Consider the following 54,133-nt stretch of genomic DNA (forward strand, 5'->3'; position numbering starts at 1 on the left):
TGCTCTGGTAGTAGCTACGGCTATTATGGCTGGTGTCTCGGTTTTGAAAGACAGGTGTCTGCTAAGGAAGGCAGAAGCCCCCTTGAAGTGGCAGATATAACCCCTTTTCCCTCCAAGTTATTATGATTTTGAAATCAAGGGCCTTTAGGCAAAGACGTGGGAAATAGGAAAACAGTTCTTTACTATATATATATATATATATATGTATATAACCAGTCAAACAAAACAACAACAACTATGGCAGTAACAGCAAACACAAACCCAGTGCCAGCCTTCTCGGCTGTCAGGCCCTTTCCCCTCGGGTGCAGTTCCGCTCGCAGCCGACAGGGGCGCTGGCGGCTCCCGGAGAGCAGGGCAGGTGCGATGGTTCCCCCGCGGCTGCAGGGGGCGCTCCGGAGCGAGCTGGGGGAGCACGCGGCACCGGTGCCCTGGGATCCCGGGGAGGGATGGAACAAAGGCTTCACAAACCCCTGGGCAGCCGATCCCGGACTCTCGGGAACAGCAGGCTGGAACGGCAGGCTAGAGCGGCAGGCTGGAACGGCAGGGACGAACACAAATCCCGGGTGGCAGACGAGATGTATCCAGATGGGAGAACCCCACGGAGGCCCAGGCAGGCAGGGCAAGCACGGCTACAGCGTAGCGAAAGCTCGAAGCAGCAGCGGGGCAGGGAAAACGGCTTTTGGGGTCCGGCGTTGTTTCCAGCAGGAAGAAAGAACAGCCGAAAGAAAGAAGCAGCAGCTCCTTCTCTGCAGCTTCTCTCTCCGGACGCTCAGAGCGAACTGACCCCACACCCAGGTGTGGACAAAGGACTAGCCAGGCCCGCCCCACCCCCCCCTTTGTCTTTCTAAAGTACAGCTATTGTCCCCTAGCAACATGCTATGGGAGAAAATTCCTTTAACAGGAAAAAAAACTAAGACTAAACTAAAACCCCAACAGCTGGTATCAGCAGAAGGTCCCTGGCAGTGGCCCTGTCACTGTGATCTACGATAATAACAAGAGACCCTCGGGCATCCCTTCGCGATTCTCCGGATCCCAGTCCGGCTCCACAGGCACGTTAACCATCACTGGGGTCCAGGCTGAGGACGAGGCTGTCTATTTCTGTGGTGGCTGGGAGAGCAGTGCTGCTCAGGGTCTTGTTGATGCCGGGGTAATTCTTTCTCTCCTCTTGACTTCTGAACCTTTCCCTGTGTGGGGAAGATCTTCAGAGCATAGGCAGTTCCTACCCTTGGTGCCTGCAGCTATTGTGGCTCTTGCTTTGCAGGGTCTTGCCTGCAATTCTGTCCTCATGCCACATCCCATCTGGTGGCCATGGTGTGCTGAAGATGTCCCCATTTCTTTGTCATGCATTCTAACCACACAGAGCTTCTCACTGCCTGGGGCCCCCCTGCCTTGCAGTCCCTGGCTGCTGGCCACGACATGGTTCGTGCCGGTCCATGGGCAGGGGTGTCTCCTACTGCCCCAGACTCTAGGTGTCCGCAGCAGGCCATGTCCCCGGGCTGTCCAGCCTCAGTGCCTGGGATGAGGAGTGCCCCAAGGGGCAGTGGGCAGGGAGAGGGTTCAGGCTCTTGCTCCAGCAATCCCTCAGGTGTGCCTGGGGTGGTCGCTGCACCCAGGGTGTCCCACATGTGCCTGAAGATAGAGTTCTCCCATTACTCTTCTCCTGCCTGGGGAGGGCAGTGCTGCTGGGGCACTGACTGACACTCCCCCCCCCCCCTCCCCAAATCTTCTCTTTCTGTCCAGGTTCCCGGTCCAGCAGCATCGTTGACTCAGCCGTCCTCGCTGTCAGCCAATGTGGGAGACACCGTCAGGATCACCTGCTCCGGGGGTGGCAGCTACTATGGCTGGTATCAACAGAAGGTCCCTGGCAGTGGCCCTGTCACTGTGATCTATGAAAACACCAAGAGACCCTCGGGCATCCCTTCGCGATTCTCCGGATCCGGGTCTGGCTCCTCGAACACGTTAACCATCACTGGGGTCCAGGCCGAGGACGAGGCTGTCTATTTCTGTGGTAGTGCTGACAGCAGCAGTGGTGGCTATGTTGTATAGTGACAACAAGAAGTAGGAAGTGAGGATTCCAAAGCTTTCCTTACTCCAAAACTAAAGAAAAGAGTTCAGCCCTCTCCCTCCTGGCTGGCTATGGGGCAGGTCCCTGTCCCCTCTGTACAGAAATGGCTGCAAATGTCCTTCTTTCCTTATCCCACAGAACCTGGAGGCTCTCTTGCTCTCCCTCATGTCTGAAGGTCATTGTCCTTATCCCTACAAAGATCAGTGTGGCTTCATTCCCAAACTCATCACTTCTTGCTACTGATGACCATGTCCTCCTTCTGCTGCCTCTGTGTTGGGACGCCTGGGCTGTGTCACTGTGATCTATGGCAGCAACAACAGACCCTCGGGCATCCTTCACAGTTCTCTGGATCCACATCCAGCTCCACGGGCACGTTAACCATCACTGGGGTCCAGGCCGAGGACGAGGCTGTCTGTTTCTGTGGTGGCAGGGACAGCAGCAGTGCTGGTGACAAAGATTTTCAAGTGAGGTACAGAGGAATTAAAAATGGACACTTTCTGTCCTTCTCATGGCCAAGCAGAGTTGTGGATGTGAGACTGGAGCAAGATTTTGTCTCCTCCACACGACCATGGCTCTTAATTTCGCCCCATTTTGTGTCCTCGAGAGTGGGAGGTGACTTTGTGGCTGGTGCTCACGGTCCTGCTCGCTACAAAACCCATAGCGTGGCTTTGTCTCCCACTGTCCTCTGACCTACTATGAATGACCATGTCTTCCTGCTGCTGCCTCTGTGCTGGGATACCTGGGGCTGGGCTCTGCTCCCCACTTGTGCCTGTGGCCATTTTCCATGTCTGTTCTCCTCTGACTGTGGCATTCCCTGTAACCTTATCCAGGCAGGTCTGTGCTCCTGGGACTCAGTCAGAGTCCTGGCTTCTCCCCTCTCTCCTTTCCCTCTCCAGGTTCCCTGGTCCAGCAGCCTCACTGAATCAGCTGTCCTCGGTGTCAGCCAACGTGGGAGAGACGGTCAGGATCACCTGCTCTGGGGCTAGCAGCAGCAGCGATTATGGCTGGTTCCAGCAGAAGGTCCCTGGCAGTGGCCCTGTCACTGTGATCTACAACGATAACAACAGGCCCTCGGGCATCCCTTCGCGATTCTCCGGATCCACATCCGGCTCCTCGAACACGTTAACCATCACTGGGGTCCAGGCCGAGGATGAGGCTGTCTATTTCTGTGGTAGCAATGACGGCAGCAGTGATGCTGCTACAGTGGCTCAGAGGATTGCTGAAGTGATAGAAAAACCTTCTACTGTGGCAGAGTTCAGTGATGAGTCCATACATTGCAGTGTCATGCATCAGGGTAGAGCTGCCTTCCTTACTGAACCCTGTCTTCTCCTGTCTCCCTCTCCAGCTCTCCTGGCCCAGGCAGTATTGCAAGTCAGCCATCCTTGGTGTCAGTCAGCCTCAGAGAAACTGTAAAGATCAGCTGCTCGGGGTTTAGCAGTAGCTAGACTTGTGCTGGCTGGTCCAAGCAGAGGGTCCCTGGCAGTGCCCCTGTCACTACAGCAACAAGATACCCTCGAGCATCACTTTGTGATTTCCCTTGTCTGCCTCTACGGCCAAAGGAGCAGCATGGAAAGGCAGAGGCCGGTCTGGGAAGAGTGGTGTGGAGAGGTGTGTGCAGGTGTGTGGGGCTGGGCAGGCTGGGCACTGGCCCTCATGCTGCAGAGGCTGCAGGATGCAGAGCCCTTGTGTTCCCTGGGGTGCTGCTGACAAGGGGGAGCGTCACTGGTGCTGGGGTGGTGCCTGCAGTGGGGGTGCTGTGGAAGCTCAGCACTGGTGGGGGGCCATGGGCTTGTCTGGGGCAGCTGCAGGCACGGAGCCCTGCGCAGAAGCCCTTGTGTGGGAAGGGAGTGGATGGAGGAGCTGATCTTGGCTAAGGTTGAGGGGCCTCTGCCCAGACAACTCGATGAAGCCTAGCATAGTCCTGTGGCATCTGAGAGACACTGGCTTGTGGTTTCTGAGCATGGAGCAGGACATTCTGAGTGGCCAAGGAAGCAGGTGGCCTGGAGCGATCTTGCTGCATTGGTGGGCTAGAGAGAAGGGGAGCAGTGGGACAGGAGCTGTCAGGAAAAGTTAGGGGCCACATTTCCATGAAGGATCTATGCCAGGAGAGCAGGCACATAAGAGGGTGTTGGTTGCCACAGTGTGAGGACATGGAGCTGGTGGGATTGTGCCATGGCCTGGGCCCCTCCTATCCTCGTGGTGCTCGGCCACAGCTCAGGTGCCATGGCCAGACTCGCTGTGCCTGAATGGGGCCTTTGGACACAGGGGCCCTGTCCTGCTGCCCAGGCAGATCTGTGCCCCTGGGACACTGACTGAGCCCCGTCTTCTCCCCTCTCTTTTCTCCCTCTCCAGGTTCCCTGGTCCAGGCAGCGCTGACTCAGCAGCCGTCCTCGCTGTCGGCCAACGTGGGAGAGACGGTCAAGATCACCTGCTCTGGGGGTAGCAGTGGCAGCTGGTATGGCTGGTATCAGCAGAAGGTCCCTGGCACTGCCCCTGTCACTGTGATCTACAGCAATGACAAGAGACCCTCGGGCATCCCTTCGCGATTCTCCGGATCCAATTCCGGCTCCACGGGCACGTTAACCATCACTGGGGTCCAGGCCGAGGATGAGGCTGTCTATTACTGTGGTGGCTATGACAGCAGCAGTGGCAGCTGGAATGGTGATAGAGAGAGACGTGGAAATGAGGTACGGAGGAGTTAAAGATGGACCCTCCTTGCCCTCTCTCTCAGGGCTGAGCAGAGCTGTGGGCTTGAGGCAGCTTTGTGTCCCCACTCCATGGCCATTGGCTGTGAATGGCCTCCTGCTTGCCCCATGCTGTGCAGGAGGTGACCCTGCTGCTGTGCAGTGCCTGGCATTGCTTTGTCATCAGCCCCATCACCTCATGCTCCTGCCAGCCACAGCCTCTTGCTCGGCCAGGTCTCCTCATGGGGTCCTGGCCTTGGGCTCAGCCCTTGGGCTCAGTCTGGGGCAGAGATCCCTCTGTTCCATCAGGACCTTCTGGCTCAGGAGCCCTGTCCTGCAGCTCAGAGAGGGCTGTTCTGGGCACTGACTGACTCCCTTTTTTCCCCTCCCTCTCCACATTCCCTGGTGCAGGAAGCATCTCTGAGTCAGCCGTCCTCAGTGTCAGCCAATGCTGGAGAAACCATCAAAATCTCCTGCTCCGAGGGTATCATTGGCTATGCCTGGTCCCTGGCAGTGCTGCTGTCACTGTGATCTAGGATAGCACCAAGGGGCCCTCAGTGCTGCTGCAGGACACTGAAGTGACATGGCTCCTGGAAGTGAAGAGCTGTGGTGTGGCTACTTGTTCTTGCCCTGAAAATGTCTTGTTCTGTGGTTGCTCAGAGGAGCTGGGACAATCCCTATCATGATCTCTGGACATTCTGGTCCCTGCCAGTCCCTGCCAGTTCAGGGCTGATGCCAACTCATCTCTGGTGACAGCACCTGTGCCAAAGGACCCTGTGTCTGTGTGAGAGGCTCTCCCCTGTGAGCACGGGCTGCCGTGGGCAGGGTGCCTCACAGAAACCCTGAAGGTTGTGGCCAGGGCTGGAGGAATGTCTGGACCTGGTGGAAGCCGTGGCAGGGGTGAGAGGCAGCGAGGGCAGAGTCCTGTGCCGGGCTGGGCTCTGGGTTCCTGCAGTGCTGTCCCTGAGGCCCTTCTGGTCCCCACACGGTGTCAGTGTGGCCCCACTGCACAGTGCTGAGGCTCACGGGGCGCGCAGGAGGCAAAGGGGCTGTGGCCAGCCGGGTGCCAGCGGGTGCCAGCGAGGTGCAGAGCAGCCCCGCAGGCTCCTTGGCGGCTGCCGTGGGCCGTGCTGTGGGCAGGAGGCAGAGGGGCTGCCCCTGGCCGGACAAGAGTGGACGTGCTACGTGCTCGGGACTGGTACAAACCCCGGCCCAGCTCCACCCACGGTTGCTGCAAAGCTGCTGGAGACCCTCAGCTCACCTTGAATTTGGAGGAACTGGGGGCTTGAATTTCCTTAGTGTTGTGGAGCCTTGAAGCTCCTGGTCTTGGTGTGGTTCCCATTCCCTTTCAAAGGCCCATTTCTCTGCTCCACAGCTCTCTTGTGGCAATTCAGAGAGGCCCAGGGTGGCAGCCTCGACTGAAGCAGGATGTGGTTTTCCCAGCTGCTCTGTCCCTGCTGCTGATCAGCGCCCAGGGAGCACAGTGCCCCGGGACCAGGATCTCCAACCAGCCTTGGGTGCTCGAGGGCAGCTGGATGTGTCCCCATGGCCAGGCGGGGCTGTCCTCTACTCTGTGCACAGGAGCTGCTGGTGCAGCGAGGCCATGGTCCTACTGGGCAGGAACAGGCTCGGGGTGGTCCCTGGCTCAGCTGAGAGCTCATCAGCCATGCTGGGGAAGGAGCAGGCAGCCCAGAGCGATCTTTGGTGGGCCAGAGGTGCCTGCAGTATGTGGGGGTGGCAGTGGGACAGGAGCTCCAGGGACCATTGGGGGCCACGTATCCATGGAGGGCCTGTGCCTGGGCAGGTGGGGAGCTCAAAGTCCAGCCAGGGTTCAAGGCACAGCCCCATTAGGCTGAGGACATGGAGCTGGTGGGACTGCACCATGGCCTGGGCCCTTCTCCTCCTTGCAGTGCTTGCCCACAGCTCGGACTCTCTGGGCCTGGACAGGGCCTTTGGGCACAGGGGCCTCATCCTCTTCCTTGGGGAGGTCTGTGCCCCTGGGACACTGACTGACCCCCATCTTCTCCCCTCTCTCCTCTCCCTCTCTCTTGTTCCCTGGTCCAGGCAGCAGCAGCGAGTCAGCCGTCCTCGCTGTCAGCAAATGTGGCAGACATGTTCAGGATCACCTGCTCGGGGAGTAGCAGCAGCTCTGGCTATGGCTGGTACCAGCAGAAGGTCCCTGGCAGTGGCCCTGTCACTGTGATCTACAGCGATGACAAGAGACCCTCAGGCATCCCTTTGCGATTCTCTGGATCCTGGTCCAACAACGTGGGCACGTTAACCATCACTGGGCAAGGACGAGGCTGTCTGTCACAGTGATGTCCAGGAGGGCAGTGCTGGTCAGCAGCCCAGTGCCCTGCAGGGGGGCCATGGCTGGTTGCTCTGTGTTGCCTGTTACTGTCTGCTGTGCTCGATGATGCTGCAGGTGGAGCTGAAGGATACGAAAGTGACACAATTCCTGGATGGTGTCGACCTGTGGCTTGGAAGTTCTACCCAAAAATACCAGTGACTGTGGTTTTGTTCATTCCCTCCTGACTCTTTTATTTCCCATCTCCCTGCGTGCAGAAGGCCGTGCTCCAGGGGCACTGCCTGGCTCCTCTCTTGTTCAACAATCAGTATGGCTGGTTCCAGCAGAAGGTCACTGCCAGCGCCCTTGTCTTTGTGATCTACGGAAATGACAAGAGACCCTCGGGCATCCCTTTCGCGATTCTCCGGATCCACGTCCGGCTCCATGGGCACGTTAACCATCACTGGGGTCCAGGCCGAGGACGAGGCTGTCTGTTTCTGTGGTGGCTGGGACAGCAGCAGTGCTGGTGACACAGATTTTCAAGTGAGGTACAGAGGAATTAAAAATGGGCACTTTCTGTCCTTCTCATGGCCAAGCAGAGTTGTGGATGTGAGACTGGAGCAAGATTTTGTCTCCTCCACACGACCATGGCTCTTAATTTCGCCCATTTTGTGTCCTCGAGAGTGGGAGGTGACTTTGTGGCTGGTGCTCACGGTCCTGCTTGCTACAAAACCCATAGCGTGGCTTTGTCTCCCACTGTCCTCTGACCTACTATGAATGACCATGTCTTCCTGCTGCTGCCTCTGTGCTGGGATACCTGGGGCTGGGCTCTGCTCCCCACTTGTGCCTGTGGCCATTTTCCATGTCTGTTCTCCTCTGACTGTGGCATTCCCTATAACCTTATCCAGGCAGGTCTGTGCTCCTGGGACTCAGTCAGAGTCCTGGCTTCTCCCCTCTCTCCTCTCCCTCTCCAGGTTCCCTGGTCCAGCAGCCTCACTGAATCAGCCGTCCTCGGTGTCAGCCAACGTGGGAGAGACGGTCAGGATCACCTGCTCTGGGGCTAGCAGCAGCAGCGATTATGGCTGGTTCCAGCAGAAGGTCCCTGGCAGTGGCCCTGTCACTGTGATCTACAACGATAACAACAGACCCTCGGGCATCCCTTCGCGATTCTCCGGATCCACATCCGGCTCCTCGAACACGTTAACCATCACTGGGGTCCAGGCTGAGGACGAGGCTGTCTATTTCTGTTGGTAGCAATGACGGCAGCAGTGATGCTGCCACAGTGGATCAGAGGATTGCTGAATGTGATAGAAAAACTTCTGCTGTGGCAGAGTTCAGTGATGAGGTCCATACATTGCAGTGTCATGCATCAGGGCAGAGCTGCCTTCCTTACTGAACCCTGTCTTCTCCTGTCTCCTTCTCCAGCTCTCCTGGCCCAGGCAGTATTGCAAGTCAGCCATCCTTGGTGTCAGTCAGCCTCAGAGAAACATGTAAAGATCAGCTGCTCGGGGTTTAGCAGTAGCTAGACTTGTGCTGGCTGGTTCCAAGCAGAGGGTCCCTGGCAGTGCCCCTGTCACTACAGCAACAAGATACCCTCGAGCATCACTTTGTGATTTCCCTTGTCTGCCTCTACGGCCAAAGGAAGCAGCATGGAAAGGCAGAGGCCGGGTCTGGGGAAGAGTGGTGTGGAGAGGTGTGTGCAGGTGTGTGGGGCTGGGCAGGCTGGGCACTGGCCCTCATGCTGCAGAGGCTGCAGGGTGCAGAGCCCTTGTGTTCCCTGGGGTGCTGCTGACAAGGGGGAGCGTCACTGGTGCTGGGGTGGTGCCTGCAGTGGGGGTGCTGTGGAAGCTCAGCACTGGTGGGGGGCCCATGGGCTTGTCTGGGGCAGCTGCAGGCACGGAGCCCTGCGCAGAAGCCCTTGTGTGGGAAGGGGAGTGGATGGAGGAGCTGATCTTGGCTAAGGTTGAGGGGCCTCTGCCCAGACAACTCGATGAAGCCTAGCATAGTCCTGTGGCATCTGAGAGACAACTGGCTTGTGGTGTCTGAGCATGGAGCAGGACGTGCTGAGTGGCCAAGGAAGCAGGTGGCCTGGAGCGATCTTGCTGCATTGGTGGGCTAGAGAGAAGGGGAGCAGTGGGACAGGAGCTGTCAGGAAATGTTAGGGGCCACATTTCCATGAAGGATCTGTGCCAGGAGAGCAGGCACGTAAGAGGGTGTTGGTTGCCACAGTGTGAGGACATGGAGCTGGTGGGATTGTGCCATGGCCTGGGCCCCTCCTCTCCTCGTGGTGCTCGGCCACAGCTCAGGTGTCATGGCCAGACTTGCTGTGCCTGAATGGGGCCTTTGGACACAGGGGCCCTGTCCTGCTCCCCAGGCAGGTCTGTGTCCCTGGGACACTGACCCCCGTCTTCTCCCCTCTCTCCTCTCCCTCTCCAGGTTCCCTGGTCCAGGCAGCAGCAGTGAGTCAGCCATCCTCGCTGTCAGCCAATGTGTGTGACACCCTCAGGATCACCTGCTCTGGTAGCAGCAACAGCGATTCTGGCTGGCATCAGCAGAAGGTCCCTGGCAGTGGCCCTGTCACTGTGATCTACAGAAATACCAACAGACCCTCGGGCATCCCCTCGCAATTCTCCGGATCCCAGTCCGGGTCCTCGGCCACGTTAACCATCACTGGGGTCCAGGCCAAGGACGAGGCTGTCTATTTCTGTGGCAACTGGGACAGCAGCAGTGCTGCTGATGTGGGTGATGAACCAGTGAGTAATGGGGAAGTGAGGCACAGAACCCAGTGTCAACAGAGGAATGTTTTGAGCCATTTTTCCTCATGGCCAAACAAAGCTGTGACAGTGGAGTTGAGGCAGGTCCCCTGCCCGAGGACAGGACTGTGCACAACAAGGCACAGGAGGTGACTCTTTCCCCTGTCCCTATAATAGGAATGGCACTGCCTCATCCCCAGCCCTGTTACCTTTTGCTTCGCTAGCCCTCTTGCTGCTCTGCTGCTGAAGCTGCCGCTGCTGCATTGCTCTGGGCCAGCCTGGGCTCTGAGTGCCCCAAGTTTCTGTAGCCATGACCGGGGTCCCTCCTCCCTCAGAGGGTGATGTTCTACTGCTCTGATGCTGCCAGTTCTCCTTCTAGGGCCATGGGTAGCTAATCTTCTGCTCTATCTTGAGGCTGTGTCCCACTGTGGCACCAGAACCATTGGACACAGGAGCACTGTTGCACTGCCTGGGCAGGTCTGTGCTCCTGAGGAAATGCCTGACCCTTCTGGTGTTCCCCCTCTCCCTCTCCAGGCTCCCTGGCGTAGGCAGGATCACTGAGTCAGCCATCCTCAAGTCAGCCAAACCGTCAAGATCACCCGCTCTGGGAGCAGCACACAACTATGGCTGGTAGCAGCAGAAGGTCCCTGGCAGTGCCCCTGTCACTGTGATCTATGCTAATGATAGGAGACCCTCGGGCATCCCTTCACAGTTCTCTGCATCCACATCCGGCACCACGGCCACATTAACCATCACTGGGGTCCAGGCCAAGGACGAGGTTGTCTATTTCTGTGGTGGCAGGGACAGCAGCAGCTATGCTGGTGAAGTGACAGATTTTCAAATGAGGTGCAGAGGAATTAAAAATGGAGATTTTCAGGTCCTTCTCATGACCAAGCAGAGTTATGGATGTGGGCTGGGGCAGGATTTTGTCTCCTCTGCATGACCAATGGCTATGAATTCCATTTTTTGTCCCAGAGAACAGGAGGTGACTTTGTGGCTGGGGACCATTGTCCTTGTCCCTTCAAAACTCATGGTATAGCTGTGTTCCCAAACCTCACTGCCTCTTGCCACTGTTAACCATGTCCTCCAGCGTCTGCCAGAGCTGCTTCTCTGCTGAGATGCCTTGCTGGGGCTCTACTCCTCAAATATGCTGGTGACTGTATCTGGATCCCATTCTCTTCTGAGTGTTGCCTTCCTTTAACCTTGCTCCCCAGGCAGGTCTGTGCTCCTGGGACACTGACTGAGCCCATCTTTTCCCCTCTCTCCTCTCCTCTCCAGGTTGCCTGGTCCAGGCAGCAGCAGTGAGTCAGCCGTCCTCGCTGTCAGCCAATGTGGGAGACACCGTCAGGATCACCTGCTCCGGGGATGGCAGCTACTATGGCTGGTATCAGCAGAAGGCCCCTGGCAGTGGCCCTGTCACTGTGATCTATGAAAACACAAGAGACCCTCGGGCATCCCTTCGCGATTCTCGGATCCACATCCGGCTCCTCGAACACGTTAACCATCACTGGGGTCCAGGCCGAGGACGAGGCTGTCTATTTCTGTGGTGGGTGCTGACAGCAGCAGTGGTGGCCTATGTTGTATAGTGACAACAAGAAGTAGGAAGTGAGGATTCCAAAGCTTTCCTTACTCCAAAACTAAAGAAAAGAGTTCAGCCCTCCTCCCTCCTGGCTGGCTATGGGGCAGGTCCCTGTCCCCCTCTGTACAGAAATGGCTGCAAATGTCCTTCTTTCCTTATCCCACAGAACTGGAGGCTCTCTTGCTCTCCCTCATGTCTGAAGGTCATTGTCCTTATCCCTACAAAGATCAGTGTGGCTTCATTCCCAAACTCATCACTTCTTGCTACTGATGACCATGTCCTCCTCCTGCTGCCTCTGTGCTGGGATGCCTTGGGCTGTGTCACTGTGATCTATGGCAGCAACAACAGACCCTCAGGCATCCCTTCACAGTCCTCTGCATCCATATCCGGCTCCACGGCCACGTTAACCATCACTGGGGTCCAGGCCAAGGACAAGGCTGTCTGTTTCTGTGGTAGCTGGGACAGCAGCAGTGCTGCTGATGTGGGTGACAATGCCAGTGAGTAATGGGGAAGTGAGGCACAGAACCCAGTGTCAACAGAGGAAGGTTTTGAGCCATTTTTCCTCGTGGCCAAACAAAGCTGTGACAGTGGAGTTGAGGCAGTTCCCCTGCCCGAGGACAGGACTGTGCACAACAAGGCACAGGAGGTGACTCTTTCCCCTGTCCCTATAATAGGAATGGCACTGCCTCATCCCCAGCCCTGTTACCTTTTGCTTCGCTAGCCCTCTTGCTGCTCTGCTGCTGAAGCTGCCACTGCTGCATTGCTCTGGGCCAGCCTGGGCTCTGAGTGCCCCCAAGTTTCTGTAGCCATGACCGGGTCCCTCTCCCTCATTGGACCATTGGGCTCAGGAGCCCTTGTGGCACTGCCTGGGCAGGGATGTGCTCCTGGGGCAATGGCTCACCCCCCATCTTATTGCCTTTTCACCTCTCCCTCTCCAGGCTCCCTTGTCCAGTCAGTCATCCTCGGTGCCAGCCAACCTGGGACAAACTGTCTGGGTTATGTGCTCTGGGAGCAGCAAATGAGTATGGCTGGTTCCAGCAGAAGGTCCCTGGCAGTGCCCCTGTCACTGTGATCTACTGGAATGACAGGAGTCCCTTGGACATCCCTTGGCCATTCTCTGGTTTTGTGTCTGCCTCCTGAGGATCACTGGTGTTCAAGCTGAGGACGAGGTTGTCTATTACTGTGGTAGCTTTGACACCAGCAGCAGTGCTGATCTCATGGTGAAACCAAGCCACGGCAAGCGAGATTTTGAGTGTCAAAAAGGCCGGTTTTGGTGCCTCATTCCACTCCGCCGGGCATGACCACCTCTCCAGCTTTGGACTTCTCCTTTCCTTTCCTCGATGTCTTCCCCTTTGTGTTCCATGTCTCAGGGCTGTGACTCTGAGCATGATGTGGCACTGGAGCAGGTTTTCCAGAGAACTTGTGGATGGCCCATGCCTGGAAGTCTTCAAGGCAAAGTTGAATGAGGCTTTGAGCAACCTGGTCCAGGGAAAGGTTGTCCCTGCCCATTGCAGGGGTGTTGAACCAGATGGTCTTTAATGTCCCTTCCAAACTCAAACCATTCTATGATTCTATGACTGTGTCCCCATGGATTGGGCCCTGGTGCTGCAGAAAGCCCTTGCCTGGGCTCATCCCACTGCCCAATGTCCATGTGAGGGGCAGAGGAGCCTGGGACAGTGTTTAGGAGCTGCAGCCCGTGGAGCTGCCCAAGAACACCTTTGCCACATATCTGCTCCACAGCCTGAGTCCTGCCCAGGGCCCAGCAGCTTTGCAGCCACCCTGGCAGCTCAGGGCTGGGCGTTGTGGCCATTTGCCAGAACATGGGAGCCTGGGGTACTCGGGCTGGGCATGGAGAGCTTCTGCTGCAAGCCCATGGCTCTCATATGGCTCTGGCTTTAGCTGTCCCAGTGTCCATGTCTCTGCAGCAAAACACCTTGACCTGCTCTGGCAGTAGCAACAATGCTTATGGCTGGTTCCAGCAGAAGGTCCCTGGCAGTGGCCCTGTCACTGTGATCTACAGCAGCACCAACAGACCCTCGGGCATCCCTTCGCGATTCTCCGGATCCACATCCGGCTCCTCGAACACGTTAACCATCACTGGGGTCCAGGCCGAGGACGAGGCTGTCTATTTCTCTGGTGGTCAGGACAGCAGCAGTGATGCTGCCACGGTGACATGCAGCAATGGGGAAGTGATGCAAAAACCTCCTGCTATTGCAGACATCAGTCAGGAGTCTCGGCTGTGCCTGCTTGATGGGGAATTAGGTCCCCACCATGGCCCTGCCCTTGCTGCCCTGCACTGAATGTGGCTGTGCCTGGTGTCCCAGCCTGGCGTCCCCTTAGAGCCCCAGGTCTGTGCCTGTTCCCTGGCATTTTGGGAGGGGATATACAGCACTTGGGAACACACTCATCTCCATGGCCACATTACCCATGGCTGGCAGAGGAGGAGGAGAAGCAGGAGGAGGCTCTCACTCCTTCTGGCTGGGACACCAGTGGTGATCAGGGCCATGGTAACTCCCAGCATGGAAAAGAAAGACCACAAGCCCACTGTTGCTCCGGTGGCACACTCTCAGGTGCTGCTTGCTGCTTCCCAGACACAATGTGGAGCAGCATCTGTGCCTTTGTAGCAGTTCCTGCCATGGGACATGTGCCTCTGCTCCAGCAGATCCCCTCTGTGCTGCTCGCAGGGAGACAACCCTGCAGCCCTGCCCTGCCCATGCCGGATGAGCTCCTGGTGCCCTGAGTACCCTGGGGACAGCATAGGTCAGGGACAGGGAGGGTCCGGGGGAGAGGGAATTTCCTGGGGTGCAGCCGCTCTTTGTCTGGGTTGGGACTGCCAAAGGATAGCCACAATCCCTGTGCCCCGAGTCAGAGCAGGGCTGACCAGGGGCTGCCCCAGCTCTGGCTGCCTCTGCTGAGCACCAGCACCTTGGGCTCATGATCAGCTCATGGGGAGGCATTGCTGGACCCCGGGGCTCCTCGGTGCTGGCCTGCTCCCATTGTTCTGGGGTGTGAATGTCTGGGAAGAGCAAAAATCTTGGTCTTGAGTGGTGGATCTCAGCTGTCAGAAGAAGAGTCAGGGGCCTGGAAACACTCATGGGAGTGAAAAAATGCCAAAAATAAGTTGGGCAATTGTGGAGCTTGGCATTATTCCAGCCCCATCATTGGGAGCTGCAGGTGATCCTGCATGCCCTTGCCCCAGTGCCCAGCTCTCCCTTCTCCTTAGGCACTGCAGCCACTCAGCCTGGTCTGGGGACAGGGGCGTCTGTGCTGTTGGTTTCAGGCTCAGAGCTGGGAGGTGTCCATTCTTTGTGCCTGGGGACAAGCCCTGCTGCATCTGGGGTGGAGGGGCTGGGTGTGGAGCGGGGAGGGATGTGCGGAGAGAGGCGCAGGCAGGATCCGGCCGTGCCCGCAGGGTCGGCTTTGCATGGGAGGGGAGGTGTCCTGGGCGGGCAGGGGCTTAAAAGGGAGTCAGGGTCCACGGCACAGCCCCATCATTCTGGGGACACTGAGCTGGTGGGATTGAACCATGGCCTGGGTCCCTCTTCTCCTCGTGGTGCTCGCCACAGCACAGGTGCCATGGCCAGACTCGCTGTGCCTGGACGGGGCCTTTGGGCACAGGGGCCCCGTCCTGCTGCCCAGGCAGGTCTGTGCCCCTGGGACACTGACTGAGCCCCCGTCTTCTCCCCTCTCTTCTCTCCCTCTCCAGGTTCCCTGGTCCAGGCAGCGCTGAATCATGCCGTCCTCGCTGTCGGCCAACGTGGGAGAGACGGTCAAGATCACCTGCTCTGGTGGCAGCTACAGCTATGGCTGGTATCAACAGAAGGTCCCTGGCAGTGGCCCTGTCACTGTGATCTACTACAATGACAAGAGACCCTCGGGCATCCCTTCGCGATTCTCCGGATCCAAGTCCGGCTCCACGGCCACGTTAACCATCACTGGGGTCCAGGCCGAGGACGAGGCTGTCTATTCTGTGGTAGCTATGACAGCAGCAGTACTGCTGCACAGTGACACAGAGCAATGGGGAAGTGGTACAAAAACCTCCTGCCTCAGCCATCCCTTGAAGCCCCAGGGACTGTGCCCATCCCCCGTCATTTGAGGAAGTTATGACCTCGCAGCAGCGCTGCCATGTCCCATGTATGTCCCATCTGCTGCAGGCAGATTTGTCCCTTTCACTGTTCCCTTGACCACAGAGGGCCATGCTCCACGTCACTGGCTGACCCCCCATCTTCTTCTCTCCATCCATCCTCTCCTCTCCAGGCTCCCTGGTCCAGGCAGTGCTCTGTCAGCTCTACTTGGGGATGGGACAAGCCATCAAAGTCATCTGCTCCATGGATGGCAGCAGCTGTGACTGGTACCAGCCTAAATTTCCTGGCTGTGCCCCTGTCACTGTGATCTACTACAATGACTTGGGACTACTGGACATCCCTTCACAATTCTCCAGATCCCAGTCCAGCTCCATGAGTACAGTACCCATCTCTGGGCTCCAGCCCAGGACAAGGCTGTCTGTTCATGTGGTATCTACAAGAGTGGCAGTGATAATGTTACCATGGTGAAATGGAGCAATGGAGAAGGGGTACAACGTTCTCCTGCCGTGGCAGGGGCCAATTAGGAGTCTCTGCTGTCCCTGTTTGATGGTGGGGCAGGTCCCTGCACGACCCTGCCCTTTCTGCCCTGTGGTGAATGTGGCTGTTCCCAGTGACACAGCTCCATCGTTACAGCCGTTTCCCTGTCATTTGTGGATGAGAGCAGATAGGATAGAACTGAATAGAATATTTCCGATGGAAGAGGCCTTCAATGATCACATAGTCTAACTGCGTGGCCACTTCAGGGATGACCAAAATGTAGGGCATTGTCCAAGTGCCTGTGTAACACTTGCAGGCCTGGGATATCATCTAGCTCTCTAGGAAGCCTGTCCAGCGTTTGCCCACACCCTCAATGAAGAAGTGCCGGGATGAACCTCCCAGCAGCCCTGTCCCTGCCCTGTGCTCCAGAGCTACTCCTGATCTCCCTGGCTGGTGCCCAGGGCCCTGCCAGCTGCCTGCCTGCCCAGCTCCCAGCCCAGCTGTGCCAGGACGCTCCTGGACCATCGCTGCAGGGGGCTCAGCTCTCTGGAAATGGAGGAGTTAAAGATGGACCCTCTGTGCCCTCTCTCTCAGGGCTGAGCAGAGCTGTGGGCTTGAGGCAGCTTTGTGTCCCCACTCCATGGCCATTGGCTGTGAATGGCCTCCTGCTTGCCCCATGCTGTGCAGGAGGTGACCCTGCTGCTGTGCAGTGCCTGGCATTGCTTTGTCATCAGCCCCATCACCTCATGCTCCTGCCAGCCACAGCCTCTTGCTCGGCCAGGTCTCCTCATGGGGTCCCTGGCCTTGGGCTCAGCCCTTGGCTCAGTCTGGGCAGAGATCCCTCTGTTCCATCAGGACCTTCTGGCACAGGAGCCCTGTCCTGCAGCTCAGAGAGGGCTGTTCTGGGGCACTGACTGACTCCCTTTTTTCCCCTCTCCCTCTCCACATTCCCTGGTGCAGGAAGCATCTCTGAGTCAGCCGTCCTCAGTGTCAGCCAATGCTGGAGAAAACCATCAAAATCTCCTGCTCCGAGGGTATCATTGGCTATGCCTGGTCCCTGGCAGTGCTGCTGTCACTGTGATCTAGGATAGCACCAAGGGGCCCTCAGTGCTGCTGCAGGACACTGAAGTGACATGGCTCCTAGAAGTCAAGAGCTGTGGTGTGGCTACTTGTTCTTGCCCTGAAAATGTCTTGTTCTGTGGTTGCTCAGAGGAGCTGGGACAATCCCTATCATGATCTCTGGACATTCTGGTCCCTGCCAGTCCCTGCCAGTTCAGGGCTGATGCCAACTCATCTCTGGTGACAGCACCTGTGCCAAAGGACCCTGTGTCTGTGTGAGAGGCTCTCCCCTGTGAGCACGGGCTGCCGTGGGCAGGGTGCCTCACAGAAACCCTGAAGGTTGTGGCCAGGGCTGGAGGAATGTCCTGGACCTGGTGGAAGCCGTGGCAGGGGGTGAGAGGCAGCGAGGGCAGAGTCCTGTGCCGGGCTGGGCTCTGGGTTCCTGCAAGTGCTGTCCCTGAGGCCCTTCTGGTCCCACACGGTGTCAGTGTGGCCCCACTGCACAGTGCTGAGGCTCACGGGGCGCGCAGGAGGCAAAGGGCTGTGGCCAGCCGGGTGCCAGCGGGTGCCAGCGAGGTGCAGAGCAGCCCGCAGGCTCCTTGGCGGCTGCCGTGGGCCGTGCTGTGGGCAGGAGGCAGAGGGGCTGCCCCTGGCCGGACAAGAGTGGACGTGCTACGTGCTCGGGACTGGTACAAACCCCGGCCCAGCTCCACCCACGGTTGCTGCAAAGCTGCTGGAGACCCTCAGCTCACCTTGAATTTGGAGGAACTGGGGGCTTGAATTTCCTTAGTGTTGTGGAGCCTTGAAGCTCCTGGTCTTGGTGTGGTTCCCATTCCCTTTCAAAGGCCCATTTCTCTGCTCCACAGCTCTCTTGTGGCAATTCAGAGAGGCCCAGGGTGGCAGCCTCGACTGAAGCAGGATGTGGTTTTCCCAGCTGCTCTGTCCCTGCTGCTGATCAGCGCCCAGGGAGCACAGTGCCCCGGGACCAGGATCTCCAACCAGCCTTGGGTGCTCGAGGGCAGCTGGATGTGTCCCCATGGCCAGGCGGGGCTGTCCCCTGCTCTGTGCACAGGAGCTGCTGGTGCAGCGAGGCCATGGTCCTACTGGGCAGGAACAGGCTCGGGTGGTCCCTGGCTCAGCTGAGAGCTCATCAGCCATGCTGGGGAAGGAGCAGGCAGCCCAGAGCGATCTTTGGTGGGCCAGAGGTGCCTGCAGTATGTGGGGGTGGCAGTGGGACAGGAGCTCCAGGGACCATTGGGGGCCACGTATCCATGGAGGGCCTGTGCCTGGGCAGGTGGGGAGCTCAAAGTCCAGCCAGGGTTCAAGGCACAGCCCCATTAGGCTGAGGACATGGAGCTGGTGGGACTGTACCATGGCCTGGGCCCTTCTCCTCCTTGCAGTGCTTGCCCACAGCTCAGGTGCCATGGCCAGACTTGCTGGGCCAGGACAGGGCCTTTGGGCACAGGGGCCTCATCCTCTTCCTTGGGGAGGTCTGTGCCCCTGGGACACTGACTGACTCCCATCTCCTCCCTCTCTCCTCTGCCTCTCCAGGTTCCCTGGTCTAGGCAGCAGCAGCGAGTCAGCCATCCTCAGTGTCAACCAACGTTGGAGACACGGTCAGGGATCACCTGCTCTGGTAGCAGTGGCAGCTATGGCTGGCATCAGCAGAAGCTCCCTGGCACTGCCCCTGTCGCTCTGATCTACGATAGCAACAAGGGACCCTCGGGCATCCCTTCGCAATTCTCCAGATCCACATCCGGCTCCACGGGCACGTTAACCATCACTGGGGTCCAGGCCGAGGACGAGGCTGTCTATTTCTGTGGTGGTGATGACAGCAGCAGTGGTGCTGCACGGTGCCACAGAGCAATGGGGAAGTGATACAAAAGCCTCCCAGCTCAGGTGTCTCTTACAGTCCCAGGAGCATGCCCATCCCCTGTCATTTGGGAAGGGATGACCTCCCAGCAGCCCTGCCCCTGCACACTGCTCCAGGGCCAAGGTCCCTCTGTGCTCCTCAGCTGGTGCCCGGGGGCCGGGCCAGCCTGCCTCCCAGCACAGCTGCCAGCCCTGCTTTGCCACAAGCCCCTGGACATCACCGCAGGGGGCTCAGCCTTGTGGCCCCAGCAGTGAGAGCTAGGGACATGCCATGGGCCAGGGAGCTGGGACAAAGCTTTGCCTTCAAAGCTGGGAAGGGACATTTCCCACGGGCACAGGAGCTCCGGGCACACTCTTGAGGCTGCTGGGGCAGATCAGAGCTGGTAAGGGAATGCTCTGTTGTGCTGCAAGAGGAGCTGCTGGGCTAAGGCTGCATTGGCTGTGTTTGCTCAGTGCCAGCCCACTGGGTTCATGTTCAGCCTGTTCAGGAGCCCAAGCACCTCTGGCCCTCGGGGAAGCCCCTGACCAGGGACAATGTGCCACTATGACCCCACAACAACAAGGAGCCTGAACCCATCCCCATCCTGTGTTGCCTGAGCAGCTGGCACCTGGCTGGCCTTGCCCCCTCCTCGCCATGTTATTCATCCCTGGTGCAGGTGTCCTGGCCAGACTCACTGTGCCCAGCTGGGGACTGAGCACAGGGATGCTATCCCTGTTGCACTGCCTGGGGAGATCTGTGTTCCCAGGTCACTTACTCACCCCCTGTCCTCCCCTCTGTCCTCTCCCTCTCCAGGTTCTCGGGTCCAGGCAGCAGCAGTGAGTCAGCCGTCCTTGCTGCCAGCCAACGTGGGAGAGACGGTCAGGATCACCTGCTCTGGGGCTAGCAGCAGCTTTGGCTATGCCTGGTTCCAGCAGAAGGTCCCTGGCAGTGGCCCTGTCACTGTGATCTATGCTAATGACAACAGACCCTCGGGCATCCCTTCGTGATTCTCTGGATCCACATCCAGCTCCACGGGCACGTTAACCATCACTGGGGTCCAGGCCGAGGATGAGGCTGTCTATTTCTGTGGCAACTGGGACAGCAGCAGTGCTGGTGACACAGATTTTCAAGTGAGGTACAGAGGAATTAAAAATGGACAGTTTCTGTCCTTCTCATGGCCAAGCAGAGTTGTGGATGTGAGACTGGAGCAAGATTTTGTCTCCTCCACATGACCCTGGCTCTTAATTTCGCCCATTTTGTGTCCTCGAGAGTGGGAGGTGACTTTGTGGCTGGTGCTCACTGTCCTGCTCGCTACAAAACCCATAGCGTGGCTTTGTCTCCCACTATCCTCTGACCTACTATGAATGACCATGTCTTCCTGCTGCTGCCTCTGTGCTGGGATACCTGGGGCTGGGCTCTGCTCCCCACTTGTGCCTGTGGCCATTTTCCATGTCTGTTCTCCTCTGACTGTGGCATTCCCTGTAACCTTATCCTGGCAGGTCTGTGCTCCTGGGACTCAGTCAGAGTCCTGGCTTCTCCCCCTATCTCCTCTCCCTCTCCAGGTTTCCCTGGTCCAGCAGCATCACTGAATCAGCTGTCCTCGGTGTCAGCCAACGTGGGGAGAGACGGTCAGGATCACCTGCTCTGGGGCTAGCAGCAGCAGCGATTATGGCTGGTTCCAGCAGAAGGTCCCTGGCAGTGGCCCTGTCACTGTGATCTACAACGATAACAACAGGCCCCTCGGGCATCCCTTCGCGATTCTCCGGATCCACATCCGGCTCCTCGAACGCGTTAACCATCACTGGGGTCCAGGCTGAGGACGAGGCTGTCTATTTCTGTGGTAGCTATGACAGCAGCAGTGATGCTGCCACAGTGGCTCAGAGGATTGCTGAAGTGATAGAAAAACCTTCTGCTGTGGCAGAGTTCAGCGATGAGTCCATACATTCCAGTGTCACGCATCAGGGTAGAGCTGCCTTCCTTACTGAACCCTGTCTTCTCCTGTCTCCTTCTCCAGCTCTCCTGGCCCAGGCAGTATTGCAAGTCAGCCATCCTTGGTGTCAGTCAGCCTCAGAGAAACTGTAAAGATCGGCTGCTCGGGGTTTAGCAGTAGCTAGACTTGTGCTGGCTGGTCCAAGCAGAGGGTCCCTGGCAGTGCCCCTGTCACTACAGCAACATGATACCCTCGAGCATCACTTTGTGATTTCCCTTGTCTGCCTCTACGGCCAAAGGAGCAGCATGGAAAGGCAGAGGCCGGTCTGGGAAGAGTGGTGTGGAGAGGTGTGTGCAGGTGTGTGGGGCTGGGCAGGCTGGGCACTGGCCCTCATGCTGCAGAGGCTGCAGGATGCAGAGCCCTTGTGTTCCCTGGGGTGCTGCTGACAAGGGGGAGCGTCACTGGTGCTGGGTGTGGTGCCTGCAGTGGGGGTGCTGTGGAAGCTCAGCACTGGTGGGGGGCCATGGGCTTGTCTGGGGCAGCTGCAGGCACGGAGCCCTGCGCAGAAGCCCTTGTGTGGGAAGGGAGTGGATGGAGGAGCTGAGCTGCCACAGGGGATGCACGGTGGGTGGGTGATGCCAGGGTCACAGGCCTGGTGAAGGTGGTGCAGAGGATGCATTGATCTGGAGTCATCTTGCTGAATTGGTGGGCAAGAAAGAGAGGCAGCAGTGCAACAGGAAACACTGGGGGCCACATTTCTAAGGAGGGTCTGTGCCGGGATGGCAGCCTCATAACAGGGTGTTGGCTGCCACAGCACAGCCCCATCGGTGTGAGGACATGGAGCTGGTGGGATTGTGCCATGGCCTGGGCCCCTCCTATCCTCGTGGTGCTCGCCCACAGCTCAGGTGCCATGGCCAGACTTGCTGGGCCTGGATGGGGCTTCTGGGCACCAGGGCCCTTTCCTGCTCCCCAGGCAGGTCTGTGCCCCTGGGACACTGACTGACCCCTGTCTTCTCCCCTCTCTCCTCTCCCTCTCCAGTTCCCTGGTCCAGGCAGCAGCAGTGAGTCAGCCATCCTCACTGTCAGCCAACGTGGGAGAGACCATAAGGATCACCTGCTCCAGTAGCATTGGCAGCTATCCTTATTCTGGCTGGCATCAGCAGAAGGTCCCTGGCAGTGGCCCTGTCACTGTGATCTACAGCAATGACAAGAGACCCTCAGGCATCCCTTTGTGATTCTCTGGATCCTGGTCCAGCAACGTGGGCACGTTAACCATCAGTGGGCTCCAAGCTGAGGACGCGGCTGTCTGTTTCTGTGGTGGTGCTGACAGCAGCAGTGGCAGCTATGGGGTGTGGTGACAATGAGTACCTGTAAGTGAGTCAGACTCCAAAACCAGGGGAAAGATTTTGGCCCTTCTCCCTCCTGGCTGGATGTGCAGCTGAGGCAGAATCGTGTCCCTTCTGCATGGCCACAGAAGGGAATGTCCTGTCTTTGGTGTCGCACAGATCAGGAGCTGACTTTGCAGCTGGGGCCCATTGTCCTGGTCCCAACAAAGCTCTTGGTGCAGCTGTGCTCCTCACAGCCTCTTGCTACTGATGATCATGTCCCCACATGCTGCCAGAGCTGCCTGTGTGCAGCCATTCTGCAATGGGCTGGGCTCTGCTCCTGCAATGGGCCTGGGACCATGTCCCTGTCTGTTCTGGCCATGACAGCTGCATTCCCTGTAACCTTGCCCAGGCAGGTCTGTGCTCCTGGGAGACTGGCTGATCCCCCTCTCCCCTCTCCCTCTCCAGGTTCCCTGGTCCAGGCAGCGCTGACTCAGCAGCCGTCCTCGCTGTCAGCCAACGTGGGAGAGACTGTCAGGATCACCTGCTCTGGGCTTAGCAGCAGCTATGCTTATGCTGGCTGGTATCAGCAGAAGGTCCCTGGCAGTGCCCCTGTCACTGTGATCTATCGTGATAACAGACCCGAGGGCATCCCTTCGCGATTCTCCGGATCCACATCCGGCTCCACGGCCACGTTAACCATCACTGGGGTCCAGGCCAAGGACGAGGCTGTCTATTTCTGTGGTGGTCTTGACAGCAGCTATGTTGGTGTAGTGACAAAGGGAGGTTTTCAAGTGAGGTCGAGAGAAATCTTTTCTACTCACAAACAAGCAGAGTTTTGGATGTTGTATTGGGGCAGGTTTTGTTGCCTCTGCATGACCATGGCTACACAGGTGCCCCCTTTTGTGTCCCAGAGCACTGGAGGTGACTCTGTGCCTGAGGACCATTGTCCTGGTCCCTACAAAACTCATGGTGTGGCCTTGTCCCCATCCCACTGCCTCTTGCTACTGATGACCATGTCCTCCTGCTGCTGCCACCAGAGGTTCCTCTGTGCTGGGATGCCTTGGGGTGCAATGGGCTTGGCTTTGCTCCCCAAATGGTTGCACCCATTCTCCTCTGACTGTGGCTTTCCCGATCCCCCTGCCCAGGAGACTGCCATGTTCCTGGAACACTGAGGGTCCCCCTTTTCTCGCCTCTCTCTTGTCCCTCTCCACATTCCCTGGTGCAGGAAGCATCTCTGAGTCAGCCGTCCTCAGTGTCAGCCAATGCTGGAGAAACCATCAAAATCTCCTGCTCCGAGGGTATCATTGGCTATGCCTGGTCCCTGGCAGTGCTGCTGTCACTGTGATCTAGGATAGCACCAAGGGGCCCTCAGTGCTGCTGCAGGACACTGAAGTGACATGGCTCCTGGAAGTGAAGAGCTGTGGTGTGGCTACTTGTTCTTGCCCTGAAAATGTCTTGTTCTGTGGTTGCTCAGAGGAGCTGGGACAATCCCTATCATGATCTCTGGACATTCTGGTCCCTGCCAGTCCCTGCCAGTTCAGGGCTGATGCCAACTCATCTCTGGTGACAGCACCTGTGCCAAAGGACCCTGTGTCTGTGTGAGAGGCTCTCCCCTGTGAGCACGGGCTGCCGTGGGCAGGGTGCCTCACAGAAACCCTGAAGGTTGTGGCCAGGGCTGGAGGAATGTCTGGACCTGGTGGAAGCCGTGGCAGGGGTGAGAGGCAGCGAGGGCAGAGTCCTGTGCCGGGCTGGGCTCTGGGTTCCTGCAGTGCTGTCCCTGAGGCTCTTCTGGTCCCCACACGGTGTCAGTGTGGCCCCACTGCACAGTGCTGAGGCTCACGGGGCGCGCAGGAGGCAAAGGGGCTGTGGCCAGCCGGGTGCCAGCGGGTGCCAGCGAGGTGCAGAGCAGCCCCGCAGGCTCCTTGGCGGCTGCCGTGGGCCGTGCTGTGGGCAGGAGGCAGAGGGGCTGCCCCTGGCCGGACAAGAGTGGACGTGCTACGTGCTCGGGACTGGTACAAACCCCGGCCCAGCTCCACCCACGGTTGCTGCAAAGCTGCTGGAGACCCTCAGCTCACCTTGAATTTGGAGGAACTGGGGGCTTGAATTTCCTTAGTGTTGTGGAGCCTTGAAGCTCCTGGTCTTGGTGTGGTTCCCATTTCCCTTTCAAAGGCCCATTTCTCTGCTCCACAGCTCTCTTGTGGCAATTCAGAGAGGCCCAGGGTGGCAGCCTCGACTGAAGCAGGATGTGGTTTTCCCAGCTGCTCTGTCCCTGCTGCTGATCAGCGCCCAGGGAGCACAGTGCCCCGGGACCAGGATCTCCAACCAGCCTTGGGTGCTCGAGGGCAGCTGGATGCGTCCCCATGGGCAGGTGGGGCTGTCCCCTGCTCTGTGCACAGGAGCTGCTGGTGCAGCGAGGCCATGGTCCTACTGGGCAGGAACAGGCTCGGGGTGGTCCCTGGCTCAGCTGAGAGCTCATCAGCCATGCTGGGGAAGGAGCAGGCAGCCCAGAGCGATCTTTGGTGGGCCAGAGATGCCTGCAGTATGTGGGGGTAGCAGTGGGACAGGAGCTCCAGGGACCATTGGGGGCCACGTATCCATGGAGGGCCTGTGCCTGGGCAGGTGGGGAGCTCAAAGTCCAGTCAGGGTTCAAGGCACATCCCCATTAGGCTGAGGACATGGAGCTGGTGGGACTGTACCATGGCCTGGGCCCTTCTCCTCCTTGCAGTGCTTGCCCACAGCTCAGGTGCCATGGCCAGACTTGCTGGGCCAGGACAGGGCCTTTGGGCACAGGGGCCTCATCCTCTTCCTTGGGGAGGTCTGTGCCCCTGGGACACTGACTGACTCCCATCTCCTCCCCTCTCTCCTCTCCCTCTCCAGGTTCCCTGGTCTAGGCAGCAGCAGCGAGTCAGCCGTCCTCGCTATCAGCAAATGTGGCAGACATGTTCAGGATCACCTGCTCGGGGAGTAGCAGCAGCTCTGGCTATGGCTGGTATCAGCAGAAGGTCCCTGGCAGTGGCCCTGTCACTGTGATCTACAGCGATGACAAGAGACCCTCGGGCATCCCTTCACGATTCTCTGGCTCCGGGGGCACGTTAACCATCACTGGGGTCCAGGCCGAGGACGAGGCTGTCTATGTCTGTGGTGGTCAGGACAGCAGTGCTGCTCAGGACTGAGGCACACTGCAGGATGGTTGCTGCTGACCCGCAGATTCTGGAGGATGCTGTTTCTGAGGAATGAGTCCTAAATTTCATGGAGGAGCCATGGCCCAGGCAGGTGGTTGCTTAAAAGCTATACAAGGTCCACAGCACAGCTCACCAGTGTGAGGACGCTGAGCTGGTGGGATTGAACCATGGCCTGGGTCCCTCTTCTCCTCGTGGTGCTCGCCCACAGCTCAGGTGCCATGGCCAGACTCGCTGTGCCTGGACAGGGCTTCTGGGCACAGGGCTACATCCTGCTGCCCTGGGAAAGCTGTGTTCCCGGGGCTCAGATTTCTCTCCTTCTTCTCCTCTCTCTCCTCTCCCTCTCCAGGTTCCCTGGTCCAGGCAGCGGTGACTCAGCCATCCTCGGTGTCAGCCAGTGTGGGAGACACCGTCAGGATCACCTGCTCGGGGAGTGGCGACAACTATTATGGCTGGCATCAGCAGAAAGGTCCCTGGCAGTGCCCCTGTCACTGTGATCTATGCTAATGATAGGAGACCCTCGGGCATCCCTTCACAGTTCTCTGGATCCACATCCGGCACCACGGCCACGTTAACCATCACTGGGGTCCAGGCCGAGGACGAGGCTGTCTGTTTCTGTGGTGGCAGGGACAGCAGCAGCTATGCTGGTGAAGTGACAGATTTTCAAATGAGGTGCAGAGGAATTAAAAATGGAGATTTTCAGTCCTTCTCATGACCAAGCAGAGTTATGGATGTGGGGCTGGGGCAGGTTTTTGTCTCCTCTGCATGACCATGGCTATGAATTCCATTTTTTGTCCTAGAGAACAGGAGGTGACTTTGTGGCTGGGGACCATTGTCCTTGTCCCTACAAAACTCATGGTATAGCTGTGTTCCCAACCTCACTGCCTCTTGCCACTGTTAACCATGTCCTCCAGCGTCTGCCAGAGCTGCTTCTCTGCTGAGATGCCTTGGCTGGGGCTCTACTCCTCAAATATGCTGGTGACCGTATCTGGGTCCATTCTCTTCTGACTGTGGCCTTCCCTTTAACCTTGCTCCCCAGGCAGTTCTGTGCTCCTGGGACACTGACTGAGCCCCATCTTTTCCCCTCTCTCCTCTCTCTCTCCAGGTTGCCTGGTCCAGGCAGCAGCAGTGAGTCAGCCGTCCTCGCTGTCAGCCAACGTGGGAGAGACTGTCAAGATCACCTGCTCTGGTGGTAGCAGCAACTATTATGGCTGGTATCAGCAGAAGGTCCCTGGCAGTGGCCCTGTCACTGTGATCTACGATAATACCAACAGACCCTCGGGCATCCCTTCGCGATTCTCCGGATCCGGGTCTGGCTCCACGGCCACGTTAACCATCACTGGGGTCCAGGCTGAGGACGAGGCTGTCTATTTCTGTGGTGGCTGGGAGAGCAGTGCTGCTCAGGGTCTTGTTGATGCCGGGGTAATTCTTTCTCTCCTCTTCACTGCTGAACCTTTCCCTGTGTGGGGAAGATCTTCAGAGCATAGGCAGTTCCTACCCTTGGTGCCTGCAGCTATTGTGGCTCTTGCTTTGCAGGGTCTTGCCTGCAATTCTGTCCTCATGCCACATCCCATCTGGTGGCCATGGTGTGCTGAAGATGTCCCCATTGCTTTGTCATGCATTCTAACCACACAGAGCTTCTCACTGCCTGGGGCCCCCCTGCCTTGCAGTCCCTGGCTGCTGGCCTGGACGTGGTTCGTGCCGGTCCATGGGCAGGGGTGTCTCCTACTGCCCCAGACTCTGGGTGTCCGCAGCAGGCCATGTCCCCGGGCTGTCCAGCCTCAGTGCCTGGGATGAGGAGTGCCCCAAGGGGCAGTGGGCAGGGAGAGGGTCAGGCTCTTGCTCCAGCAATCCCTCAGGTGTGCCTGGGGTGGGGGCTGTACCCAGGGTGTCCCACATGTGCCTGAAGATAGAGTTCTCCCATTACTCTTCTCCTGCCTGGGGAGGGCAGTGCTGCTGGGGCACTGACTGACACTCCCCCCCCCCCCTCCCCAAATCTTCTCTTTCTGTCCAGGTTCCCTGGTCCAGCAGCATCGTTGACTCAGCCGTCCTTGCTGTCAGCCAACGTGGGAGACACCGTCAGGATCACCTGCTCCGGGGGGTGGCAAGCTACTATGGCTGGTATCAGCAGAAGGTCCCTGGCAGTGGCCCTGTCACTGTGATCTATGAAAACACCAAGAGACCCTCGGGCATCCCTTCGCGATTCTCCGGATCCACATCCGGCTCCTCGAACACGTTAACCATCACTGGGGTCCAGGCCGAGGACGAGGCTGTCTATTTCTGTGGTAGTGCTGACAGCAGCAGTGGTGGCTATGTTGTATAGTGACAACAAGAAGTAGGAAGTGAGGATTCCAAAGCTTTCCAGACTCCAAAACTAAAGAAAAGAGTTCAGCCCTCCTCCCTCCTGGCTGGCTATGGGGCAGGTCCCTGTCCCCTCTGTACAGAAATGGCTGCAAATGTCCTTCTTTCCTTATCCCACAGAACTGGAGGCTCTCTTGCTCTCCCTCATGTCTGAAGGTCATTGTCCTTATCCCTACAAAGATCAGTGTGGCTTCATTCCCAAACTCATCACTTCTTGCTACTGATGACCATGTCCTCCTTCTGCTGCCTCTGTGCTGGGATGCCTTGGGCTGTGTCACTGTGATCTATGGCAGCAACAACAGACCCTCAGGCATCCCTTCACAGTCCTCTGCATCCATATCCGGCTCCTTGGCCACGTTAACCATCACTGGGGTCCAGGCCAAGGACAAGGCTGTCTGTTTCTGTGGTAGCTGGGACAGCAGCAGTGCTGCTGATGTGGGTGACGATGCCAGTGAGTAATGGGGAAGTGAGGCACAGAACCCAGTGTCAACAGAGGAAGGTTTTGAGCCATTTTTCCTCGTGGCCAAACAAAGCTGTGACAGTGGAGTTGAGGCAGTTCCCCTGCCCGAGGACAGGACTGTGCACAACAAGGCACAGGAGGTGACTCTTTCCCCTGTCCCTATAATAGGAATGGCACTGCCTCATCCCCAGCCCTGTTACCTTTTGCTTCGCTAGCCCTCTTGCTGCTCTGCTGCTGAAGCTGCCGCTGCTGCATTGCTCTGGGCCAGCCTGGGCTCTGAGTGCCCCAAGTTTCTGTAGCCATGACCGGGTCCCTCTCCCTCATTGGACCATTGGGCTCAGGAGCCCTGTGGCACTGCCTGGGCAGGGATGTGCTCCTGGGGCAATGGCTCACCCCCATCTTATTGCCTTTCACCTCTCCCTCTCCAGGCTCCCTTGTCCAGTCAGTCGGTGCCAGCCAACCTGGGACAAACTGTCTGGGTTATGTGCTCTGGGAGCAGCAATGAGTATGGCTGGTTCCAGCAGAAGGTCCCTGGCAGTGCCCCTGTCACTGTGATCTACTGGAATGACAGGAGTCCCTTGGACATCCCTTGGCCATTCTCTGGTTTTGTGTCTGCCTCCTGAGGATCACTGTGTTCAAGCTGAGGACGAGGTTGTCTATTACTGTGGTAGCTTTGACACCAGCAGCAGTGCTGATCTCATGGTGAAACCAAGCCACAGGCAAGCGAGATTTTGAGTGTCAAAAAGGCCGGTTTTGGTGCCTCATTCCACTCCGCCGGGCATGACCACCTCTCCAGCTTTGGACTTCTCCTTTCCTTTCCTCGATGTCTTCCCTTTGTGTTCCATGTCTCAGGGCTGTGACTCTGAGCATGATGTGGCACTGGAGCAGGTTTTCCAGAGAACTTGTGGATGGCCCATGCCTGGAAGTCTTCAAGGCAAAGTTGAATGAGGCTTTGAGCAACCTGGTCCAGGGAAAGGTGTCCCTGCCCATTGCAGGGGTGTTGAACCAGATGGTCTTTAATGTCCCTTCCAACTCAAACCATTCTATGATTCTATGACTGTGTCCCCATGGATTGGGCCCTGGTGCTGCAGAAGCCCTTGCCTGGGCTCATCCCCACTGCCCAATGTCCATGTGAGGGGCAGAGGAGCCTGGGACAGTGTTAGGAGCTGCAGCCCGTGGAGCTGCCCAAGAACACCTTTGCCACATATCTGCTCCACAGCCTGAGTCCTGCCCAGGGCCCAGCAGCATTGCAGCCACCCTGGCAGCTCAGGGCTGGGCATGTGGGCATTTGCCAGAACATGGGAGCCTGGGGTACTCGGGCTGGGCATGGAGAGCTTCTGCTGCAGCCCATGGCTCTCATATGGCTCTGGCTTAGCTGTCCCCAGTGTCCATGTCTCTGCAGCAAAACACCTTGACCTGCTCTGGCAGTAGCAACAATGCTTATGGCTGGTTCCAGCAGAAGGTCCCTGGCAGTGGCCCTGTCACTGTGATCTACAGCAGCACCAACAGACCCTCGGGCATCCCTTCGCGATTCTCCGGATCCACATCCGGCTCCTCGAACACGTTAACCATCACTGGGGTCCAGGCCGAGGACGAGGCTGTCTATTTCTCTGGTGGTCAGGACAGCAGCAGTGATGCTGCCACGGTGACATGCAGCAATGGGGAAGTGATGCAAAAACCTCCTGCTATTGCAGACATCAGTCAGGAGTCTCGGCTGTGCCTGCTTGATGGGGAATTAGGTCCCCACCATGGCCCTGCCCTTGCTGCCCTGCACTGAATGTGGCTGTGCCTGGTGTCCCAGCCTGGCGTCCCCTTAGAGCCCCAGGTCTGTGCTTGTTCCCTGGCATTTTGGGAGGGGATGTACAGCACTTGGGAACACACTCATCTCCATGGCCACATTACCCATGGCTGGCAGAGGAGGAGGAGAAGCAGGAGGAGGCTCTCACTCTTCTGGCTGGGACACCAGTGGTGATCAGGGCCATGGTAACTCCCAGCATGGGAAAAGAAAGACACAAGCCCACTGTTGCTCCGGTGGCACACTCTCAGGTGCTGCTTGCTGCTTCCCAGACACAATGTGGAGCAGCATCTGTGCCTTTGTAGCAGTTCCTGCCATGGGACATGTGCTCTGCTCCAGCAGATCCCCTCTGTGCTGCTCGCAGGGAGACAACCCTGCAGCCCTGCCCTGCCCATGCCGGATGAGCTCCTGGTGCCCTGAGTACCCTGGGGACAGCATAGTCAGGGACAGGGAGGGTCCTGGGGGAGAGGGAATTTCCTGGGGTGCAGCCGCTCTTTGTCTGGGTTGGGACTGCCAAAGATAGCCACAATCCCTGTGCCCCGAGTCAGAGCAGGGCTGACCAGGGGCTGCCCCAGCTCTGGCTGCCTCTGCTGAGCACCAGCACCTTGGGCTCATGATCAGCTCATGGGGAGGCATTGCTGGACCCCGAGGCTCGGTGCTGGCCTGCTCCCATTGTTCTGGGGTGTGAATGTCAGGGAAGAGCAAAAATCTTGGTCTTGAGTGGTGGATCTCAGCTGTCAGAAGAAGAGTCAGGGCACAAAAGCAGGAGAGCTAGGGGGTATTTTAGGGGCCTGGAACACTCATGGGAGGAAAAAATGCCAAAAATAAGTTGGGCAATTGTGGAGCTTGGCATTATTCCAGCCCCATCACTGGGAGCTGCAGGTGATCCTGTATGCCCTTCCCCCGTGCCCAGCTCTCCCTTCTCCTTAGGCACTGCAGCCACTCAGCCTGGTCTGGGGACAGGGGCGTCTGTGCTGTTGGGTTTCAGGCTCAGAGCAGGGAGGTGTCCCTGCTCTGTGCCTGGGGACAAGCCCTGCTGCATCTGGGGTGGAGGGGCTGGGTGTGGAGCGGGGAGGGATGTGCGGAGAGAGGCGCAGGCAGGATCCGGCCGTGCCTGCAGGGTCGGATTTGCATGGAGGGGAGGTGTCCTGGGCGGGCAGGGGCTTAAAAGGGAGTCAGGGTCCACGGCACAGCCCCATCATTCTGGGGACATTGAGCTGGTGGGATTGAACCATGGCCTGGGTCCCTCTTCTCCTCGTGGTGCTCGCCCACAGCACAGGTGCCATGGCCAGACTCGCTGTGCCTGGACGGGGCCTTTGGGCACCAGGGCCCCGTCCTGCTGCCCAGGCAGGTCTGTGCCCCTGGGACACTGACTGAGCCCCGTCTTCTCCCCTCTCTTCTCTCCCTCTCCAGGTTCCCTGGTCCAGGCAGCGGTTACTCAGCCATCCTCGCTGTCAGCCAATGTGGGAGAGACGGTCAAGATCACCTGCTCTGGTAGCTACAGCAACTATGGCTGGTTCCAGCAGAAGGTCCCTGGCACTGCCCCTGTCACTGTGATCTACAGCAATGACAAGAGACCCTCGGGCATCCCTTCGCGATTCTCCGGATCCAAGTCCGGCTCCACGGGCACGTTAACCATCACTGGGGTCCAGGCCGAGGATGAGGCTGTCTATTACTGTGGTGGCTATGACAGCAGCAGTGGCAGCTGGAATGGTGATAGAGAGAGACGTGGAAATGAGGTACGGAGGAGTTAAAGATGGACCCTCCTTGCCTTCTCTCTCAGGGCTGAGCAGAGCTGTGGGCTTGAGGCAGCTTTGTGTCCCCACTCCATGGCCATTGGCTGTGAATGGCCTCCTGCTTGCCCCATGCTGTGCAGGAGGTGACCCTGCTGCTGTGCAGTGCCTGGCATTGCTTTGCCATCAGCCCCATCACCTCATGCTCCTGCCAGCCACAGCCTCTTGCTCAGCCAGGTCTCCTCATGGGGTCCTGGCCTTGGGCTCAGGCCTTGGGCTCAGTCTGGGGCAGAGATCCCTCTGTTCCATCAGGACCTTCTGGCACAGGAGCCCTGTCCTGCAGCTCAGAGAGGGCTGTTCTGGGGCAATGACTGTGACTCCCTTTTTTCCCCTCACCCTCTCCACATTCCCTGGTGCTGGAAGCATCTCTGAGTCAGCCGTCCTCAGTGTCAGCCAATGCTGGAGAAACCATCAAAATCTCCTGCTCCGAGGGTATCATTGGCTATGCCTGGTCCCTGGCAGTGCTGCTGTCACTGTGATCTAGGATAGCACTAAGGGGCCCTCAGTGCTGCTGCAGGACACTGAAGTGACATGGCTCCTAGAAGTCAAGAGCTGTGGTGTGGCTACTTGTTCTTGCCCTGAAAATGTCTTGTTCTGTGGTTGCTCAGAGGAGCTGGGACAATCCCTGTCATGATCTCTGGACATTCTGGTCCCTGCCAGTCCCTGCCAGTTCAGGGCTGATGCCAACTCATCTCTGGTGACAGCACCTGTGCCAAAGGACCCTGTGTCTGTGTGAGAGGCTCTCCCCTGTGAGCACGGGCTGCCGTGGGCAGGGTGCCTCACAGAAACCCTGAAGGTTGTGGCCAGGGCTGGAGGAATGTCTGGACCTGGTGGAAGCCGTGGCAGGGGTGAGAGGCAGCGAGGGCAGAGTCCTGTGCCGGGCTGGGCTCTGGGTTCCTGCAGTGCTGTCCCTGAGGCCCTTCTGGTCCCCACACGGTGTCAGTGTGGCCCCACTGCACAGTGCTGAGGCTCACGGGGCGCGCAGGAGGCAAAGGGGCTGTGGCCAGCCGGGTGCCAGCGGGTGCCAGCGAGGTGCAGAGCAGCCCCGCAGGCTCCTTGGCGGCTGCCGTGGGCCGTGCTGTGGGCAGGAGGCAGAGGGGCTGCCCCTGGCCGGACAAGGGTGGACGTGCTACGTGCTCGGGACTGGTACAAACCCCGGCCCAGCTCCACCCACGGTTGCTGCAAAGCTGCTGGAGACCCTCAGCTCACCTTGAATTTGGAGGAACTGGGGGCTTGAATTTCCTTAGTGTTGTGGAGCCTTGAAGCTCCTGGTCTTGGTGTGGTTCCCATTCCCTTTCAAAGGCCCATTTCTCTGCTCCACAGCTCTCTTGTGGCAATTCAGAGAGGCCCAGGGTGGCAGCCTCGACTGAAGCAGGATGTGGTTTTCCCAGCTGCTCTGTCCCTGCTGCTGATCAGCGCCCAGGGAGCACAGTGCCCCGGGACCAGGATCTCCAACCAGCCTTGGGTGCTCGAGGGCAGCTGGATGTGTCCCCATGGCCAGGCGGGGCTGTCCCCTGCTCTGTGCACAGGAGCTGCTGGTGCAGCGAGGCCATGGTCCTACTGGGCAGGAACAGGCTCGGGGTGGTCCCTGGCTCAGCTGAGAGCTCATCAGCCATGCTGGGGAAGGAGCAGGCAGCCCAGAGCGATCTTTGGTGGGCCAGAGGTGCCTGCAGTATGTGGGGGTGGCAGTGGGACAGGAGCTCCAGGGACCATTGGGGGCCACGTATCCATGGAGGGCCTGTGCCTGGGCAGGTGGGGAGCTCAAAGTCCAGTCAGGGTTCAAGGCACAGCCCCATTAGGCTGAGGACATGGAGCTGGTGGGACTGCACCATGGCCTGGGCCCTTCTCCTCCTTGCAGTGCTTGCCCACAGCTCAGGTGCCATGGCCAGACTTGCTGGGCCAGGACAGGGCCTTTGGGCACAGGGGCCTCATCCTCTTCCTTGGGGAGGTCTGTGCCCCTGGGACACTGACTGACTCCCATCTCCTCCCCTCTCTCCTCTGCCTCTCCAGGTTCCCTGGTCCAGGCAGCAGCAGCGAGTCAGCCGTCCTCGCTATCAGCAAATGTGGCAGACATGTTCAGGATCACCTGCTCGGGGAGTAGCAGCAGCTTTGGCTATGCCTGGTTCCAGCAGAAGGTCCCTGGCAGTGGCCCTGTCACTGTGATCTACAGCAATGACAAGAGACCCTCAGGCATCCCTTTGCGATTCTCTGGATCCTGGTCCAGCAACGTGGGCACGTTAACCATCACTGGGCTCCAAGCTGAGGACGAGGCTGTCTGTTTCTGTGGTGCTGCTGACAGCAGCAGTGGCAGCTATGGGGTGTGGTGACAATGAGTACCTGTAAGTGAGTCAGACTCCAAAGCCAGAGGAAAGATTTTGGCCCTTCTCCCTCCTGGCTGGATGTGCAGCTGAGGCAGAATCGTGTCCCTTCTGCATGGCCACAGAAGGGAATGTCCTGTCTTTGGTGTCGCACAGATCAGGAGCTGACTTTGCAGCTGGGGCCCATTGTCCTGGTCCCAACAAAGCTCTTGGTGCAGCTGTGCTCCTCACAGCCTCTTGCTACTGATGATCATGTCCCCACATGCTGCCAGAGCTGCCTGTGTGCAGCCATTCTGCAATGGGCTGGGCTCTGCTCCTGCAATGGGCCTGGGACCATGTCCCTGTCTGTTCTGGCCATGACAGCTGCATTCCCTGTAACCTTGCCCAGGGAGACCTGTGCTCCTGGGAGATTGTCAGGATCACCTGGTCTGGGAGTAGCTACAGCAACTATGCCTGGTTCCAGCAGAAGGTCCCAGGCATTGCCCCTGTCACTGTGATCTACTGGAATGACAGGAGACGCTCAGGCATCCCCTCACTATTCTCCAGATCCCAGTCCGCCTCTGGGGGCACGTTAACCATCACTGGGGTCCAGGCTGGGGACGAGGCTGTCTATTTCTGTGTTGGCAATGACGGCAGTGCTGGTCAACACGGTGGAGGCACTGACTCCAGCATTTTGCCTCCTCCTGCTGCTGATGTTTCTCCCTGCAGCACCCTCATGCTTTAGGTTCTGTCTGTGGCTCTGGGCCCCTTCATTTCATCTTGGGCACCTTGGGAACAGGAGCCTTCTCCTCCTGCCCAGGCAGGTCTGTGTACCTGGGACACTGACTGAGCCCCATCTTTTTCCCTCTCTCCTCTCCCTCTCCAGGTTCCCTGGTCCAGGCAGCATCACTGACTCAGCCATCCTCAGTGTCAACCAACGTTGGAGACACGGTCAGGGATCACCTGCTCTGGTAGCAGTGGCAGCTATGGCTGGCATCAGCAGAAGCTCCCTGGCACTGCCCCTGTCGCTCTGATCTACGATAGCAACAAGGGACCCTCGGGCATCCCTTCGCGATTCTCCAGATCCACATCCGGCTCCACGGGCACGTTAACCATCACTGGGGTCCAGGCCGAGGACGAGGCTGTCTATTTCTGTGGTGGTGATGACAGCAGCAGTGGTGCTGCACGGTGCCACAGAGCAATGGGGAAGTGATACAAAAGCCTCCCAGCTCAGATGTCTCTTACAGTCCCAGGAGCATGCCCATCCCCTGTCATTTGGAGAAAGGATGACCTCCCAGCAGCCCTGCCCCTGCACACTGCTCCAGGGCCAAGGTCCCTCTGTGCTCCTCAGCTGGTGCCCGGGGCCGGGCCAGCTGCCTCCCAGCACAGCTGCCAGCCCTGCTTTGCCACAAGCCCCTGGACATCACCGCAGGGGGCTCAGCCTTGTGGCCCCAGCAGTGAGAGCTAGGGACATGCCATGGGCCAGGGAGCTGGGACAAAGCTTTGCCTTCAAAGCTGGGAAGGGACATTTCCCACGGGCACAGGAGCTCCGGGCACACTCTTGAGGCTGCTGGGGCAGATCAGAGCTGGTAAGGGAATGCTCTGTTGTGCTGCAAGAGGAGCTGCTGGGCTAAGGCTGCATTGGCTGTGTCTGCTCAGTGCCAGCCCACTGGGTTCATGTTCAGCCTGTTCAGGAGCCCAAGCACCTCTGGCCCTCAGGGAAGCCCCTGACCAGGGACAATGTGCCACTATGACCCCACAACAACAAGGAGCCTGAACCCATCCCCATCCTGTGTTGCCTGAGCAGCTGGCACCTGGCTGGCCTTGCCCCCTCCTTGCCATGTTATTCATCCCTGGTGCAGGTGTCCTGGCCAGACTCACTGTGCCCAGCTGGGGACTGAGCACAGGGATGCTATCCCTGTTGCACTGCCTGGGGAGATCTGTGTTCCCAGGTCACTTACTCACCCCCTGTCCTCCCCTCTGTCCTCTCCCTCTCCAGGTTGCCTGGTCCAGCAGCATCACTGAATCAGCCATCCTCGCTGTCAGCCGACGTGGGAGAGACAGTCAGGATCACCTGCTCTGGGGTTAGCAGCAGCTTTGGCTATGCCTGGTTCCAGCAGAAGGTCCCTGGCAGTGGCCCTGTCACTGTGATCTATGCTAATAACAACAGACCCTCGGGCATCCCTTCGTGATTCTCTGGATCCACATCCAGCTCCACGGGCATGTTAACCATCACTGGGGTCCAGGCCGAGGATGAGGCTGTCTATTTCTGTGGCGGCTGGGACAGCAGCAGTGCTGGTGACACAGATTTTCAAGTGAGGTACAGAGGAATTAAAAATGGGCACTTTCTGTCCTTCTCATGGCCAAGCAGAGTTGTGGATGTGAGACTGGAGCAAGATTTTGTCTCCTCCACATGACCATGGCTCTTAATTTCGCCCATTTTGTGTCCTCGAGAGTGGGAGGTGACTTTGTGGCTGGTGCTCACGGTCCTGCTTGCTACAAAACCCATAGCGTGGCTTTGTCTCCCACTGTCCTCTGACCTACTATGAATGGCCATGTCTTCCTGCTGCTGCCTCTGTGCTGGGATACCTGGGGCTGGGCTCTGCTCCCCACTTGTGCCTGTGGCCATTTTCCATGTCTGTTCTCCTCTGACTGTGGCATTCCCTATAACCTTATCCAGGCAGGTCTGTGCTCCTGGGACTCAGTCAGAGTCCTGGCTTCTCCCCTGTCTCCTCTCCCTCTCCAGGTTCCCTGGTCCAGCAGCATCACTGAATCAGCCGTCCTCGGTGTCAGCCAACGTGGGAGAGACGGTCAGGATCACCTGCTCTGGGGCTAGCAGCAGCAGCGATTATGGCTGGTTCCAGCAGAAGGTCCCTGGCAGTGGCCCTGTCACTGTGATCTACAACGATAACAACAGGCCCTCGGGCATCCCTTCGCGATTCTCCGGATCCACATCCGGCTCCTCGAACACGTTAACCATCACTGGGGTCCAGGCTGAGGACGAGGCTGTCTATTTCTGTGGTAGCAATGACGGCAGCAGTGATGCTGCCACAGTGGCTCAGAGGATTGCTGAAGTGGTAGAAAAACCTTCTACTGTGGCAGAGTTCAGCGATGAGTCGATACATTCCAGTGTCATGCATCAGGGCAGAGCTGCCTTCCTTACTGAACCCTGTCTTCTCCTGTCTCCTTCTCCAGCTCTCCTGGCCCAGGCAGTATTGCAAGTCAGCCATCCTTGGTGTCAGCCAGCCTCAGAGAAACTGTAAAGATCGGCTGCTCGGGGTTTAGCAGTAGCTAGACTTGTGCTGGCTGGTCCAAGCAGAGGGTCCCTGGCAGTGCCCCTGTCACTACAGCAACAAGATACCCTTGAGCATCACTTTGTGATTTCCCTTGTCTGCCTCTACGGCCAAAGGAGCAGCATGGAAAGGCAGAGGCCGGTCTGGGAAGAGTGGTGTGGAGAGGTGTGTGCAGGTGTGTGGGGCTGGGCAGGCTGGGCACGGGCCCTCGTGCTGCAGAGGCTGCAGGATGCAGAGCCCTTGTGTTCCCTGGGGTGCTGCTGACAAGGGGGGAGCGTCACTGGTGCTGGGGTGGTGCCTGCAGTGGGGGTGCTGTGGAAGCTCAGCACTGGTGGGGGGCCATGGGCTTGTCTGGGGCAGCTGCAGGCACGGAGCCCTGCGCAGAAGCCCTTGTGTGGGAAGGGAGTGGATGGAGGAGCTGATCTTGGCTAAGGTTGAGGGGCCTCTGCCCAGACAACTCGATGAAGCCTAGCATAGTCCTGTGGCATCTGAGAGACACTGGCTTGTGGTGTCTGAGCATGGAGCAGGACATGCTGAGTGGCCAAGGAAGCAGGTGGCCTGGAGCGATCTTGCTGCATTGGTGGGCTAGAGAGAAGGGGAGCAGTGGGACAGGAGCTGTCAGGAAATGTTAGGGGCCACATTTCCATGAAGGACCTGTGCCAGGAGAGCAGGCACATAAGAGGGTGTTGGTTGCCACAGTGTGAGGACATGGAGCTGGTGGGATTGTGCCATGGCCTGGGCCCCTCCTCTCTTCGTGGTGCTCGCCCACAGCTCAGGTTTCATGGCCAGACTTGCGGTGCCTGGATGGGGCTTCTGGGCACAGAGGCCCTGTCCTGCTGCCCAGGCAGGTCTGTGCCCCTGGGACACTGACTGAGCCCCGTCTTCTCCCCTCTCTTTTCTCCCTCTCCAGGTTCCCTGGTCCAGGCAGCAGTAGTGAGTCAGCCATCCTCAGTGTCAGCCAAGGTGGGAGAGACCATAAGAATCACCTGCTCCAGTAGCATTGGCAGCTATCCTTATTCTGGCTGGCATCAGCAGAAGGTCCCTGGCAGTGGCCCTGTCACTGTGATCTACAGCAATGACAAGAGACCCTCAGGCATCCCTTTGTGATTCTCTGGATCCTGGTCCAGCAACGTGGGCACGTTAACCATCAGTGGGCTCCAAGCTGAGGACGAGACTGTCTGTTTCTGTGGTGGTGCTGACAGCAGCAGTGGCAGCTATGGTGTGTGGTGACAATGAGTACCTGTGAGTCAGACTCCAAAACCAGAGGAAAGATTTTGGCCCTTCTCCCTCCTGGCTGGATGTGCAGCTGAGGCAGAATCCTGTCCCTTCTGCATGGCCACAGAAGGGAATGTCCTGTCTTTGGTGTCGCACAGATCAGGAGCTGACTTTGCAGCTGGGGCCCATTGTCCTGGTCCCGACAAAGCTCTTGGTGCAGCTGTGTTCCTCACAGCCTCTTGCTACTGATGATCATGTCCCCACATGCTGCCAGAGCTGCCTGTGTGCAGCCATTCTGCAATGGGCTGGGCTCTGCTCCTGCAATGGGCCTGGGACCATGTCCCTGTCTGTTCTGGCCATGACAGCTGCATTCCCTGTAACCTTGCCCAGGCAGACCTGTGCTCCTGGGAGACTGGCTGATCCCCCTCTCCCCTCTCCCTCTCCAGGTTCCCTGGTCCAGGCAGCAGCAGTGAGTCAGCCGTCCTTGCTGCCAGCCAACGTGGGAGAGACGGTCAGGATCACCTGCTCTGGGGCTAGCAGCAGCTTTGGCTATGCCTCGTTCCAGCAGAAGGTCCCTGGCAGTGGCCCTGTCACAGTGATCTATGCTAATGACAACAGACCCTCAGGAATTCCTTTGTGATTCTCTGGATCCACATCCAGCTCCACGGGCACGTTAACCATCACTGGGGTCCAGGCCGAGGATGAGGCTGTCTATTTCTGTGGTAACAATGAAGGCAGCAGTGCTGGTCAGCACGGTGGAGGAACCCTCATGGCCTGTGTTCTGTGTGTGTCTCTGGGCCACTCTGGTATCTTGGGATGTTGGGTCTCAGAGCCCCATCCTGCTGCCCAGGCAGGTCTGTGCCCCTGGGACACTGACTGACCCCCGTCTTCTCCCCTCTCTTCTCTCCCTCTCCAGGTTCCCTGGTCCAGGCAGCGCTGACTCAGCAGCCGTCCTCGCTGTCAGCCAACGTGGGAGAGACTGTCAGGATCACCTGCTCTGGGCTTAGCAGCAGCTATGCTTATGCTGGCTGGTATCAGCAGAAGGTCCCTGGCAGTGCCCCTGTCACTGTGATCTATCGTGATAACAGACCCGAGGGCATCCCTTCGCGATTCTCCGGATCCACATCCGGCTCCACGGCCACGTTAACCATCACTGGGGTCCAGGCCAAGGACGAGGCTGTCTATTTCTGTGGTGGTCTTGACAGCAGCTATGTTGGTGTAGTGACAAAGGGAGGTTTTCAAGTGAGGTCGAGAGAAATCTTTTCTACTCACAAACAAGCAGAGTTTTGGATGTTGTATTGGGGCAGGTTTTGTTGCCTCTGCATGACCATGGCTACACAGGTGCCCCCTTTTGTGTCCCAGAGCACTGGAGGTGACTCTGTGCCTGAGGACCATTGTCCTGGTCCCTACAAAACTCATGGTGTGGCCTTGTCCCCCATCCCACTGCCTCTTGCTACTGATGACCATGTCCTCCTGCTGCTGCCACCAGAGGTTCCTCTGTGCTGGGATGCCTTGGGGTGCAATGGGCTTGGCTTTGCTCCCCAAATTCACTGGTGGCTGTGGTTGCACCCATTCTCCTCTGACTGTGGCTTTCCCGATCCCCCTGCCCAGGAGATTGCCATGTTCCTGGAACACTGAGGGTCCCCCTTTTCTCGCCTCTCTCTTGTCCCTCTCCACATTCCCTGGTGCAGGAAGCATCTCTGAGTCAGCCGTCCTCAGTGTCAGCCAATGCTGGAGAAACCATCAAAATCTCCTGCTCCGAGGGTATCACTGGCTATGCCTGGTCCCTGGCAGTGCTGCTGTCACTGTGATCTAGGATAGCACCAAGGGGCCCTCAGTGCTGCTGCAGGACACTGAAGTGACATGGCTCCTGGAAGTGAAGAGCTGTGGTGTGGCTACTTGTTCTTGCCCTGAAAATGTCTTGTTCTGTGGTTGCTCAGAGGAGCTGGGACAATCCCTATCATGATCTCTGGACATTCTGGTCCCTGCCAGTCCCTGCCAGTTCAGGGCTGATGCCAACTCATCTCTGGTGACAGCACCTGTGCCAAAGGACCCTGTGTCTGTGTGAGAGGCTCTCCCCTGTGAGCACGGGCTGCCGTGGGCAGGGTGCCTCACAGAAACCCTGAAGGTTGTGGCCAGGGCTGGAGGAATGTCTGGACCTGGTGGAAGCCGTGGCAGGGGTGAGAGGCAGCGAGGGCAGAGTCCTGTGCCGGGCTGGGCTCTGGGTTCCTGCAGTGCTGTCCCTGAGGCCCTTCTGGTCCCCACACGGTGTCAGTGTGGCCCCACTGCACAGTGCTGAGGCTCACGGGGCGCGCAGGAGGCAAAGGGGCTGTGGCCAGCCGGGTGCCAGCGGGTGCCAGCGAGGTGCAGAGCAGCCCCGCAGGCTCCTTGGCGGCTGCCGTGGGCCGTGCTGTGGGCAGGAGGCAGAGGGGCTGCCCCTGGCCGGACAAGAGTGGACGTGCTACGTGCTCGGGACTGGTACAAACCCCGGCCCAGCTCCACCCACGGTTGCTGCAAAGCTGCTGGAGACCCTCAGCTCACCTTGAATTTGGAGGAACTGGGGGCTTGAATTTCCTTAGTGTTGTGGAGCCTTGAAGCTCCTGGTCTTGGTGTGGTTCCCATTCCCTTTCAAAGGCCCATTTCTCTGCTCCACAGCTCTCTTGTGGCAATTCAGAGAGGCCCAGGGTGGCAGCCTCGACTGAAGCAGGATGTGGTTTTCCCAGCTGCTCTGTCCCTGCTGCTGATCAGCGCCCAGGGAGCACAGTGCCCCGGGACCAGGATCTCCAACCAGCCTTGGGTGCTCGAGGGCAGCTGGATGCGTCCCCATGGGCAGGCGGGGCTGTCCCCTGCTCTGTGCACAGGAGCTGCTGGTGCAGCGAGGCCATGGTCCTACTGGGCAGGAACAGGCTCGGGGTGGTCCCTGGCTCAGCTGAGAGCTCATCAGCCATGCTGGGGAAGGAGCAGGCAGCCCAGAGCGATCTTTGGTGGGCCAGAGATGCCTGCAGTATGTGGGGGTAGCAGTGGGACAGGAGCTCCAGGGACCATTGGGGGCCACGTATCCATGGAAGGCCTGTGCCTGGGCAGGTGGGGAGCTCAAAGTCCAGTCAGGGTTCAAGGCACATCCCCATTAGGCTGAGGACATGGAGCTGGTGGGACTGTACCATGGCCTGGGCCCTTCTCCTCCTTGCAGTGCTTGCCCACAGCTCAGGTGCCATGGCCAGACTTGCTGGGCCAGGACAGGGCCTTTGGGCACAGGGGCCTCATCCTCTTCCTTGGGGAGGTCTGTGCCCCTGGGACACTGACTGACTCCCATCTCCTCCCCTCTCTCCTCTCCCTCTCCAGGTTCCCTGGTCTAGGCAGCAGCAGCGAGTCAGCCGTCCTCGCTATCAGCAAATGTGGCAGACATGTTCAGGATCACCTGCTCGGGGAGTAGCAGCAGCTCTGGCTATGGCTGGTATCAGCAGAAGGTCCCTGGCAGTGGCCCTGTCACTGTGATCTACAGCGATGACAAGAGACCCTCGGGCATCCCTTCACGATTCTCTGGCTCCGGGGGCACGTTAACCATCACTGGGGTCCAGGCCGAGGACGAGGCTGTCTATGTCTGTGGTGGTCAGGACAGCAGTGCTGCTCAGGACTGAGGCACACTGCAGGATGGTTGCTGCTGACCGCAGATTCTGGAGGATGCTGTTTCTGAGGAATGAGTCTAAATTTCATGGAGGAGCCATGGCCCAGGCAGGTGGTTGCTTAAAAGCTATACAAGGTCCACAGCACAGCTCACCAGTGTGAGGACGCTGAGCTGGTGGGATTGAACCATGGCCTGGGTCCCTCTTCTCCTCGTGGTGCTCGCCCACAGCTCAGGTGCCATGGCCAGACTCGCTGTGCCTGGATAGGGCTTCTGGGCACAGGGCTACATCCTGCTGCCCTGGGAAAGCTGTGTTCCTGGGGCTCAGATTTCTCTCCTTCTTCTCCTCTCTCTCCTCTCCCTCTCCAGGTTCCCTGGTCCAGGCAGCGGTGACTCAGCCATCCTCGGTGTCAGCCAGTGTGGGAGACACCGTCAGGATCACCTGCTCGGGGAGTGGCGACAACTATTATGGCTGGCATCAGCAGAAGGTCTCTGGCAGTGCCCCTGTCACTGTGATCTATGCTAATGATAGGAGACCCTCGGGCATCCCTTCACAGTTCTCTGGATCCACATCCGGCACCACGGCCACGTTAACCATCACTGGGGTCCAGGCCGAGGACGAGGCTGTCTGTTTCTGTGGTGGCAGGGACAGCAGCAGCTATGCTGGTGAAGTGACAGATTTTCAAATGAGGTGCAGAGGAATTAAAAATGGAGATTTGCAGTCCTTCTCATGACCAAGCAGAGTTATGGATGTGGGGCTGGGGCAGGTTTTTGTCTCCTCTGCATGACCATGGCTATGAATTCCATTTTTTGTCCCAGAGAACAGGAGGTGACTTTGTGGCTGGGGACCATTGTCCTTGTCCCTTCAAAACTCATGGTATAGCTGTGTTCCCAACCTCACTGCCTCTTGCCACTGTTAACCATGTCCTCCAGCGTCTGCCAGAGCTGCTTCTCTGCTGAGATGCCTTTGCTGGGGCTCTACTCCTCAAATATGCTGGTGACCATATCTGGGTCCATTCTCTTCTGACTGTGGCCTTCCCTTTAACCTTGCTCCCCAGGCAGGTCTGTGCTCCTGGGACACTGACTGAGCCCCATCTTTTCCCCTCTCTCCTCTCCCTCTCCAGGTTGCCTGGTCCAGGCAGCAGCAGTGAGTCAGCCGTCCTCGCTGTCAGCCAACGTGGGAGAGACTGTCAAGATCACCTGCTCTGGTGGTAGCAGCAACTATTATGGCTGGTATCAGCAGAAGGTCCCTGGCAGTGGCCCTGTCACTGTGATCTACGATAATACCAACAGACCCTCGGGCATCCCTTCGCGATTCTCCGGATCCGGGTCTGGCTCCACGGCCACGTTAACCATCACTGGGGTCCAGGCTGAGGACGAGGCTGTCTATTTCTGTGGTGGCTGGGAGAGCAGTGCTGCTCAGGGTCTTGTTGATGCCGGGGTAATTCTTTCTCTCCTCTTCACTGCTGAACCTTTCCCTGTGTGGGGAAGATCTTCAGAGCATAGGCAGTTCCTACCCTTGGTGCCTGCAGCTATTGTGGCTCTTGCTTTGCAGGGTCTTGCCTGCAATTCTGTCCTCATGCCACATCCCATCTGGTGGCCATGGTGTGCTGAAGATGTCCCCATTGCTTTGTCATGCATTCTAACCACACAGAGCTTCTCACTGCCTGGGGCCCCCCTGCCTTGCAGTCCCTGGCTGCTGGCCTGGACGTGGTTCGTGCCGGTCCATGGGCAGGGGTGTCTCCTACTGCCCCAGACTCTGGGTGTCCGCAGCAGGCCATGTCCCCGGGCTGTCCAGCCTCAGTGCCTGGGATGAGGAGTGCCCCAAGGGGCAGTGGGCAGGGAGAGGGTCAGGCTCTTGCTCCAGCAATCCCTCAGGTGTGCCTGGGGTGGGGGCTGTACCCAGGGTGTCCCACATGTGCCTGAAGATAGAGTTCTCCCATTACTCTTCTCCTGCCTGGGGAGGGCAGTGCTGCTGGGGCACTGACTGACACTCCCCCCCCCCCCCTCCCCAAATCTTCTCTTTCTGTCCAGGTTCCCTGGTCCAGCAGCATCGTTGACTCAGCCGTCCTTGCTGTCAGCCAACGTGGGAGACACCGTCAGGATCACCTGCTCCGGGGGTGGCAGCTACTATGGCTGGTATCAGCAGAAGGTCCCTGGCAGTGGCCCTGTCACTGTGATCTATGAAAACACCAAGAGACCCTCGGGCATCCCTTCGCGATTCTCCGGATCCACATCCGGCTCCTCGAACACGTTAACCATCACTGGGGTCCAGGCCGAGGACGAGGCTGTCTATTTCTGTGGTAGTGCTGACAGCAGCAGTGGTGGCTATGTTGTATAGTGACAACAAGAAGTAGGAAGTGAGGATTCCAAAGCTTTCCAGACTCCAAAACTAAAGAAAAGAGTTCAGCCCTCCTCCCTCCTGGCTGGCTATGGGGCAGGTCCCTGTCCCCTCTGTACAGAAATGGCTGCAAATGTCCTTCTTTCCTTATCCCACAGAACTGGAGGCTCTCTTGCTCTCCCTCATGTCTGAAGGTCATTGTCCTTATCCCTACAAAGATCAGTGTGGCTTCATTCCCAAACTCATCACTTCTTGCTACTGATGACCATGTCCTCCTCCTGCTGCCTCTGTGCTGGGACGCCTTGGGCTGTGTCACTGTGATCTATGGCAGCAACAACAGACCCTCAGGCATCCCTTCACAGTCCTCTGCATCCATATCCGGCTCCTTGGCCACGTTAACCATCACTGGGGTCCAGGCCAAGGACAAGGCTGTCTGTTTCTGTGGTAGCTGGGACAGCAGCAGTGCTGCTGATGTGGGTGACGATGCCAGTGAGTAATGGGGAAGTGAGGCACAGAACCCAGTGTCAACAGAGGAAGGTTTTGAGCCATTTTTCCTCGTGGCCAAACAAAGCTGTGACAGTGGAGTTGAGGCAGTTCCCCTGCCCGAGGACAGGACTGTGCACAACAAGGCACAGGAGGTGACTCTTTCCCCTGTCCCTATAATAGGAATGGCACTGCCTCATCCCCAGCCCTGTTACCTTTTGCTTCGCTAGCCCTCTTGCTGCTCTGCTGCTGAAGCTGCCGCTGCTGCATTGCTCTGGGCCAGCCTGGGCTCTGAGTGCCCCAAGTTTCTGTAGCCATGACCGGGTCCCTCTCCCTCATTGGACCATTGGGCTCAGGAGCCCTGTGGCACTGCCTGGGCAGGGATGTGCTCCTGGGGCAATGGCTCACCCCCATCTTATTGCCTTTCACCTCTCCCTCTCCAGGCTCCCTTGTCCAGTCAGTCGGTGCCAGCCAACCTGGGACAAACTGTCTGGGTTATGTGCTCTGGGAGCAGCAATGAGTATGGCTGGTTCCAGCAGAAGGTCCCTGGCAGTGCCCCTGTCACTGTGATCTACTGGAATGACAGGAGTCCCTTGGACATCCCTTGGCCATTCTCTGGTTTTGTGTCTGCCTCCTGAGGATCACTGGTGTTCAAGCTGAGGACGAGGTTGTCTATTACTGTGGTAGCTTTGACACCAGCAGCAGTGCTGATCTCATGGTGAAACCAAGCCACAGGCAAGCGAGATTTTGAGTGTCAAAAAGGCCGGTTTTGGTGCCTCATTCCACTCCGCCGGGCATGACCACCTCTCCAGCTTTGGACTTCTCCTTTCCTTTCCTCGATGTCTTCCCTTTGTGTTCCATGTCTCAGGGCTGTGACTCTGAGCATGATGTGGCACTGGAGCAGGTTTTCCAGAGAACTTGTGGATGGCCCATGCCTGGAAGTCTTCAAGGCAAAGTTGAATGAGGCTTTGAGCAACCTGGTCCAGGGAAAGGTGTCCCTGCCCATTGCAGGGGTGTTGAACCAGATGGTCTTTAATGTCCCTTCCAACTCAAACCATTCTATGATTCTATGACTGTGTCCCCATGGATTGGGCCCTGGTGCTGCAGAAGCCCTTGCCTGGGCTCATCCCCACTGCCCAATGTCCATGTGAGGGGCAGAGGAGCCTGGGACAGTGTTAGGAGCTGCAGCCCGTGGAGCTGCCCAAGAACACCTTTGCCACATATCTGCTCCACAGCCTGAGTCCTGCCCAGGGCCCAGCAGCTTTGCAGCCACCCTGGCAGCTCAGGGCTGGGCGTGTGGCCATTTGCCAGAACATGGGAGCCTGGGGTACTCGGGCTGGGCATGGAGAGCTTCTGCTGCAGCCCATGGCTCTCATATGGCTCTGGCTTAGCTGTCCCCAGTGTCCATGTCTCTGCAGCAAAACACCTTGACCTGCTCTGGCAGTAGCAACAATGCTTATGGCTGGTTCCAGCAGAAGGTCCCTGGCAGTGGCCCTGTCACTGTGATCTACAGCAGCACCAACAGACCCTCGGGCATCCCTTCGCGATTCTCCGGATCCACATCCGGCTCCTCGAACACGTTAACCATCACTGGGGTCCAGGCCGAGGACGAGGCTGTCTATTTCTCTGGTGGTCAGGACAGCAGCAGTGATGCTGCCACGGTGACATGCAGCAATGGGGAAGTGATGCAAAAACCTCCTGCTATTGCAGACATCAGTCAGGAGTCTCGGCTGTGCCTGCTTGATGGGGAATTAGGTCCCCACCATGGCCCTGCCCTTGCTGCCCTGCACTGAATGTGGCTGTGCCTGGTGTCCCAGCCTGGCGTCCCCTTAGAGCCCCAGGTCTGTGCCTGTTCCCTGGCATTTTGGGAGGGGATATACAGCACTTGGGAACACACTCATCTCCATGGCCACATTACCCATGGCTGGCAGAGGAGGAGGAGAAGCAGGAGGAGGCTCTCACTCTTCTGGCTGGGACACCAGTGGTGATCAGGGCCATGGTAACTCCCAGCATGGGAAAAGAAAGACACAAGCCCACTGTTGCTCCAGTGGCACACTCTCAGGTGCTGCTTGCTGCTTCCCAGACACAATGTGGAGCAGCATCTGTGCCTTTGTAGCAGTTCCTGCCATGGGACATGTGCTCTGCTCCAGCAGATCCCCTCTGTGCTGCTCACAGGGAGACAACCCTGCAGCCCTGCCCTGCCCATGCCGGATGAGCTCCTGGTGCCCTGAGTACCCTGGGGACAGCATAGTCAGGGACAGGGAGGGTCCTGGGGGAGAGGGAATTTCCTGGGGTGCAGCCGCTCTTTGTCTGGGTTGGGACTGCCAAAGATAGCCACAATCCCTGTGCCCCGAGTCAGAGCAGGGCTGACCAGGGGCTGCCCCAGCTCTGGCTGCCTCTGCTGAGCACCAGCACCTTGGGCTCATGATCAGCTCATGGGGAGGCATTGCTGGACCCCGGGGCTCGGTGCTGGCCTGCTCCCATTGTTCTGGGGTGTGAATGTCTGGGAAGAGCAAAAATCTTGGTCTTGAGTGGTGGATCTCAGCTGTCAGAAGAAGAGTCAGGGGCCTGGAACACTCATGGGAGGAAAAAATGCCAAAAATAAGTTGGGCAATTGTGGAGCTTGGCATTATTCCAGCCCCATCACTGGGAGCTGCAGGTGATCCTGCATGCCCTTGCCCCAGTGCCCAGCTCTCCCTTCTCCTTAGGCACTGCAGCCACTCAGCCTGGTCTGGGGACAGGGGCGTCTGTGCTGTTGGGTTTCAGGCTCAGAGCTGGGAGGTGTCCATTCTTTGTGCCTGGGGACAAGCCCTGCTGCATCTGGGGTGGAGGGGCTGGGTGTGGAGCGGGGAGGGATGTGCGGAGAGAGGCGCAGGCAGGATCCGGCCGTGCCCGCAGGGTCGGATTTGCATGGAGGGGAGGTGTCCTGGGCGGGCAGGGGCTTAAAAGGGAGTCAGGGTCCACGGCACAGCCCCATCATTCTGGGGACACTGAGCTGGTGGGATTGAACCATGGCCTGGGTCCCTCTTCTCCTCGTGGTGCTCGCCCACAGCACAGGTGCCATGGCCAGACTCGCTGTGCCTGGACGGGGCCTTTGGGCACAGGGGCCCCGTCCTGCTGCCCAGGCAGGTCTGTGCCCCTGGGACACTGACTGAGCCCCGTCTTCTCCCCTCTCTTCTCTCCCTCTCCAGGTTCCCTGGTCCAGGCAGCGCTGAATCAGCCGTCCTCGCTGTCGGCCAACGTGGGAGAGACGGTCAAGATCACCTGCTCTGGTAGCAGCTACAGCTATGGCTGGTATCAGCAGAAGGTCCCTGGCAGTGGCCCTGTCACTGTGATCTACTACAATGACAAGAGACCCTCGGGCATCCCTTCGCGATTCTCCGGATCCAAGTCCGGCTCCACGGCCACGTTAACCATCACTGGGGTCCAGGCCGAGGACGAGGCTGTCTATTTCTGTGGTAGCTATGACAGCAGCAGTACTGCTGCACAGTGACACAGAGCAATGGGGAAGTGGTACAAAAACCTCCTGCCTCAGCCATCCCTTGGAGCCCCAGGACTGTGCCCATCCCCCGTCATTTGAGGAAGTTATGACCTCGCAGCAGCGCTGCCATGTCCCATGTATGTCCCATCTGCCTGCAGGCAGATTTGTCCTTTCACTGTTCCCTTGACCACAGAGGGCCATGCTCCACGTCACTGGCTGACCCCCATCTTCTTCTCTCCATCCTCTCCCTCTCCAGGCTCCCTGGTCCAGGCAGTGCTCTGTCAGCTCTACTTGGGGATGGGACAAGCCATCAAAGTCATCTGCTCCATGGATGGCAGCAGCTGTGACTGGTACCAGCCTAAATTTCCTGGCTGTGCCCCTGTCACTGTGATTCTACTACAATGACTTGGGACTACTGGACATCTCTTCACAATTCTCCAGATCCCAGTCCAGCTCCATGAGTACAGTACCCATCTCTGGGCTCCAAGCCCAGGACAAGGCTGTCTGTTCATGTGGTATCTACAAGAGTGGCAGTGATAATGTTACCATGGTGAAATGGAGCAATGGAGAAGGGGTACAACGTTCTCCTGCCGTGGCAGGGGCCAATTAGGAGTCTCTGCTGTCCCTGTTTGATGGTGGGGCAGGTCCCTGGCACGACCCTGCCCTTTTCTGCCCTGTGGTGAATGTGGCTGTTCCCAGTGACACAGCTCCATCGTTACAGCCGTTTCCTTGTCATTTGTGGATGAGAGCAGATAGGATAGAACTGAATAGAATATTTCCGATGGAAGAGGCCTTCAATGATCACATAGTCTAACTGCGTGGCCACTTCAGGGATGACCAAAATGTAGGGCATTGTCCAAGTGCCTGTGTAACACTTGCAGGCCTGGGATATCATCTAGCTCTCTGGGAAGCCTGTCCAGCGTTTGCCCACACCCTCAATGAAGAAGTGCCGGGATGACCTCCCAGCAGCCCTGTCCCTGCCCTGTGCTCCAGAGCTACTCCTGATCTCCCTGGCTGGTGCCCAGGGCCCTGCCAGCTGCCTGCCTGCCCAGCTCCCAGCCCAGCTGTGCCAGGAGCTCCTGGACCATCGCTGCAGGGGGCTCAGCTCTCTGGAAACGGAGGAGTTAAGGATGGACCCTCTGTGCCCTCTCTCTCAGGGCTGAGCAGAGCTATGGGCTTGAGGCAGCTTTGTGTCCCCACTCCATGGCCATTGGCTGTGAATGGCCTCCTGCTTGCCCCATGCTGTGCAGGAGGTGACCCTGTTGCTGTGCAGTGCCTGGCATTGCTTTGCCATCAGCCCCATCACCTCATGCTCCTGCCAGCCACAGCCTCTTGCTCGGCCAGGTCTCCTCATGGGGTCCTGGCCTTGGGCTCAGGCCTTGGGCTCAGTCTGGGGCAGTGATCCCTCTGTTCCATCAGGACCTTCTGGCACAGGAGCCCTGTCCTGCAGCTCAGAGAGGGCTGTTCTGGGACACTGACTGACTCCCTTTTTTCCCCTCACCCTCTCCACATTCCCTGGTCCAGGCAGCATCGTTGAGTCAGCCATCTGTGGTGCCAGCCAATGTGGGAGAGACTGTCAAGGTCTTCTGCTCTGATGGCAATGCCAAAAGCTACTTCAGCAACACCCTGCTGCATCCAGCACAGCCTCTGTGCTCCTCCATGCTTCTCCGCAAGGATAAGAGCAGGATTGAGGAGTCCCCCTGTTTTGTCCTCCCAGAAAATGAAACTGAAACCTCATTGAAGCCTGAGAAATGCTCAGAAAATGATCATCCACAATAGAGGGCACTGGCTCAGCCAAATTCTTTGCATAGACAATTTCAGTGATTTTTTTTCTTTTTTGGATAGTTTCTGGCTTTGCACCAAAGCATAAACTTTCCCAGAGGCAAAGCAAACCTCTGAAAGAGAAAGTGTCTCAAACTACAAAATCTTCAGTGTCACCTGTTTTGTAGTGAGCTATTTATATAGTTCCTGTGACTCAGGAAGTTCACTGACTCTGCTTCTTTCTATAACCACTTGCACAAACCACACCGTGTGAATATCTGGGGGTTCAATTTACGTTGGTGCTGTTGGCATTCAGTGGTCCAAGCTGAGCACTGAATCTGCCAATCTGTGGGATTGGCACCACACTGGGGAAATGCTTTTCAAAGCAGCAGCCAAGCCTTTACAGGGAAATTTGAAGTTTACTGGTTTTAGCTGGAACTGATTCTGGCTCACCCCTTCCTTGGCTATCACAGCTCTATGTAGGCATCTCTGCTTTTTGCCTTTTCATATTTTTAGGGTAAATATTAATAAAAATAAGTTGCCTGAAGAGACCTTCAGCTATTAGCTCCTTTGCTGGTGGTGGGAGCTGCACTGAGAGCCGAGCCAGGACCAAAACCCCACAGATACAGCTGTGCCCGCACCTTCATCCTGCTGTGTCCATCGGGACATCTCCATCCCATCACCTTCATTCCACTGCATCCATTGGGATATTTCCAGACCATCCTCTCCATCCTGCCACATCCATGGGGCCCAGGATTGCTCTGCCATGAGGCAGGAGGTTTTTGTGTGGCCCTGTGTCACTGTGTGGTGTATTCGGGGCCGGGACGACGTTGACCGTCCTAGGTGAGTCGCCGACTTCCCCTCGGTCTTTCCTTCCCCACCGCGGAATTTTGACATTTTGTCGATTTTTGGTGATTTGGGGTGTTTTTTCTCGGACTTGGCGCCGGGCTGGGGTCTGCCACCCGTTCGGGGCCAGGCACTAAGCCCGGCGTCGGGGGCTCTGTCTCGTCCCTGCGGACTCTGACGACTCTGTGCACGCCACTGAGGATTGGGGGGTATTTTCTCAGTCAAAAAGTCTTCAAATTTGTCCAGGAAATGTGTCTGAGGTTTCAGGGGGAAGGAAACTCAGGTTTAGGTCTGTAAAAGAGGTGATTTTTGTCTTTGTCAAAGAAATTTGTCAGTCTAAGTAAGTTAAGTCCTCAACTCTTAGTCCTGAGGACTAAGTCTGTCACCCCTGGTGAGGGGCAGGGATGCTTCTGCGGGATCCCATGGCCAAGGGTGCAGGTGCCATGAAAGGACAGCCTGTCCTTGGCTGTGAGCAGCCCACAGCCACCCCTGACTTCACATTAAAAAAGCATGTCCCTGGAATCTTAGATAAAAGATTCCAGGGGTATCTTGAAGAGCCCGCCATCCAGGTAAGAAGTGTCAAAAATGGAGATTATTGTGCTGAAAATGCTGCCAGAAATGCCATTTGTCTGTCTTTGTCTGTAATTTTTAAAAGAATTTGGCCAGAAATCCCAATTTGAACCAAATTACTCAGGGCTAAGATCGAGAAAAAATGTTCTTTGACCATTTCTTCATCAGAAAGTATTTAATGATGGAGTCATCCTGGTTTTTGAATGGAGATAGAGATAAAAAAAGAGGTGAAGATAGAAATAGAGACAGTGCACATTGGAGAAGGCAGCAGAACCACCTCAGAAAGACCAAATATCTTTTTTCTGTTCTTCCTTTGGGTGATTTTTAGTGGTAGTTTTTCAGAGACAAGTCAGGAAATGTCTGAAAGCAGAACTGGGCAGAAAACAGGAGGGTTTGTCTGTGAAATTTTGGGGTATATTTTTAAAAATTGCCTTGTAAAAGGAGAGAAATGGCTTTAAGGCAAAAAATCTGAGATTTAGGGATATATATATATATATATATATATATAAATGTCTTTTTATATATATGAGCTATAGAAATGTATAAATATTCATGTTAAATGCATTTTATAGAATTATACATCTATTCACATGATATGGACTACATAAGTATGTATATTGTGCACTTTATATGTATTATGTATATTAGCTGTATGTATCTATAATATGTAATACGTATATGCGTGTGTATGTATATATACTGTATATAAAACATATATACAAGTATATATGAGATGTATGTATATGTATATTACACATATATGCACATATTTTATATATATATATATATATATATATATACACACACATATATCCCAAATTTAAATACATTACAGTTATGCATTTTAGGCTCTTGACTGCGGGGAAAGTGGGGAGTTTCTGGGTAGTGCCAGCAGAGCAGGCAGGGGCTGTGGTAGGGGACAGGGCCCTCTCTGACCCCGCACCACTCTCGTCCCTCGCAGGCCAGCCCAAGGCCGCTCCCACCGTCCACCTCTTCGCGCCATCCTCCGAGGAGATGACATCCCTGGGCAAAGCCACCCTGGTGTGTCTGATGGAGGACTTCTACCCGCGCTCCGTGACAGTGGAATGGGTGGCTGATGGCAGCACCATCACCAATGGTGTGGAGACCAGTCAGCCCCAGCGGCAGAGCAACAACCAGTACATGGCCAGCAGCTACCTGTCGCTGGACGCCAGCAAGTGGCAGAGTTACAATTCTGTCTCGTGCAAGGTCAGGCACGAGGCTGGAAATGTGGAGAAGACCGTGAAAAGATCCGAGTGCTAATAACCCCGCCCTGCCGGCCCTTGCTGGCTCCCTCCCTCCTCCCCACTTCTGGGAACAGCGGCTCCCCCCGCTGCAGATGTCTCTGCTCACGTCCCCCCGTCCCCTGCTCCTGTCTCCCCACTCTGAGTGTCACACAAATAAACACCGACACTGAACTAGCGCTGGCTCAGCATCCCTGTCTCTGTGTCCTTCCAACGCGCCCGTTCCCCACGCTCTGCCTGGCCCCAGCCCAGTGGCACCAGTATGGAGGGTGGGATGGGAACATATACATGTGTACACACACACTCATATTGCAGGGGCTCTGTGAAGCTTTTGCTCAACTCTGGGGGGCCCAATGAAACCCCCTGGCACTGCCAAGACCAGGGAATGAGCAGCCTGGGGCACCTCATGCGCTCATTGAACACGTGGCCCCGGCTGTGCCATCCTCGACCCTTGCTCGTTGGCCTCTGGGCGCCCGGTGCCTTGCAGGCACATGTGGCCTGTGGCAGAGGCATGGCCAGCCATGTCGCTTTGCCACCAGGCCTGGCTCTGTCCCCATTTCTCACTCACCCCCCTGCTTCCTGGAATGGGGGTCCTGGTGCAGCTGCCAGTTTAGCACAAGCACCAGTCTGTCCATCACACCCTGTGCCACAGCAACACAGGCTCCTGCACGTCACACGCCCTGTCCCCATCCCCAGCACAGCCCTGGGGAAGTTTCCCTGCAGCCCTGCCCATGGAAGGACTGACAGCCATGGCTGTACTGAAAGCACCAGTGCTCTGCTGCTGTCACCCCATCAGGGCAGCCTGAAGCCACACCAGGGACAGGGGCTGCGAGCACCCAGCCACGCTGTGTGCAGTTCTGGGGGAGGTGTCCCACACCAGCCTCTTGGGAAAGGGGGGGATGGCCCCCCCACGCCCCCCACCAGGCTGTGCCAGTGGAGTGCCTTGCACCACCAGGCTTTGGGTTGCCACATGTCCCTGCAAGTGTCTTCTGGGGACACAGAATCATAGAACCCTAGAATGGGTTGGGCTGGAAGGGACCTTTAAAAGTCATCCCATCCAAGCTCCCTGAAATGAGGGACATCAACAGGGACATCAACAGATCAAGTTGCTCAGAGCCCCTTTCAGCCTGACCTTGAATGTTTCCAGGGATGGGACATCCACAGCTTCCCTCAGCTACCTGTGTCAACACCTCACCATTCTCACAGTAAAAAATTTCATAATTTTATCTATCCTAAATTGACCCTTCTTTAGTAAAGAAACATTATTTCTTATCC

General features: G+C 57.5%; 3 long non-coding RNA genes and 3 gene segments (V, D, J or C); 3 read left to right on the forward strand and 3 right to left on the reverse strand.

Moving 5' to 3' along the window:
- Positions 1 to 4,236: 4,236 nt before the first annotated feature.
- LOC116453184 lies at positions 4,237 to 5,280 on the forward strand. The segment is given in 3 exon segments: positions 4,237 to 4,283; positions 4,418 to 4,752; positions 5,161 to 5,280. Coding segments are annotated over 3 exon segments (501 nt in total).
- Positions 5,281 to 15,086: 9,806 nt separating this feature from the next.
- Positions 15,087 to 53,049, forward strand: LOC116453200. The segment is given in 4 exon segments: positions 15,087 to 15,326; positions 20,666 to 20,706; positions 50,986 to 51,023; positions 52,558 to 53,049. Coding segments are annotated over 4 exon segments (624 nt in total).
- On the reverse strand, positions 22,541 to 25,129 carry LOC116453210. The gene is made up of 2 exons (XR_004243711.1): positions 25,053 to 25,129; positions 22,541 to 22,640 (listed from the first exon to the last, which is right to left on the reverse strand). It is a non-coding gene; the product is annotated as an uncharacterized LOC116453210 (long non-coding RNA).
- LOC116452924 lies at positions 25,409 to 26,765 on the forward strand. The segment is given in 3 exon segments: positions 25,409 to 25,494; positions 26,384 to 26,700; positions 26,751 to 26,765. Coding segments are annotated over 3 exon segments (378 nt in total).
- On the reverse strand, positions 39,432 to 43,371 carry LOC116453209. Its single transcript, XR_004243710.1, has 2 exons — positions 43,315 to 43,371; positions 39,432 to 39,484 (listed from the first exon to the last, which is right to left on the reverse strand). It is a non-coding gene; the product is annotated as an uncharacterized LOC116453209 (long non-coding RNA).
- Positions 48,332 to 51,120, reverse strand: LOC116453208. The gene is made up of 2 exons (XR_004243709.1): positions 50,982 to 51,120; positions 48,332 to 48,417 (listed from the first exon to the last, which is right to left on the reverse strand). It is a non-coding gene; the product is annotated as an uncharacterized LOC116453208 (long non-coding RNA).
- Positions 53,050 to 54,133: the final 1,084 nt, after the last annotated feature.

Source organism: Corvus moneduloides, chromosome 18 (assembly GCF_009650955.1).
Source record: "Corvus moneduloides isolate bCorMon1 chromosome 18, bCorMon1.pri, whole genome shotgun sequence".
Taxonomy (NCBI): domain Eukaryota; kingdom Metazoa; phylum Chordata; class Aves; order Passeriformes; family Corvidae; genus Corvus; species Corvus moneduloides.